We start from the raw sequence: 61,007 nt of genomic DNA on the forward strand, positions 1-61,007 counted from the left end.
AATTGATAATTTGAAGAAGAGATAAAATGTTCAACAGAATATGAAATAAACAACTTGAAAGTGAAATTTGAATGCAGTTTGGCATGTGCTTAAAACGAGGTCAACGCATCGCTATTTAGAAATCATATAGAAATTAAATGTGATGTTTTAGCTCACGTGATTGAAATTTGACTTATAGTATAAAGTCAAAATTTACTTTTAAACGCAATTGCAGTATATTACAATACTAAGACTCGACACGAAACTTTAAATACATATCTGATTAAGTTTCATATAGCGTTCTTAAAAAGTTGGTATTGCTTGTGACCTTTGGTGTCATCAAACACTGCACAATACTAAGACTCCACACGAAACTTTAAAGCTCATATTTAATGGTTATAAAATGCTTTATTATTAGAAAAATTCATAGATTTTCCTTCTGAACTCAAATCTTGGAGTAAATGTATGCCGTTTTGCTGATATTGAGGTTTATTGGTTTTTGGTGTCATTTTTCACAAGCAACATGGCATTCGTGAACATGTGGAAGTTTGTTTCGTTAAATGGCGATTCGCAATTTTGATCCACCCTTCTTACCAGCCTTTGAAGTGCAGCACTTTCAGTTGCCTTTCCAGCGTGGCTCCAGGCAGAAAAGGTAAGTTGAACTTTGGTGTCATCGCTATTTTACATTGTCATAAGCAACACTTGATATTGGATATTACAAAGTGCCACCAACAAATTATGTTTTCATCTGTTATTCTATTTACAAATATGATAGTATGACATCTCACATAAGACTGTGATTTTGGCAGAATTAATTATTTCCTTGTAATTCTAATTTTTTTTTATTTTTCAGGGTTGTATCAATCAAGAAAAAGACAAAACTCAAGCTTTTGACGAATCCAGATAAAAGAAGGGTTGTCAAGAAATTTAATTTGATTTACTATTAACACACTAAATTACTACAAACTAGCAGATTTGAGCAGTAGGGCGGATGTCACCGTATGGTTACATGAATTCATTACCATGGCTGATATTTATCTAGTGTTTGTGTGACTTCTGATACTTATTGTGACCATTGGTGTCATTGGTTAAAATGTCACAGGTGACACTTAAGTTTGAAGTTTCTAATGTATTTCTGTTTTCATGTTCTTCAAAGCTTGAAATGTCATTGAATTACATTTTAACAGGCTATATTACATGTGTTCAGTTGCTTTTCTTGATTTATTGATGCAAAATTGCGTTCTAGTGCCGATTTCGACCAAAGTAATAGCAACAATGGTATTACTAATTTCTAAGTATATTTCCAATTTGAAAGTATTTAGTTTCTTAAAATATTATTGAATTTCATTTTAGAGTAGGTTATTGTGCTTTTTTGACTTAAAATAATGATATATTATGGACGAAAGTGTGATTTAGTGTTGCTTGTGACATAAGTAATGGTGTCACCGGCCTTATCTCACAAGTCACATTCAGATTGCTCTAATTCCCATGTATATTTCTATTTTTGAAGTCTTTGGTTTCTGAAATATTATTAAATTCCATATTAACTGAGGTTTGACTGAAATTAATTATATATTGTCTAAATTGCAATTTGGTATTGCTTGTGACATAAGTAATGGTGTCATCGATCTAATGTCACAAGTGACACAATGTCGCTAAATAAGATATTCTTTGGTCACATTATTTTCCAACATTTTATTCCAAAAGTTTCTGAACAAATGCTGGTAATAAGCATATGCAATATTGTTGTTGTTGTTAATGTACAAACATTTTTATGAAATAATATATTTGCATTCTATGTTGCTTGTGACCGATGACACCAAAAAGCAACTTTTTCTCCAATAGTTGGTAACACTATTGTACTATGATTGTTGTTGATTGTGTCTTTTTGTTTATAACTTACTAAATAAAGTTTGATACTTAACAAAAATCATTTGGTTATTGCGCTTTTTGTCTCATTTTGGTGTCACCGGTCACAAGTGACACCAGCATTGTTAACGTTATTATGCTGCGTTTGAACGTAATGTTATCTAAAGGGCCTTTGATTCATGAAGTACAGGGTTTTTGCTACATGTATAGAAACATAAACGGACTATTATGTCACTTTTATTTTGAGAAAAAAAATTGGCACCTTTTGACCTAGGCTCATATATATATATATATATATATATATATATATATGTGTGTGTGTGTGTGTGTGTGTGTGTGTGTGTCTCCCTCTCTCCTTAATTATATTTCTATCTATCTCTCTCTCTCTCTCTCTCTCTCTCTCTCTATCTCTCTCTCTCTCCATCTCTCTTACACGTTACTGTATATATTTGAATTTGAGTTTGATTTTGTTTGTTTGTTTGTTTGGTTGGTTTTTTTTAAAATCTTTTTCTTATGTTTTTTATACAACCCAGATGCTTGTGGGGTCCATGATGGGTTCCATCGAAAGCCTGGCATGCTCCACGGACGATGGGAGTTTAATTCGTATTGCTTCTTTAACCCTCTCCTTACCAGCTACTTTTAGAATTTTCCCCGAAAATTCACACCCACCCTACACAAAAATAGACTTTTCTTACTCAAACAAAAAAGTAACAAGTACATTCTATACAGAATGTTGTTCAGCAAAATGAACTCTAAAAGACAGTGTTTAGTAATTATAGCTGTAATCAAAGCATGTCTTTAGATTTTATGATGTACAAGAGAAATCAGAATGAGAAAATTGTCGGTTGTATCGTAACGAAATTTGACGATTTTTCTATGGGTGGTAAGGAGAGGGTTAACCATCTCCCTACCAACTATTATAGGAAAATCGTCACATTCGTTACGATACAACGACATTTTTATTATTCAAATTTCTCTTGTACAACATAAAATTTAAAGAAAATGCACAGTGTGTTGTAGAGCATGTTTTGCTACAGAAATTCTGTATGACAAGAACTTTACTGCTATTGTGTTTGAGTGATAACACATATATTCTGTGTTAGTTGGGTGTGAAGTTTGGGGGAAAATCTTGAAAATGGCTCGTCAGGAGAGAATTAAACGAAGTTAAGTAGATTGCAATAGAACTGAAATGACTTTAATTATTTGTCAAACATAAAAGGTAAAAAGTAACGATCACATTGTCGGGATTTACCCATTCAGTTGGGCCCGATAGCTTAGTTGATAGAGCACTTGTTGCACACAGAAAGGGATCAGGTTCGATTCCGGGTGTAGTCGAGATCCACCAAGCCAGTAAATTTATAGTTGTGTCTCATAGATCATGCGGAAAGTATTTTGCGATAGTCCAGCGTCTATGATGCTCGGCGCATAGTTGAGTCCTTGGAAAAGGCTCTTTACTCACATTCTTTCACCGTACTTAAGTGTAAAATAATGAGTATCTGGCCGTTTCTATCAGAAATGATAGTAATATCACCTAACAGGCGTCCTGTCTCGTTCTATACGTTACGTATTGTTGTCGGTCAGGGACACCCCTTGTAAAAGCGCTTTGAGCACGTTTAGTGGATATTGCGCTATACAAAATCTCAAGCTCTAAAGTGTAGCTTACGTGTTTTGAATATTACTTTGAGCACATGTTTGAGAAATAAATAACAATGTAAAATTGAAAGTTAGCTTCAATCTAATATATACCCAAACAGATAAATGGACGTTTCAGGTTTCCCATTTATCAACAAAATAGGATGAACAAAACACTACAGACGAATGGGATAATGTGGCAGTGCCGTTGTTAAGAGCTCTAAGAAATAGCGTGTGTGATAATACGTTTCAACAGTCGTAACGTCACTTCCCTCACAATGACACATGGTAACTTAGTAAATGGCTCTAAACTATCGGAACAATGGCGGACGACCTTATGAAATATTTCTCCGACGAGCATAAAACCGTATCCAGAGGAAAAATAAAACACAATAAATCTCATCATGTTTTGACTTTTACACATTCTGATCACAAGACATATGTAAAGTTCTAGCCAGCAGCATGAAAAAAATTGAGCATTTATATAGCGCAATATCCACTTAACGTGCTCAATGCGCTTTACCTTTACAAGGTGTCCCTGGTCAACAGCAACATTTAACATGTAGGACGAGACATGACGCCTGTTAGGCGATATTACAATTTTTCGGACAAAGACAACGCTGTTAACGGCCAGGTACTCATTTTACACCTGAGTACGGTGAGAGAATGTGAGTAAAAAGTCTTTTCCAAGGACTCAACTATGCGCCGAGTGAGGCTCGAACCCAGGACCTTCCGATCCGAAAGCGAGTGTCATACCACTAGACCACATAGCCGCCATGAAGAATAACAAGTACCCATTTTCTTTGCTTAGAACCACGATGGCCGCCGTTGCTGGGCGACGTGACGTCAGACTATTGAATCCAATTCGGGCTCGTCCCGTAGAGTCGGTAGATCAATATAACCCGACACATCAACATAAAGAAAAGACTGTGAGAATGATTCAAGACAGAGGGAACTTGTTGATAAGTTTCCCAGACCGATGCACTGAGCCTAGCCTAGTCTGGAAGAGAAAAGAGAGAAGGTGGAAAGATGGCGTACTTCACGTAATGTTATCGATGGTGGATCACAGTTAATTAGATTTAATAGTCTGATGTCACGTCGCCCAGCAACGGCCGCCATCGTGGTTATACACAAAGTATGCTGGCTAGAACTTTTCATATGTCTTGTGATCAGAATGTGTAGCAATCAAAACATGATCAGATTTATAACGGTTTTTTTCCCCTCTGGATACTCATTTATGCTCGTTGGAGAAATTTGTCATAAGGGTGTCCGCCATTGTTCCGATAGTTTAGAGACAGTTACTTAGTTACCATGCGTCATTATGAGGGAAGTGAAGTCACGGCTGTTGACGCGTATTGGCTGCTCATTCCTTGCAGGCAAAATTGCAGGCAGTTTACCTGGCGGTGGTCCGTTTAGAAGGCAGATGAAATGTTCCCTCCATCGTTAACTCACTCAACCCTAACACCGACTACATCCATAGTTTACCCTGGTTGCCTTTACCTCATGCCTATTTATTACATTTTTCTGAGACAAATTATAGGCGTATTATCAAAGCTAATGTTTTTAGTTTTTACATGCTAATGGTATGATAGTTGGATAAAACTATGTATGCACATGCTCATTTTAAATACATTTATTTTCCAATCTTTTCAAACATATCTATGATTGAGTGAGCTAGACTGATCCTTTTTTGTTCCAAATTAGCTGTCCCATATTGATCTTTGACTGGTACCTCTGGTATCCCATATTTTACAGCAAGCGTCTTGGTAGTTTGATAATAGATCATTGCAGTTCATAACTCACTCTTATCGTTTCGATATTCAATTCATATTTTTGAGTAAGTATTACCGGTCATTACACCCCGTTTGACATTATGGGCTTTAATTGTTTCTGGGTATAATTTCTCAAGTTATAAAATATGATTACGTCTTTCTTTGTCTGTGTACATTGGAATAGCCTAATTAATTGTTTCTGGGTATAATGTCTCAAGCTATAAAATATGATTACGTTTTTCTTTGTGTGTGTACATTGGAAAAGGCTAATTAATTGTTTCTGGGTATAATTTCTCAAGCTATAAAATATGATTACGTCTTTCTTTGTCTGTGTTCATTGGAATAGCCTAATTAATTGTTTCTGGGTATAATGTCTCAAGCTATAAAATATGATTACGTCTTTCTTTGTGTGTGTACATTGGAATAGCCTAATTAATTGTTTCTGGGTATAATTTCTCAAGCTATAAAATATGATTACGTCTTTCTTTGTGTGTGTACATTGGAATAGCCTAATTAATTGTTTCTGGGTATAATTTCTCAAGCTATACAATATGATTATGTCTTTCTTTGTGTGTGTACATTGGAATAGCATAATTAATTGTTTTCGGGTATAATTTCTCAAGCTATAAAATATGATTAGCCTACGTCTTTCTTTGTGTGTGTACATTGGAATAGCCTAATTAATTATTTCTGGGTATAATTTCTCAAGCTATAAAATATGATTACGTCTTTCTTTGTGTGTGTACATTGGAATAGCCTAATTAATTGTTTCTGGGTATAATTTCTCAAGCTATAAAATATGATTACGTCTTTCTTTGTGTGTGTACATTGGAATAGCATAATTAATTGTTTTCGGGTATAATTTCTCAAGCTATAAAATATGATTAGCCTACGTCTTTCTTTGTGTGTGTACATTGGAATAGCCTAATTAATTATTTCTGGGTATAATTTCTCAAGCTATAAAATATGATTACGTCTTTCTTTGTGTGTGTACATTAGAATAGCCTAATTAATTGTTTCTGGGTATAATTTCTCAAGCTATATAATTGTAGAGTATCTAATGTAGGGGACACGTCTTGCTTTGTGTGTGTGTGTGTGTGTGTGTGTACCGTGGAATATCTTTATTGTTTTGTTTCTCAATGTGTCAAGTAATGTCATTTCGTTGATTGTTTATGACGTTGTGACATTAATTAATAAAAGATGTTTTAAATTTCATTGCAGGATTGTCCACCTAGAGAAAAGTGTGCTTTATATGAAAGTGGTTTTTATTTGCCGTAAGTAAGTAATAATAATAATAATAATAATAATAATAATAATAATAATAATAATAATAATAATAATAATAATAATAATAATAATAATAATAATAATAATAATAATAATAATAATACCACAACTATTCCGATATTATTTCTACTTGAACTTTCAGTTAAGCAAAGCAAGAAAGGAACCGAACCGTTCGATTAAAAGATGTAAATGTTCTTAGGCTGCTGCTTAATGATCTGCATAAAATTATTAATGTAGATTAAACGCAGACATACTTGATTTAAAGGTGTTTCGTGTGTGCATTGTAAAAAAGAACTGGACCCAATAATATCCCATGTGGCACACCACATGTCAACAATCCGGGTCACAATAATGATTTGTGACTTCAGATCATCAGGCCTTACATTTCTCTAAAAATGATTCTTTAAAAAAAAGTTTCATTTGATTTTTTTTCTGAACAGCTCTTCCATTCCAGGATGAATCCATTCATGGATAGATTAGAAGATTTTTTTCTGCTCTTGTGTTTTGGAACTCGTAAATAGTTGCCAGTCTGGAATTCCAAAAAGCAAGGGAATAAAAAGAGTATCTTCTTCTAGGTCCATGCCTGGTACAGGCTTCGGATACTGCATGAATTATCTCTCTCCATTCCTCCCTGTCTCTTCTCTTGCTTTTTCAAACAGCTCTTGGATTGTTAGGTTGGTGAAGCCCTTCCGTTGGTCTATGAGTGTTTTTCTTTGTCTCCCCCGGGCGCGTTTACCAGGTATTTTTCCACAACTTGCCAGGTATTCATTCTTATCTTTCCTTACTATGTGTCCGAAAAAGGATAGTTGTCGATCTGCTATTAAGGGCATTAGTTTCCTTTGTTGGTATGTTTGTTTTAGCACTTCTTCGTTCGTTTTGTGTGCAGTATACGATATTCTCTGCATCCTTCTCTCAAACACCACATTTCAAAACCTTCAATATTCTTTTGTGTTTCTGCATTTGTAGTCCAGCTTTCGCATCCGTATAACAAGATTGGCCACAAGTAGCACTTCAAGACTCGGAATCTAATCCCGAACGACATCTGTTTGTTTTTCAAAATGTTTCCAAGGTCCATAAAGGCCTGTTTGGCTTGAGTTATTCTTGCTCGTATGTCTCGGTTACATCTTCCATCTGTTGTCACTATTGAACCCAGGTATTTAAAACTTTCTACGTTGGTAAGTTGCTCGCCGTGAATCGTTACATTGCAGGTGTTGTTGTTTTTTGGATTTTTTCTGTATTACCATGCATTCCGTTTTGGTGATATTCACTTCCATTCCCTTGGCTTCACTATCTACTACCACTTTGTCAACAATCTTTTGAAGTTGGATTTCTGATGTTGCAACGATTACAGTATCGTCTGCATATCTTATATTATTTATTTTGTGACCTCCTACTTTTATTCCCTCCATATTAGTTATGCCCCTTATGATTGTTTCTTGGTATAGATTAAACAGATCTGGTGAGGCAACACACCCTTGACGGACTCCTTTCTTAATAGGAATGGAATCTCCTGTAGAGTTTCCGATTTTGATTGATGCCTGCTGGGTGTAGTATAATGTTTGCATGAGTCTGGGGTCTTTCTCATCAGCGGCAAAATGGAGTGCAGTTGTTTTAGTATTTCTTCGTGGCGTACTCTATCAAAAGCTTTTTTGTAGTCGACAAAACAGAGTTATAGTGGGGTCTGAACCTGTATAGCTCTTTCACTTAAAACACAGAGGAGGTATATTGCGTTCTTTGTCCCTCTGTCAGGTTGGAATCCATATTGTTCTTCTGCGATTTCGGGGTTAATCTTATTCCTTAGCCTGTTGATAATTATACGCAACAGTATTTTGTTGATGTGGCTTATTAAACTTATAGTTCTAAAATTTTCTCATCTAACATTCGCAAAGACAATGACATACAAACAAATATGAGAGAAGATTTTGAAAGTGCAATCATGATACAAAGCAAAAGTGAACCTGATAACGAAAAATGTGAAAAACAATTTGATATATTCCAAAAGTGTGTCAAAGCAACTGCAGAAAAGCATTTACCATTAGCTCAAATAAACAGCAAAAAGGAATGGATGACAAATGAAATTCTAAACCTATTTGAAGAAAGACGAAAATGCAACAGAGGGTCTGCAGAATACCAAACATTGAACAACCACATTAAATCCAAATGCATCGAGGCACACGAGAACTATCTAGACTGAAAATGCTGCGAAATCGAAAGAGAATACAAACCCAACCCCCAACAAGCTCACCAAAGAATAAAAGAACTATCAGGGAAAAGGAAAAGCAAAGCAGCAGGAAGTTGTATCCAGAACAAACAAGGGGACTGCTATTTGAAGAACAACATATAGAAAGCCGATGGGTAGAATACATAGGCGAACTGTACAATGATCCAAATAGAAATGAACCACCACTGAAATTCAAAGAACCATTAAGCGGACCAAACATCACCAAAAGTGAAATTGAACATGCCATGGAACGAATGAAGGATGGTAAAGCAACAGGCCCTGATGAAATATCTGTAGAGGTATTAAAAAGCCTAGGAGATCTAGCAATTGATGAACTTCACATATTATCAACAATATATACAACACTGGGAAAATTCCAGAAGATCTCTGTAACTCTATTTTCATAGCAATACCAAAAAAGAGTATATTGCTTTATTAATATGGTTTCTAACTTATCAGTTATATATATATATATATATATATATATATATATATATATATATATATATATATATATATATAATATATATATATATATATATATATATATATATATATATATATATATATATAATGGTGTTTATTAAATAAAATAATACGTTGATAAAGTAATTGCAAACAGGGCATTTCTAAATTTACCATAGATTACACAATTGTTTTATTTTCAGTTCAAGCCCTCCGTCTAGACGTATCCTGAATCCCTCAACACGTTGGTTACTGACAAACTCGTTCTAACCTGTATTCCAAACGGCCTAGTCTTGGGCAGAGACATTATGATGGTTCTGATTATGAAGAAGGGACACAGATATTTTGCAGCGATAACCCATAATGAACTCGATAGGGGAGATACATGGAAAGAAAATTTTGAGGTATGTTAATAAATTAATGATAAAATGATGATTATGGTGATAATAATAATAATAATGATAATAATAATAATAATAATAATAATAATAATAATAATAATAATAATAATAATAATAATAATAATAATAATAATAATAATAATAATAATAATAACAACAACAACAATAACACTGGCCTGCCTTTGAAAAAAGCCGTCACTCGATTTTGTCCATTTTCAATCATGATAACTTTCCAAACAAAACTAAAAACGAGACCCCACATTTCAGTGGTAGCATTTGGAACTGATAATATGCCACTATTATTATTATTATTATTATTATTATTATTATTATTATTATTATTATTATTATTATTATATTATTATTATTATTATTATTATTATTATTATTATTATTATTATTATTATTATTATTAATATTATTATTATTGATTAAAATTTTGACGAAAATGAATACTTTGTTGTTACTACTAATTTCAGGCAAAAGGTAATTTGACAAAAGACTAGCAACAATTTCCTCAAATTGACGATCAAAAATCCAGTGGAGGAAGACACTGGAACCTACGCCTGTGAAATCCTATATATTGATGACACTGGTGGTCTACGTCAGATAAGGCAGAAGCAAACGTAACGGATACAAGTAAGTTTTCTCTCCTCCTCTTCTTCCTCCTCCTCATCCTCCTCCTCTTCCTCCTCCTCCTCAACCTCCTCTTCCTCCTCCTCCTCATCCTCCTCCTCTTCCTCCTCCTCCTCAACCTCCTCTTCTATCTCTTGCTCACACAAACACACACACACACGCGCGCGCTCACTCAATACATCTCACCTCTCTCACTCTCTCTCTCTCTCTCACTCTCTCTCTCTCTCTCTCTCTCTCTCTCTCTCTCTCTCTCTCCCTCTCTCTCCCATGCTTTCATTGTCTACGTCTCTCTCTCTCTCTCTCTCTCTCTCTCTCTCTCTCTCTCTCTCTCTCTCTCTCTCTCTCTCTCTCTAGCTGCTTTAACCTGGTACACACCACACCTATTCTCATTTATAGAACTGTGGATTTTTCAACTTGTAAGAGACGGTCTCACTCCGTTCTATCCGTGTATTTTGTAGAAATGTGTGTGGAGCAGGCACTTATGTTGATAATAACAAGAAATGAAGTAAGTAGGAAAGTGCCAGAAGACAACAGCAAATAAAAAGTTCACGGCGGCGATGGTGGGGGGGGGGGGGCGCTCGAACCCGCGCCCGTATTGATACGACAATTCCGCCTGACTGGGTTAATTGTGACTTTACGTAAGAGTTATCTATGACCACCGTGAACTCAAGAATTCGGGGGGAAAGTGGCTCTCGATAGGCTAGAATTTGAAGCGACCATTTTTGGGGTCGTGGATAGTCACGGATAGTGGTAGAGTCACGATCTCCCCGGCCAGGCGGAGTTGTCGTACTAGTAAGGTCGCGGGTTCGAGACCCCATTGCCGCCGCGAAGTTTTTATTCTCTGTTGTCTCTGGCACTTTCCTACTCATTTCATTTCTTGTTAATAGCATGTATTTTTCAGAGAATTTAAATCCAAACGACACTGATACATTTTGGTTGAGTTCAATCACAAGATCACGATATTGATACTTGTCTCTGTGTATAATTTCTCAATTTATATGATTGGAGAGTATCTAATGTAGGAGATAAGCCGTTATTCGTGTGCGTAAATTGGAATAATAATTGTTTCTGTGTATAATTTATCAAGTTCTATGATTGTAGAGTAGTTAATGTAGGGGATACGCGTTTCTTTGTGTGTGTACATTGGAACAGCTTTATTAAATATGTCTGTGTATAATATCTCAATCTATATGATTGTAGAGTATCTAATGTTGGCGATAAGCCCTTCTTTGTGTGTGTGTGTGTGTGTGTGTGTGTGTGTGTGTATGTGTGTGTGTACATTAGAATAGCCTTATTTATTGTTTCTGTGTATAATTTCTTAAGCTATGTGATTGTAGAATTTCTAATGTAGGGGACACGTCTTTCTTTGTGTGCGTGTACATTGGAATAGCTTTATTAATTGTTTTGTTTTTAAATGTGTTAAAAATAATCATGATCCGAGTTCAGGAGAGACAACAGTAAGCGTTATTGCTGTATAATTTGATGTTGGTTTTTTTTTTGGATTGTTTCCCTTGAACTTGGTATTTTGACCCGGAAAGAGAGTGAAGCCGGCAGAGAAGGATGATATTATGTTTTTGATTTGTTGACGGCGATGGGGGCTCGAACCCGCGACCTTACTAGTACGACAACTCCTTCTGGCCGGGGAGATCGTGACACTACCACTATCCATGACTATCCACCACCCCAAAAATGTTCGCTTCAAATTCTAGCCTATCGAGAACCACTTTCCCCCCGAGTTCTTGAGGTCACGGGGGTCATGGATAGCTCTTACGTAATATCACGATCAACCCAGTCAGGCGGAGTTGTCGTACCAATACGGACGCGAGTTCGAGCCCCCATCGCCGCCGTGAATTTTTATTCGGTGTTGTCTTGGGACACTTTCCTACTCACTTCATTTCTTGTTATTATAAACATAGGTGCTTGCTCTACACACTTTTCTGAAAAATTCTCGAAGCAGGATGGATTGGCGATTGGAATTTTATTGTTACTTATATTTGGTCAAACCGTAAACTCATTTCAGTAGCATACAACAGCACAGCTCGTTATTGACTATAGGGAATGAGATTGGCGGAAGAGTAGCGTCCCTTGATTGGACGTCACCTTACAGAGAGAACATAAAAATGGTTTTAAGCATGCCTCTCTCTCTCTCTCTCTCTCTCTCTCTCTCTCTCTCTCTCTCTCTCTCTCTCTCTCTCTCTCGTCTCGCTTTTGGTGAAGTGTCTCATTCCGCTTTCACCGGAAGCGAGGACGAGAGACGCATGCGCAAAACCATATTGACATTCTCTCTCTAATAACTTCTCCGCCGGTGACGTTCATCAAGGGACGCTACCCTTCCGGTAATCTCATTCCCAATATTTTTGTACAAAATGTGTCAATCAAGGCATTTCATTTCGTTGATGGTTTATGACGCTGTGTCATTCATTTTTGAAATGTAAAAGATGATGCTCGAAGCACGAAGAAAGGAAAAACAATGTGAAATTGAATATAAGCTTAAATTTAATACTTTCATGATTATATTATTGACTTTCATAATTATATTATTGGCTTTCATGATTATATTATTGACTTTCATAATTATATTATTGGCTTTCATGATTATATTATTGACTTTCATAATTATATTATTGACTTTCATAATTCTATTATTGACTTTCATAATTATATTATTGAATTTCATAATTATATTATTGACTTTCATAATTCTATTATTGACTTTCATAATTCTATTATTGACTTTCATAATTATATTATTGACTTTCATAATTATATTATTGAATTTCATAATTATATTATTGACTGTCATAATTATATTATTGAATTTCATAATTATATTATTGACTTTCATAATTATATTATTGACTTTCATAATTATATTATTGACTTTCATAATTATATTATTGAATTTCATAATTATATTATTGAATTTCATAATTATATTATTGACTTTCATAATTATATTTTTAAATTTCATAATTATGTTATTGACTTTCATAATTATATTATTGAAGTTCATAGTTATATTATTGACTTTCATAATTATATTATTGATTTTCATAATTCTATTATTGACTTTCATGATTATATTATTGAATTTCATAATTCTATTATTGACTTTCATAATTATATTATTGACTTTCATAATTATATTATTGAATTTCATAATTATATTATTGACTGTCATAATTATATTATTGACTGTCATAATTATATTATTGAATTTCATAATTATATTATTGACTTTCATAATTATATTATTGACTTTCATAATTATATTATTGAATTTCATAATTATATTATTGACTTTCATAATTATATTATTGAATTTCATAATTATATTATTGACTTTCATAATCATATTATTGAATTTCATAATTATATTATTGACTTTCATAATTATATTAGTGAATTTCATAATTATATTATTGACTTTCATGATTATATTATTGACTTTCATAATTATATTATTGACTTTTATAATTATATTATTGACTTGCATAACTATATTTTTCTTATACCTATGTCAATGTAAGTTTGTTACGTTATTTAGTAATCGGACCATAGCGGAGTTATACGTATGCGCAATATAAAAAAACATTGACATTTAAAATCAGGGGTGATCCAGTGTCAGTAAGAAATTTTGTGTCGGAGTGAGATGAAAAGTGTGATGTCAAAAACCTGATTCATATCTCATTGGAAGTATAAAACTCTCCTTGACCATTGACTACATACATTGTATACATGACTGTGTGGTTTTAGAGTGATAGATCTTATTTTCTAGTCTAGATATATCATCATCATCATCATCATCATCATCATCATCATCATCATCATCATCATCATCATCATTCATCATTGCATTTTTCACCATGAGTCAGGGCATAGGCCACAAATAGATTCCGTCCTTCTCGATCATCATAATCATCATCATTGCTTTTTTCACCATAGGACAAGCAGTTTCCTTCCTACTCGATTATCATCACCACCATTGCCCTTTTCACCCTGGGTCAGGGTATAGGCCACAGACAAACAGTTTCCATTCTTCTCTATCCTGACCTAACCTTTTTTTTAAAATGTCCTATGTCTTATCACTTCTCTGTATATCAGCTAGTCGCCAAAACGGTCCCTGGTCAACAGCAACAAATAACATGTAGGAGGAGACTTGACGCCTGTTAAGAGATATTACATTGATTTTTGGACATTGACAGTTTTGTTAACGGCCAAGTGCTCATTTTACACCTGAGTACGATGAGAGAATAGCTTCTTTCAAGGACTCAACTATGCGCCGAGCGAGGCTCGAACCCAGGACCTTCTTATCCAAAAGCGACTATCATACCACTAAACTACATAGCCGCATTCTAATTCTTAGTATCTACCTATACAATCTGCTACTAAAACGGTTACGTAACCATTCGATGCAGTATGCGACCTATTCATTATTTTGGTACATCACAGGACTGGTTACATACACAATTCCAATGATTTAGGAACCAGAAAAGTAGATTGTATGACCTCACCACGTTTTTCCCTATTACCTTTTGGGTGACAAACGTGATTAATGAGTCTAGTCTGTATTTCTCTTTTTTTTTTTTTCTGTTTTTGTTCTGTTTTGTCTGTTTTGTTTTTTTTGTTTTTTTTGTTTTTGTTTTTTTTTCTGTTTGTTTTTTTATGGGTGTTTATTTTTGCTTTTATTTATCTTTTTATTAAATAGAACAAATAACTTAACAAGAATCACAACCAAACTTCTTTTTTTTCTCTATTATCTCCCTTTCTTTACAGGTAAAACTAAAATTCTAAATACTCGTTGTACTGTCGACAGAAATGGTCCAAGAGTCTGTTATCTATACCTGGTTGAAATAAACTATGGACACAATTGTTATTGGCTTTTGTATTTTGATTCACACTAAACTGATTTAATTAACAGTGAAAACTAAAGATAGGGCAACGTGGATCAGCGGTATGGTCTTTGCGTCATACCTGAAAGGTACCGAGTTCGATGACTCGCCGCTCCGCTGTGCGGTCTTGAGCAAGTAAGTCACCTCGCCTTAGCTAAATTTGCGGCGCTGCACTGCGGATGACGCCAGAGTTATTTCCAGTCTTCCCTTGGAATAGACCCTAGAGACAAATTTCCCCTATGAGATGAATAAAGGGAATTTTATTTTTCTATTTTATTTTTATTTTTCATTTTTGGTAGATGACCTATACCCTGACCCAGAGTGAACAAGGCAATGGCGATGATGATGATAGAGTAGGACGGAAACTGTTTGTCAGTGACCTATATCCTGACCCAGGGTGAAAAAGGCAATGGCGATGATGATGATGATAGAGTAGATGATGATAGAGTAGGACGGAAACTGTTTGACCTATGGTGAAAAAGGCAATGATGATGATTATGATGATAGAGAAGGACGGAATCTATTTGTGGCCTATACCCTGACTCATGGTGAAAAATGCAATGATGAATGATGATGATGATGATGATGATGATGATGATGATGATGATGATGATGATGATGATGATGATGATGATGATGCGATCGTAAAATAGTATGGGAGGAGGATGGAGGGTGTTGGGAGAATATGAGGCTTGTCTAAAGACTCAACAACGAGCCACAGCTTAAATCAACTTCCACATGAATCCGAGATTTTATGTAGAAATTGAGATTTTACACAGCGCAATGCCCACTCAACTTTCTCAACAAGCTTTATAAGGGTCAACAGCAACGCTGAACATTTATGAAGGCACATGTCGCCTGTTAGGCGATATTACATTCTTTTTTTTCGAACAGAGATAATGTTGTTTAAGGTCAGGTACTCATTTTACACCTGAATATGGTGAGATAATTTGAGTAAAGAGCGTTTTCCAAGGACACAACTATGCGCGAGCGAGGCTGAAGTAGATGTTTGATCCTGAAACATTCCTAATTGAGATTTTGTTATTTTTTTGAACCTGTTGTTTTCATTTTTGTTCATTACATCAGACCACTAGACTACATAGCCAAACACTGAAAAGACTACAGTAATACAGGCGGGGGTCATTCGGGAGTGTAGTAGCGCCAAAAAGGGGGAATTGGACTCTAAATTTCAATTCCTTGTTCGAGGAGAAAACAACTAAATAAATCAAGATGCTCAAAATAAATATTCAATGCACCCCCCCCCCCTTATTCTACTATATCGTGTGACGTTAATAGCAAAAAGGAACCAGTTACTCACTCACTCACTCACTCACTCACTATCCAGTGTCGTCCTCATATACGTTGGCTGCCCGCACTCTGTGATGAGAAAAGTCCGCCCATTCTCTTTGATTGTTGACGATATCATATTATAATTCTCTTCCAATCATCTCTGTCCATTCTAGGATGTTTATTTCATATACTTGCGATCAAAGGAAAGCATACAGATTTAAAATCGTCGTTACTTTTTTATCCGTTGACGTAGGCTAATGATTTTCCACTGAGTTGTTTCCATTAGCCTTTCTATGTACCGATAGTCGATGTTTTTGTTTTTGACCTGAAATTCGCTCACCACGTCGCGCACGTGCTAAAATAACCTGTTAATCCTTTACTGTGGACAGGAAGTGTGTAGATTATTTTTGTTGTCATCCGTGTCTTCTTGACCTAATTTCAAGGCAGGAAAACACAATACAAAATACCATCCATTAATCTACGCGATGCCAGGACTTAGTTTAGAACAACGTGCACGTGCCATTGGTCGTCTTCAAGCTGGACAGTCTGTGACCAATGTCGCAAGAATGTTTAATATAACGAGGAGAACTGTATATTCCTTAGTGGATCGATTTGAAATAACACAACGGTAAGGGACAGAAATCGAAACTGGCAGACCACGAGTAACAACAGAAGGTGAGGACCGTTTAATGTTCTCAATGGGTTAGATCAATACTGAACTTTAATTGATGATATGAAACTTATGTTTAATGAAGGATTAGTGGCTCAGAAACAAAATGTGATTGATGGAAATAAATGTATTATCTAATAAATTTATATGTGGTTAAAAGGACCCAAGTGGCTGATGCAGCCTCATGTCACCATTCCTACTCCTGTTGAAGCAGATTCTGAGATAATGGAGGATGTAATTGAGTCTGACACTCATTGCTGTATGACTCCTAAAGTGTTTACGCTTGTCGAGTTTGACATGTTTTCCTGTTTCACAATACTATTAATAATAATAATAATAATAATAATAATAATAATAATAATAAAAAATAATAATAATAATAATAATAATAATAATAATAATAATAATATAATAATAATAATAATAATAATAATAATAATAATAATAATAATAATAATAATAATAATAATAATAATAATAATAATTAATAATAATAATAATCTTTATTGTCCAAATTAAAGGCAATTCATGTGAGGTAAACAATGTTCAGTTTGGTTCATGGTATGAACATCAACGCGTTTACATTACAGACACAGCCATACACGCTTGCACATTGTTTCTACACATGTATACAAAAGAAATGAGCGTACATACATACACACATACATACATACATACATACATACATACATACATACATACATACATACATACATACATAAGACGATATATTTACTGGGACAACAGATAGCCATATTATTAACTTATATTAAGAAGAAGATGGCAATGATTGCGATGATGAAGATGATGATGATGATGATGATGATGATGATGATGATAACGACGGCGGCATTGTCGATAATGATGGTGTTGATGATGATGATGATGATGATGGATATTTCTTTTGTTCCACAGTTTCCATACCACGTTGTGATGCCAAACGAAACGATACTCAATATACATGACTTGTAGATTTGTAATTGTATTTAAGTGATGTAGTGAGTTGTCGTTAGTTGTGCTCAAGGAAACAAGTGATTCCAGCGACTGTCCTATTGAATACAGCTTGTTTTCTTCAGCTTTAGTTGAGCATTTATATAGCACAATATTCACTTAACGTGCTCAATGCGCTTTACAAGAGGTCCCTGGTCAACAGCAACATTTAACATGTAGGACGAGACATGACGCCTGTTAGGCGATATTACAATTTTTCGGACAAAGACAACGCTGTTAACGGCCAGGTACTCATTTTACACCTGAGTACGGTGAGAGAATGTGAGTAAAGAGTCTTTTCCAAGGACTCAACTATGCGCCGAGCGAGGCTCGAACCCAGGACCTTCCGATCCGAAAGCGAGTGTCATACCACTAGACCACATAGCTACACAGCTTTGATTATTTAAAATTAATAGTCCATCTGTTGATTATTGATTTCATTTAATTTCGTTAATTATATTCAAACATTTGCGTTAGGCGTGTTAGTAGTACAAGAAGAAAAGCGACAGATTGCCACTTGCTTGTCCAAAGTGAAGCGGTCAACATGAACACCTTAAAGGTTTTGGTGAGTTGTTTTACTTTACTCTTTACATTTCTGCTTCAGTGTTTGCTGTTGTTATAGTAGAAGTAGTAGTTGTAGAAGTAGTAGTAGTAATAGTAGTAGTAGTAGTAGTAGTAGTAGTAGTAGTAGTAGTAGTAGTAGTAGTAGTAGTAGTAGTAGTAGTAGTGGTAGATGTGGTAGTAGTTGTTGTAGTAGTAGTAGAAGTAGCAGTAGTATTAGCAGTAGTAGTAATAGTAGTAGTAGTTGTTTTTTTAGTTGTTGTAGTAGTAGCAGTAGTAGTAGTAGTAGTAGTAGTAGTAGTAGTAGTAGTAGTAGTAGTAGTAGTAGTAGTAGTAGTAGTAGTAGTAGTAGTAGTAGTAGTAGTAGTAGTAGTAGTAGTAGTAGTAGTAGTAGTAGTAGTAGTAGTAGTAGTAGTAGTAGTAATACATCGTTCTATATCGCTCTTTGTCTCTATTTTCCCCCTGTTCTATTTCATGGAGAAAGTGTCTGGTGTTCGTCTCTTGTTTCCATTGTCTGATTGATGGGTGTGACATACCTGCAAGGGTTGATCTGGATCAATGTAAAGGCACTTGGGTAAATTACATTTCTGTCCCAGAGCCTCATAATGTTATTATGTCATGTTGAATTGGATTCAGTAGTCGGTTGTCACGCCGCTTGGCAACGGCGGCCATCTTGGTTCTAAACAAAGAAAATCTGTATTTTTTATTTTTCATGCTGGTTAGAACTTTTCATATGTCTTGTGATCAGAATGTGTAAAAGTCAAAACATGATCAAATGTATGTGTTTTGTTTTTTTCTTCTGCATACGCTTTATAATCGCCGGAGAAATATTTCATACGGGCGTCCGCCATTGTTCCGCTAGTTTAGAGCCAGTGTTACTAAGTTACCATGCGTCATTAGGAAGGAAGTGACGTTATGACTGGTGAAGACTAATACGTATCCAACACTGAACTGATATGGAGATAAAGATAATGGAAGGAGTTAATATGACTCATGAATAGGGAATGAGATTAGCGGAAGAGTAGCGTCCCTTTATTGGATGTCAACGGTGGAGAAGTTATTAGTAAAGAAATCATCTTTTTTTTAAAATTTGTAGTCTACATCATAGTTAGCATTTCCTAATGGAGAAAACTAAAGCTAAAGATCTATATTGATTATGATATGCATTTTTGTACAGACATATGAAAAATAAATTTTGTATTTTGAGCGGCTTGGCTTGTAGTTGGTTTGTTTACAAATAACTTCTCCGCCGGTGACGTCCAATCAAGGAACGCTACTCTTCCGCTAATCTCATTCCCTATAATGGGACACCCACAGACTATGTCACCCGTTGTGTTGTTCTTTTATTGATGAGTCAGATTTACTCCCTTTAATAGTAATTTATTGACTCATTTCGGCACCTCTAGTAATTGACTGAACTGATAGCTGTAAAAACAAAATTCTTGAACTTAAACTCCATGCGATATGATGAAGAATAGATAAAATTTAGCTTTATATAGAGCAAAATCCACTAAATGTGCTCAAAGCGCTTTACAAGGGTCCCTGGTCAACAGCAACATTTAACATGTAGGACGAGGCATGCCGCCTGTAAGGCGATATTACAATTTTTCAGACAAAGACAACGCTGATAGCCGCCAGGTACTCATTTTACACCTGAGTACGATGAGAGAATGTGAGTAAAGAGCCTTTTCCAAGGACTCAACTATGCGCCGAGCGCGAGGCTCGAACCCAGGACCTTCCGATCCGAAAGCGATTGTCATACCACTAGACCACATAGCGGCAATAATAATAGAAATAGTATTTCTTGCATGGGATAAGACTAGAACTCAGGCTTTCACGTCGTTGTATATCTGATATTGTGGTATAACACTCGCTTTTGGATCGGAATGTCATGAGTTCGAGCCTCGCTCGGCGTATAGTTGAGTCAATGAAAAGACTCTTTACTAACATTCTCTCACCGTACTCAGGTGTAAAATGAGTACCTGACCGTAAACAGCGTTGTCTCTGTCGAAAGATTGTCTCGTTCTATATGTTACGTGTTGCTGTTGGTCAGGGACCTTTTGTAAAGCGATTTGATCACGTTTAGTGGATATTGCCCTATATAATAGCTCAAGATGTGGTTGGTTTTATTATACATTTGTTCATCATCATGTTGTTATATATCTTTTACAATATTGATCAATGTAGCAATGACTATCCCGCACAAATCTTTGGGCCTCTTTTTCGCTTAAGAAGTGCCCAAATTCGCGGCAAAATGTGGGACGAAGCCGTTTGGTATATGCTATTTTTAAAAATTAATTACGACGCTGTTTATCGATGAATATGACTGAAAGTTGGCACACAGAAAAAAGGTCATTTTAGATTATGTCAAGCGACAAAACTCGTGCGATTACCAGAAAACCGTTAAAATAGATCTTTACTCTTTGGAGTAAAATATTTCTAAAACTACCGGGCGTGGAGGTTTTGTCGCTGACAAGGTAATACATGAACATTCCTTCTTTTTGGTTGTAAAATTTCATATGAATATGACGAGTACTTTTCCCGTATTTTACAAAACACCATCCTAATTTGCTCTTCAAGTTTCAATCTTTTAATCCACTTATTACGCAAGATACAACGAAAGGTCGAAAAAAAATGCCGAAAAAGCGTCCATAATTTCGCGTTTTTTTCCTCTTTGCGGGTCATCCAAATAAATGACACCTTTAAAACTGTATAACTTGTTTATTTATGAATGGATTTTCAAAATTCAAAAACATTTTTACTCAGTGGAGATAGGGCTTGTATTTTGGACAAAAACTTTTCTCAAAAAGAGAAAAAAACATTTTTTATAGTCATTGCTAATCAATGGTCTATCGTTCTCATTCCAACGGTTTTATCAAAGCCACCTTTTGGCATTCATTGTATATTCTAATGTAAATCTTGCCGCTCGAAGCTCGAAGAAATAAAAAAAAAACAATGTGAAATTGAATGCAAGCTACAATTTAATATACGAAAACAGATAAAAAGGAGGTTTCGGGTTTCCCGTTTATCAACAAAACAGAAAGAATGAAAGACAACAGACGAATGAAATAATGTTGCAGTGGCATTTGTTAAGATGATTCTCAATTACATAATTCGCATCAGTGTTTGAGTACGAGTACAGTGCGCCGCGATTAGACAGTATCCGCAAATATGCTGGAATGAGATCCTTTTCTCATTTTGGACGCTCTGTTTGGAACGCCTTACCACAGAGCATTCGTGAAAAAGAATCTTCGTCTATTTTTAAACGTTCGCATAAAACATAACTGTTTTGATTTTAGTATAATATAATATGAGAAGCAAGATAGGTGTCTGGTTTGTGTTGTGATGTGTGTTTGTGTGTGTGTGTGTGTGTGTGTTTATGTGTACGTGTGCGTGTGTGTGTGTGTGCTTGTGTCTGTGAAGGAGTATTTTTCAGCCAAATTAATTCATACTTTAAGCGCTTAGAGTCTAGTGTCTCCGAGTTATAGCGCTATATAAGTTTTCAGCATTATTAATATTATTAAATAAAAGACACCCCCCTCCCCTGCCGCCTGCATATTTGAGATAAAACTGCTAGAATGTTGTCTTTTGGAAGACTCCAATTCCTCATACAGAAATTTCACAGACATACCAAAATGGTTAGCCTGCCATTTTAGGACAATACTGAAAATCATCGGTACGGAAAGAGTTAAATTAAACAGTTTCCAGTTATGACAGAGTTAGGAATTTTTAATATGTTCATTTTATTTTACAGGATTGTGAGGATGGTTATATCTGCAAAATTGACTTTTCGGATGGCTGGAGAAAATGCAGTAAGTACTCTATGGTTTTATATATCTAAATTAAAGAAAGTAAGGACCAGGCACCAGTATAAGATCATCTGAACAAGTGTGTATGAAAGGTGCCAGACAAAGCAAGATAGAAAAAATATTAGAAAAAATCATCCCAAAAAATCAGTCTACCTCGACTGGGGATCGAACTTCAGACCTTTTGATTACAGGTATCTACTATTTATTGTCATTTAAACATATCGTACACTCTGGATGGTGACAGTAACATAGCTGTAATGTAAAAAGATGAGCTTTTATATAGGGCAATATCCACTAAATTCATTGTATGTACGTCATATTCACTATAGTGTCGAATTAGGATTAGATGATTGAATTTGGTATGGAAGCTACTGTAATTGGTCGAGAAATGTTGAAATTAGTTATACAAATGGTTACACTAGTAGTAGTAGTAGTAGTAGTAGTAGTAGTAGTAGTAGTAGTAGTAGTAGTAGTAGTAGTAGTAGTAGTAGGAAAATAAATATATATGATATTCAATTAGCCACGGAAAAACAAGAACATCTCTGCTGGTTATTAAACAAAAAGTATACAATATTCTCTTTGGTCAAAAATGGAATGGATACATTTTAATTGAGTGTTAGCGCAGTTTTTAATATTCTATTATTTGAACTAACATTGCAAAGTTTGTTGTATAACATAGAAACCTTTTTTTTTTTTTTGTTTATTCGGTTTTTACAATTCAATAAACAAAAATAGTTTTATATATATATATATATATATATATATATATATATATATATATATATATTATTTTAACATTTACCACAATTTTTGAGACAGTCTACATTAATTACTAAATTACATTACTAAATATGTAGGAATAACAGAAAATAATTTCAAAACAAGATACAACCTCCACACCTCAACATTTAGAAACACTAACAAAAAAAACTTCCACAAAACTCAGCGAACATATTTGGAAATTAAAAGACAACAAACTAGACCACAACATTTCATGGAAAAATTTATCTAAAGCAACAGGATACACACCAACATCGAAACAATGTAGCTTATGCCTGGAAGAGAAATATACTATAATCAAACACCTTCATGAAGCCACACTCAACTCGAAAAATGAGATGTACAATAAGTGTACACATCGCCGGAAGTTCTTGTTAATCAACTACAAACCGGAACCACTTCAACAAACAACAGCAGTCAACAAACCAAACTCATGTAACACACAGTCCTGACGATGGCTGATTAGGCCTGACACATTAATGTAGACTGTCTCAAACATTGTGGTAAATATTAAAATAATAATTTGCTCCATTGCTACATGTCGAGCACTTTTCGTACCATATTTGTGTCAAACACGATTCAATTATATATATATATATATATATATATATATATATATATATATATATATATATATATATATATATATAGTTTATCCCTTTATCGATCAATATATGTATATTCCTTAGACGAAATTTCTAACACCACTATTTTTCAGGAAAAAGTTACGGATAAACTAACAGAAGACAGAGAGTGTTAATTATATCAGTAAGTATCTATCAATCAATTAAGAAACTATTATTGAGGGTCTGAGTTTTATTGAAGACAATCGACTTGGTGTCGGAAATTTAAAAAAAATCTAAATTATTACATTTCAAATCGGTAATAAAATAAGTATATTTCCTTTCCCCAGAAATATTACTGGTTAGGGGCAGTGTATTGTATTCTATTTTGTTACAACTCAACCATACTTATTTCGTCAATAGATATTTTTCTATAAAGGAGAACACTCTATTTGGAACTCATTTCCTTTGTAAGTTATTCTTAAAGCTTCCATTTGCCAGAAGTTTTAATCATGAATATTTTCTGCTTGGTTAGTGAATAATTTGTTTCGTTTTAAGTTTTTATTTGACGAATATCACATTCATGATATTATGCACAAATTCTAGGGAATGAGATTAGCGGAAGATTAGCGTCCCTTTATTGGACGTCACCGGCGGAGAAGTTATTTGTAAACAAACAAAGAATGCAAAATCTATGGATTATTTCAAGGTGTTAGTAGACTTAGTAGGGAATTATATGATAGGAGATTTATATATGACGAATAATACGTGATTGCACTGCTGTTGACATGGCTTTCAATCGTGTATGTATATATTATGCATTATTATATTATTATGGTTATCTTCTATATGCGTGTGTATGTGTGTGTGTGTGTGTGTGTGTACTTTGCATGTCACGGTTAAAGATATATATTTGTACACCACATATACATGAGTACATTTAAGTTGAAATACTCTCTTTACCACGTGTATCATTATTGTAATCTTTAATCAATAGATTTTTGGCATTACTATTAATATTAACGGCATTCAATGGATCTTATCCTATTTCGCCCTATACCATATGTTATGTTATGTTATTAAACCAACTACAAGCCAAGCACTCCAAATACAAAATTTATTATTCATATTTCTGTACAAAAACGCATATCATAATCAACGAAGATCTTTTCTTTAGTTTTCTCCATTATAAAATGTTAACAAAATATGATGTAGACTACAAATTAAAAATAAAAGAAGTTGATAGATAATACAATACGATGAAACAACCCTTCCTAAACTTACAGAACTTCCCGCTAATGATTGGTACTAATAATGGCGTTAGCGTCTGTCGGTTGTCACGACGCGACTTCCAACAAAGGGGCGCTACTCTTAAATCTGTTTTGAAATCTCATTCCCTATACAGTTTTCATGTGCGACCTTTGCAGGAAGGAATGATTTGGCAATGAATGAGGGTGTTTTAAGTTTGTGTCAAATGATAATATTGTAAAGCGATTTGGAGTTTAGCATTTAGACATATAGATGAGTACATCCTCATTTACGAGTATTATTGGGAAACAAAGAATACACCGCAAATTATTGAGCATATCAATTTAAGAAATCAAGGAGCAGGGAACGGTGGAAAATAAAGAACTGAACAAGTGTGTATGAAAGGTGCCAGACAAAGCAAGATAGAATAAAACAAGCTAAAAACCATCCAAAAAAAAATAAGTCGACCTCAACTCCGGATCGAAACTCAGACCTTCCGTTCTGAGGTCTGAGTTTCGATCCCAATCCGAGATAGACTGATTTGTGGTGATTTTTTTTTCTGATTTTTTTTCTTTCTTGCTTTGTATGCACCTTTCATACAAACTTGTTCAGTTCTTTAAATCAGTGAGCGTTCGTTTTATATTTTGGCATCCTTTTATCAGAAAGCGCCCATCCCATTTAAATGCTAGATTTTCAGAATCTTTAAAAGCATTTGGATCCCGTTGACATATCTTTTCTGCCGTCATCAATCAGATTAATTTCTTCAGAGCTAATTTCCATGAATTGTTCCTTAAAGGTAGCTTTCTTATTCTCATGATGCGGATGAGAAATATATGCAGCCAGGGTGAGGTCATCTGGATAATTATAGTGTCAAAAAAAATAATAAACTGCTAGGGGTTCCCGACCTCCCATAGTAAGCGAGGAGGTACTTGCTGTCTCTTCTAGCCCCCGTTATATGTTCTCTATTTGTTTTATGTTTTTGTCTTGGAGTGAGATTAAGTTTTGTCCTGACCCTGGCCGGAGTCCTTGGCTGGGAGGGAATCAGTCGAATGTATAGTTAAAGTTTTGGGAGATGATATTTTCCCTTGTGAATCTTCTCTGTCATATGCACTGTTATCTTTAATTTTATACATATGAATTGTAAAAATGTGAGTGTATTTATCTTAGTGGGGGACTGTGCGTATGTCTGGATAAGGCTTTAAGGTGATCACAAAGTACGTTGATAGCGTGCTCTTGGAATCTCATCTGTTCCTAATTTAAATTAATTCTCCTTTGTCTTACCTTATCTTGGGTGCTTTAATTGTAATTCTAGAACTTTTTACTATCCCATTTTATTCATTTTTACAGGCGCTGATATAACTTTAATGTGTTGCAAGCGCCGTAAAACATTTAACAACAACAACAAAATTTAACGATCAAGTATTTTTTTCTTGCATTACCATTTCAGCCAAGAACAAGGTTTAACTCTGCAATCACGTGATGGAATATCATGAGGATAGTTTATTTGGCACTTCAGTGACATTAAGATCAATTAAATGTATGTTTTGAGTTTCATCTTTTCTACGTTTTGATGATTTCCATAGATAGTCCGGCTATGTGGTCTTGTGGTATGACACTTGCTTTCCGATCGGATGGTCTGGGTTCGAGACTTGCTTGGCGCATTGTTGTCAATGGATAAGGGTCTTTACTCGAATTTTTCCGTAATCAAGTGTCAAATTAGTACCTGACCGTTAACAGCGTTGTGTATGCACCAAACAAATGTATATCGCTAATAAGCGTCAAAGTATTAAGTGTCGCTGATGGTCAGAGATCACTTGTGAACGGGTTTGAGCAACTTTAGTGGATATTGCGCTATAGAAAGCTCACTTTTGTAAACAATCTTCTAATTAATATGATATGGCATTGGTGTGTTCTGCGCCGACAGGCTGCATTTAGTCCTGCTCTGTAAAATTGTTCTTTTTGTGTTGTTTATAATGTGACTTCAGTTCTATAAATTAGTGTACAGTTATGTGATATGTTGCCTGATTGATTGAAAATATTTCTACGAAATTTTGGACTTGATTTTGGAAGTTATAATAATATAAATTCTTTTTCATTGTGGATAACATCGTGTTAGCTATTTTAAACGTATCCAGATTTATTGTGATAACCAAACTTGCACACCCCCCCCCTCCCCCAACCACCTCATCATACGAGTATCCATAACAATGACGCCGCGTGATATCATTCAAACTGACAGCAACTCACCAACCCTCGCAAGGAAAAACCACATCCGCTACACGGATCGCTATTTCTCCAACACCCTATGAATACAAACTGTTTTATAAAATACACCAAAGCTCAGTTACTGTGCATTGATACAATATCGCACCATAAGACCATTATTTCTAATGCACTAATCACACACATTTCAAAGCTAGGTATCAGAAACCCAAAATGTGCTTGTGATAATTTTGTGAAGAAATACAAGAGGGGAACCAGGGGAGGTAAGAAGAAGAAGAAATCCCATTCACCAAGTCAACCACTCCCGTCGTCACTACCATCACCAACGCTATCCACACCATGTATCGCACACACACCACCACCACCACCACTACCATCCACACCATCACCGCCAACAGTACCAACAGGACCAACTCAACAACAAGCCGCCCTCTTACCACTATTCCCTCACCTATGTCGCTACCATCATCATCATCACCATCACCACCACTAACCGAAATCACTAAAAAAGAACTCAGCCCGTCTTATAACATTCCTGTTTACTCAAACGCACGTAGACATACAGCGAAATTTAAAAAAGCGTCAAAAAGACCGCGCAATCTTTTAACCATCATCAACAACAGGCCACCCCTCTGTCTCGTCCACATAAACGCAAGATCCATAAAAAACAAATGTCACGAGATCCATGACCTAATTATAGATCGTCATATTGATATATTGTGCATTACGGAAACCTGGCTTCAGGGTAAACAGGATGACCACTATATTACCACCGCCTGTCCCAATACGCATACCTGGAAATCGCTACCACGACCTGGGAGAAAAGGGGGTGGTATTGCCTTTATTTATAGTCTTGCTATCACCAACACCACTTTCACTCCTCTTACAAGAGAAAACTACGAATCTGCATGCCTTTCCTTCCAATCCGACTCTGCCACTTTCTCCATCATTACTATCTATCGACCGCCGAATACATCCAATACTAAGTTTGTAGCTGAATTTCAAAATGATATCTTAGACTTCAACCTTAAAAGTTCACCATATATTTTTATTGGAGATTTCAACATACATTTTAATTCCACTTCTCCGACAGTCACCAAAATCAAGAAAATCCTACACGACAACGATTTACACCAGCACATCACCGAGACAACACACCAGGCCGGCAACATCATTGATTGGGTCATCTCCCCTGTGTCAAGTAATAGAATAAGAAAGACCGAAGTTGTTGACCTAGCGATATCCGATCACAAAGTTTTATTTGTGGATATCGCATTAAAGAAAGTTGATCTTCCGAAACGAAACATAACAACAAGGAATTATAGACAAATTGATATCAGTGGTTTACAAGATAGCATTCGTGACGTCATAAATGAGGTTAAAAATATAAACGACTTCAACAAAGTATTGCGATCTATTATTGACCGTGAGGCACCGCCGCAATGTCGTGTCGTATCGAATCGACCACACTCGCGATGGTTCAATTCCGAGATAAAGGAATTAAAGAGAAAAAAGAGACAGGCTGAAAGGAAATGGCGAAAGAGTGGCCTAACGGTATTTAAGGATATATACAAAGCAGCTAAGTCGGCTCTTTATAACGCCATCACATGCGCAAAAAAGGCCCATTACAACGAAAAATTTCAAAGCATTACATCTTGCAAAGAACTGTTTTCCACCGCAAACGACCTTCTTGGCAGTAAGAAATCCACACCCCTTCCAGCGTCTAGAAATAACACCGAACTAGCTCAAAATTTTGCCAACTATTTCCACGGCAAGATAAAATCCATTAGGGAAAACTTAGACAATACATCATCATCATCGTCACCGAGCTTTGGACCATTCCATGGAACGCCACTACATGTTTTCGATCCAGCCACTGAGGATGAAGTGAAGTCAGCCATTTTAGATAGCCCATCAAAATATTGTGACTTAGTAGACCCCATCCCAACTAGTATTCTTAAGGCTTGTATTGAAGAACTGTTACCAAATAACTGAACTTATAAATAATTCGTTGGTCTCAGGTAGTGTCCCTGACTCGTTTAAACGTGCCATTGTTAAACCACTATTAAAGAAGTCCGATCTAAATGTAAACGAACTGAAAAATTACAGACCTGTCTCCAACCTTCCATATCTATCCAAAGTGCTTGAACGCATTGTGTTAAAACGACTTTTGTATCATATCCATCTAAATAATTTAAGTGAAAATTTCCAATCTGCCTATAAATCAATCATATGCACTGAAACTGCCCTTTTAAAAGTATGCACTGATATTCTTAATAGTATTGACAAAAATCATGTCTGTTTATTGACTATGTTGGACCTTTCGGCCGCATTTGACACCATTGATCACGAGATACTTATTAAACGATTAGAAATTACTTTTGGAATAAGAGACACTGCGCTTAGTTGGTTTAAATCATACCTAACATCAAGATCTCAGTCGGTTCTGATCGATGGCGCAGTATCAGAAACATTTCCTCTAAATTACGGCGTTCCGCAGGGGTCTGTCCTTGGTCCTGTTATTTTTACTCTTTATACTCAACCTCTTTCGGATATTATTGTTAAAAATAAATTAATGTATCATTTCTATGCTGATGACACTCAGATCTATGTAAGCGATATCCCTAGTAATATCCCATCATTGATTACCCGTGTTGAAGACTGTATTAGAGATGTTAAATGCTGGATGGAAATTAACAAGTTAAAGCTGAATAATGAAAAGACAGAGGTGATGGTGTGTGGTAGAAAAAGTGTTTTGAAAGATGATTTTCTGAAGTTTACTCTAAATATAAATGGGTGCACAATTAACCTCTCAACGTGTGTGAAAAACCTCGGGTAATGCTAGATCAACATATGACTATGCAGGCACAGTTTGATTCTCTATGTAGAAGTTTGACAATAGGATTAAAAAGAATTGCTTCAGTTAGACCTTTCCTAACAAGAGAAGTAACATGCAAACTAATAACATCTTTCATACTATCTAAAATAGATTACTGTAATTCGTTAATCTCGAATGTAAGCAACGATAAAATATCACGCCTTCAAAGTATCCAGAATGCGGCTGCTAAATTGATTTTAAGAAAGAAGATAACATCCTACTCGTTGCCACTTTTGTATGAGCTGCATTGGTTACCAGTTAAAGTGAGAATCGAATTCAAACTAGCAGTATTGTGCTATAAGTGCCTTAATGATCAAGCACCATTGTATATTACTGAATTTTTAGAAACGTATAAGCCAACGAGGAGTCTACGTTCTGCACTAGATTCTACAAAATTAATTGTTACAAATAAATATAAATATAAATTTTACGGCGGCAGATCGTTCAGTCACGTCGGACCTTCCATCTGGAACTCTCTTCCTAAAAGAATAAGAGAAGCGCAGTCCTTATCAATATTTAAATCAAAGTTAAAACACCATCTCTTTGTTAAAACACATCTTGATTAATGCATCTTTGTAATTTGACCCCAATATGAATGTTAATTTAGTTTATGTTATTATATCATTATTTTATATTATTTCCGTATTTGACATAGCATGTGGATGTATTATAACATATCTTGTATTAATGACTTTATGTTTAGTTATTACATTGCTGTATAATGATAATATTATGTTGATGTAGTTTGTATAATGTTTCATTTGTATCATAATGTCACTGTATTATTGTTTCGCGCATTGAGCATCACCCAGTGATGAAAATGCGCGTTATAAATGTCATGTATTATTATTATTATTAATTACAGAAAATGATTTTTTAATTGCTTGCTCCCTCTCTCTCTCTCTCTCTCTCTCTCTCTCTCTCTCTCTCTCTCTCTCTCTCTCTATCTATCTATCTATCTATCTATCTCTCTCTCTTTCTTTCTCTCACTTTCTTTCTCTCTCTCTCTCTCGCTTTCTCTCTCTCTCTCTCTCTCTCTCTTTCTCTCTCTCTCTATCTCTCTCTCTCTCTCTCTCTCTCTCTCTTAGGTAATGAACTAAACTGAATATACTTGTAATAGATTTGAAAAATAATAAAATCCCGTTAATAATATTCCGAGTTCAAAACCACACTTGATGTTCTATCTTTAGTATATATTTTTTTGTTTTCGAAGGTTCATCCATTTTAATTGGTTACTTATGTCGTTAAGTACCTGAAAACGGCAGGCCATAGCACAGGTTGACTATGTTGTGTGAACAGGATGTCCAATAACCCATAGTACAACAAGGCGGATCTAGAAGCTTGTGAGCAAAGTGAACTTGATCAAACGAGTGACCATTAAAATCTTAGAACGTAGAAGATCGATTTGTTTCTATGCGTACAAGTATGCGAGAGAGAATCAAAACTGTGTTTAAAAAACATTTAATTGATGGCCAGATGCGTTGCCATACAATGCGATGAATATCGAAATATAACATCTCCAAGATATAACAAAAAAATACAAATAAAATAAAATAAAATTCCCTTTATTGAGTCCTTAACGGGATTTTAGCTCTAAGGTATGTTTCAGGGGAAGACTGGAATAACCCAGGCATCAGCCGTAGTGCAGCGCCGCAAATTGATCTAGGGCGATACGACTTGCTCAAGGCGACAGTGCAGCGGCAGTTATCAAACTCGATACATTTCGGGTACGAAGCAAAGACAGTACAGCTGAGCCACGCTGCCCCCAAAGGATGTGATAGAATCTGGTGCCTTCAAGCTTTTGCAAATAAAAAAAATAAATAAACTAGCTTTTATATAGGGCAATATCCACTAAACGTGCTCAAAGCGCTTTACAAGGGGTCAACAGCAACATTTAACATTTAGGACAGGACATAACGCCTGTTAGGCGATATTACAATTTTTCGGACAGAGACAATGCTTTTAACGGTCAGGTACTCATTTTACACCTGAGTACGGTGAGAGATTGTGAGTAAAGAGCCTTTTCCAAGGACTCAACTATGTGCCGAGGGGGATCTCGAACCCAGGATCTTCTGATCCAAAAGCGAGTGTCATACCACTAGACCACATAGCCGCACAATAATCACAAATCCAGACTATAAAGGATCGTGATACAATAATAATGTGTAGGAAGAATATTTGATAAACATAGCTATTCTCCATATATCAGTATCTTATTACTTGACGGCAGGTCTGGATTGTTGTAGTGCCTGCCACTATACATCTTCTTCACAAGAAGCCAGATCAAATCAGCTACAAGAATAAGAGCACCGTATGGACAACAAACAAAGAAGTCATGAGAAGGATCGGAATAAAATCACCAATTCTTCTTCAAACTGTAAAGAATTTGAAACTGAACTATTTTGGCCACACGACTCGCCACGAATCATTAGAAAAGCACATTCTGCAGACAAGGGTAGACGGCAAGAGAGGAAGAGGTAGACCAACAAGAAGCTGGGAACAAGATATATGTGAATGGCTGGGAATGACAGCAACTCAAGCAAGTAGACTGGCGGAAAACCGTAATCTGTTTCGCAAGAAAGTTCGGGAAGCAACGTCCTACGCAGGATCAGCTGACTAGATGGATGGATGGACAACAAGACAAGGGTTATGCATGGGTGTGCGTGTGTGTGTGTGTGTGTGTGTGTGTGTGTGTCTGTCTGTCTGTGAAGTGTTTCTAGTACCTTGTCTCTATATGTTATCAAATAGCTACGTATTATTGTCACATCATAATTTCAGGAACCTTATTTTATTATGTTCATTATAAAATAAAGTAATAACTTAATTGCTTTTTTGCCTATATTTGAGCCGTGTGGTTTTTCTTCATTCATCAAGTAATTTAGCTATTATATACCTTTTTATCGTCTTTGTCGGAAAAAAATGTAATATCCCCTAGCGTCATGACCCATCTTAAAAATGTTATGTGTTGCTTTTGGCCAAAGCTCACTTGCAAAGCGTTTTGAGCACGTTTAGTGGGTATTGTTCTATATAAAAGCCCAAGCCCAAGTTTCTAGTAAAGATTAGTATCATTGTTATGTTCACGTGTGTTTATATCTAGCGTTATTTAGAATCCAATGTGTTATTCCAATCGACCATCAACAGATTACATGTAAGATGAAAAATAAATAATAACGTGAAGTTGAATGTAAGCTTCAATTTAATTACAAAAACAGATCAAATGAACGTTTCGGGTTTCCCCTTTATCAACAAAACAGATTGATTGAAACACCACTGATGAATGAGATGAATAATCATCTTAACTACGCCACTACCACATCATCTCATTCATCTGTGGTGTTTCAATCATCCTGTTTTGTTGATAAAGGGGAAACCCGAAACGTTCATTTGATCTGTTTTTGTAATTATATTGAAGTTTACATTCAACTTCACGTTATTATTTTTTTCTTCGAGCTTCTAGCAGCAACATTTACACTAAGATGAAAAATAGCGCATTTGAGACGATACAATTATTTCCAAACAAATACATCATATATAAATTTACCACCAGAGTGCATCGACAGGATATGAGTAACGATTCTTCTACAAGGATTCCGCATTGCACATTCTATGTCAGGCCTTAAACATTAACCAATCCATCCAACATCATTAGTAAATACCCTGAACCAGGATCTCTCTACATATCAGAAATTTCTGGATTCAGATGAAGCCGAATTAATCCCTGAAGAACTAAGAAATACTGCAGTGCCCTCCGTACTAAAGTCACAACAAGGTCTTGACAGCCTCAAAACGCTGGCCCAGGATCGTGACCAATGGAAACAATTAACAATATGGATTTAGAGAGCAGCTATACTTATCGACCATGACTGAATCACACAATTCTCAGCAAGCGTCATTCAGACTGCGAAGCTTACTACAATCCGTCCAAAGATGAAAGTCATATTTCTGACCACAAAGACTTCAACGACGTTAATTAGTTAGTCTCTACATACTTGGACAATTTTTTTGAGAGCGACTATGTGGTCTTGTGATACGAGCCACGCTTTCAGATCAGAAGGCCTTGGGTTCGAGCCACGCTCGGCGTATAATTCTGTCCTTGGGAAAGACTATTTACTCACATTCTCTCACCGTATTCATGTGTAAAATGAGTACTCGACCGTTGACAAACATTGTAATATCCCCTAAAGGCGTCATGTCCTGTCCTATATATTAAGTGTTGCTGTTGGCCAGGTACTCCTTGTAAAGCGCTTTGAGCACGTCAGTGGATATAGCACTATTTAAAAGCTCAGTTTTAAATACATTTTTAAAAAAAAATCATTTAACAGACACGTTTTTAAAAAAATAAAAGTCGCTGTAGATTTATCAATGGAGGCAATTAACAAAAGAAGTGAGATGCAACTCAGACGATTTAATTCATTGATTTTATTGTTACAGAAAAGCCAAATCAAAGATCCTTATGATATTCCAGCTCTTGATTGTGGAGTCAAAATCTTGGTTATGTCTAAAGGGAAAATATAAGTAAAACATATAGATATACGTATTTGACACATTGACTTGTTAAAACGACATGCTCGTGGAGCCTTCTCTTGGACGTAATAAGACCTTATCCTAATATAAATCTAACCTATTTCGCCATGACAATAATAATAATAATAATAATGATAATAATAATAATAATAATAATAATAATAATAATAATAATAATAATAATAACAATAATAATAATAATAATAGTATTAATAATAATAATAATAATAATAATAATAATAATAATAATAATAATAATAATAATAATAATAATAGTATTAATAATAATAATAGTATTAATAATAATAATAATAATAATAATAATAATAATAATAATAATAATAATAATAATAATAATAATAATAATAATAATAATAATAATAATAATAATAATAATAATAATAATAATAATAATAATAATAATAATAATAATAATAATAATAATAATAATAATAATAATAATAATAATAATAATAATAATAATAATAATAATAATAATAATAATAATAATAATAATAATAATAATAATAATAATAATAATAATATAATGATATAATAATGATAATATAATAATAATAATAATAATAATAATAATAATAATATAATAATAATAATAATAATAATAATAATAATAATAATAATAATAATAATAATAATAATAATAATAATAATAATAATAATAATAATAATAATAATAATAATAATAATAATAATAATGTATTCAAAACATGAGCGGAATAAACGAATAATACCACATGATACCGTCTGATATGTTGAAGACAAAAATGATACAAAACCTAATAAACTGATATTAATGTCGTTGTTTCATACCCCCCCTTCCTATTTTGTTACTGGGCATTGCAGGACCAGATGATCGATGGTTTGACGTGCCCCTTTGCAGTATTGGCAGATTGGTGAGTCAATGAGTATCCATCGATAGAGGCTTTCTTTGCGGCGACCATGGTTGGTTTTAAGTCGCTTCACGTTGACCCAATGTTTACGACACAATCTTTGAAGCCGGAGATGACCTGACATCATGGATCGACAAACATAGTTTGGAGGTGTAGCCATACGCTACTACTACTACTAATGTCGTTGTAAAGACATCTTTACTTCGTACCCAAAAGGTACCGAGTTCGAATACCCGCTGCAATGTGTGGCCTTGACGAATTCACCTCGCCCTAACACAGTTTGCGGCACTGCATAGTGACTGACGCCTGGGTTATTCCAGTTTTCCATTGAAATCAATCCTAAATACAAATGTCCCCAATGGGATGAAAGAAAGGGATTTTTTTATAACGTTGGGAGTAAATATGACCCGTAAAGATCTAATTTGAAATCTTTAAGGGATGGGCGGGTCCTGAAGGCGAAATTCTAAAATGTAATAAGTAGCTGACTTTTAGTGGTAATTTTAGGTTATGTACATCCTAATTAGAGGATAAAAAAATTGAAAACCTAAATTTCAGTTTTTCGTTACCATGGTAACGCCGCCATTTTGAAATTTGATACCCTATAATGAAGTAGTTTTCAAAATGCTAAGGCTTCGCCAAATGACAAGTTATTGACATGAAAATAGGTATACAAGTAGTATTTGAGCCATTCATTTGGGCTAAGCATCGATGTTCTAATATCTACAATAGTATTATTTTTATTGATTTTCAAAGTTCATCAATTTTGAAACATCAAAAATTGACCCATTTTTGGACATTTGACCCACATTTACGCAAAATTTATAAAATAAATCTGAAATACAAATGCTCAGTGTTATGAAGCTAGTAATACTGTATGCACATGCGAAAAATCATTCAAAAATGTTTACAAATAAAGGAAGAGTAGCAAAATAAAGGTAGAAAAAGCACAAACGGAGAAAAACGCATTCAAAGTTTCAAGCACAGGAAACTCAGACAAGATCATGCATTCTTGCGTCAAAATGACCCTGCTTGATATGCAGGCCCTCCCTCTTCAGCCTCCTGTTCCTGCCTTGCCTTTTCTCAGCTTCACACACACACACACACACACACACACACACACACGTACGTACACGCACATACACACACACTCTCTCTCTCTCTCTCTCTCTCTCTCTCATCTATCTATCTATCTATCTGTCTAAGCTATGAGCGGCTATATGGTCTTGTGGTATGACACTCGCTTTCGGATCGGAAGGTACTGATTCGAGCCTGGTTCAGCGCATAGTTGAGTCCTTGGAAAAGACTATTTACTCCCGTTCTCTCACCGTATTCGGGTGTAAAATGAGTACTTAGCCGTCAACAGTGCTGTCTCTGTCGGAAAAATTGTAATATCACCTAACAGGCGTCATGTCTTGTTCTACATTTTACGTGTTGCTGTCGGCCAGGGACCCTTTGTAAAGCGTTTTGAGCACAGTTAGTGGATTTTGCGCTCTCTCTCTCTCTCTCTCTCTCTCTCTCTCTCTCTCTCTCTCTCTCTCTCTCTCTCTCTTTCTCTCTCTCTCTCGCTATCGTTCTCAAGTGCATAACAAACCTCTCGCTCATTCGTTTAGCTCGACGGTAACTTCATTCATTTCATTTAGAGACCTCAGCGCTTTTTCATTTTGTTTCATGTTACGAAGGAGTGACAAATTCTAACTATAAAAATTCACAATAATATTACTGTTCCCATCTTGTTCGAGCTGCTGATTTTGCAAGTCGTTTAATTCGAGTCTTTCTATGCATACTTGTTGCGTACGTGTCGGTACTTTTCACAAGTGAAGAAAAATGCAGTTGAAAACAAAACTTTTATGTCCCCGGGAAGAAGAAAAATCACACACAGAATAACAATGTTTACATGCGACGCATGCGAAGTTGAGGTCAAAGCATGAACTTTGACTCGCCCGCTAACCACTCAGAAAGCAGTATCAGGTCATGTTATCATCGACTATTTTGAACAGCCAATGAGAACAGCGCTAGCAAGGCAAAGGTCACAACAATTACTCACGATTTTACTACAATCAGTCAACCCCTCACAATTGGGTCAGAGAAGGGTTTTTTGGAAAGGCTCTTGACTAAATATAGATAGACCGAAGACCTTGACAGAGGGCATTTCATGTAGACCAAAAATAGACGAAACTATCGATACCAAACTTCCCTATTATTATCGATGTTTTATGCTCATATTGGCCTAATGTTTATATGGCTTTTTCGCTGTCAAGCCAGGCTGTAACATTATATTTACTGACCCCCTTGGACTTCAAGAGGTCAGTTTGGACCTAAACTAACCCATCTGAGAGTCAACAAACACATTTTCATGTAGCAAAGGTTTCAAACTTTTCAAAAATTAAAAAATCTCAAAATCGATATTTTACTCGATTTTTGACAATCGAGGACCCGCCCATCCCCTTAAAAAATTATTGAGATAGAGCTGGTTGGACAATGGATATAACATTAATTATTTAAGTTCATTTTTAACAATCGTATTATACATTTTATTCATTTCTCTCTCTCTCTCTCTCTCTCTCTCTCTCTCTCTCTCTCTCTCTCTCTCTCTCTCTCTCTCTCACTCTCTCTCTCTTTCTCTCACTCTCTCTCTTTCTCTCACTCTCTCTCTGTATATATATATATATATATATATATATATATATATATATATCTTTCTCTCTCTCTCTCTCTCTCTCTCTCTATCTCTATCTGTGTTTTTGTGTCCCTGTCTCTGTCTCTCTCTCTCCCTCTCTCTCTCTATCTATCTATCTATCTATCTATCTATCTCCCTCTCTCTCTCTCTCTCTATATATATATATATATATATATATATATATATATATATATATATATATATATATTATATATATATGGTTTAGTTGTAAGAATGCGACATGGATAACACCGACTCCCATCGATATTATGTCGAGGTAAATAAAATATAAGAAAAGCTTTTTACAACCAAAAATGGCCTGATTTGTAAGAAGTTTTGTCAATTGAAGAAATAAAATCCATTAACCAAAGTTAACCGAACTTTCTTAATTAATCAATATATACTTACTGATATAATTGACTTTCTATCTCTTCTGTTTGTTTATCATTAACAAGGTTCTGCAGAAATAATTGTTAGGTATTTCATATAAAACTTAGTGCTGTACTTATATTTAATGTTGGATAACACATACAGACAGAGACACAGATACACACACTGGCATACACACAAATATATATATATATATATATATATATTTATATATATATATATATATATATATATATATATATATATATTATTTAAAATATTTACCACAATGTTTGGGGCAGTCTACATCGATGTTTCAGGCTTAATTTGCCATCTTCAGGACTGAGTTGTTTTGTTGACTGCCCCAAACATTGTGGTAAATATTTTAAATAATAATTCGCTCCATTACTACATGTCGAGCACTTTTCGTACCATATTTGTATCAAACACGATTCAATATATATATATATATATATATATATATATATATATATATATATATATATATATATATATATATATATATATAAGAACACCCACATTATACTGTCGAGACGATCGTTTCGATGGTTTTTCCATCTCTTCCGGCGATGACAAGTCCGTAGTGCACCTTCAAACGAGTTTGTTGTTGGTGATTTTTCGTCCCTAATTTCTATTCCGGTGTGCATGTTATTGAAAAAAAACACCAACAACGAACTCATTTGAAGGTACGCTAAGGACTTATCGTCGTTCGAAGAGATAGGAAACTATCGAAATGATCGTCTCGACAGTTTAATGTGATTGTTCTTACTTATTTCATATGCTTCCATCAATATTACCGAGCACTCTGATATCTACAAGTACCCACCAACACCCATATATATATATATATATATATATATATATATATATATATATATATATATGTATGTATGTATATTATTACATAACATACTTGAAAGATTACCGTGCTCAACCTAATCAACCGAAAGGGCTGCCTCGAATCTTCTCTAATTCTATTGTGAAATTCCCTCCCTGTCCTCTAATTATTCAGAGAGACTGTAGTTCAGCAAATATATTTTTCCGACCTCAACTATGGATGGTTCTTGAGACGCTTCAGGTTCTGATAAATATAATGCGAATGTTTGATGTTGGTCTGCCCGTAACCATCCTTAAGTTATAGCCTGACACTGAAACCCAAAAAGACTAGCATTTTGACCTCATTATTTGATTTTTGCACCGCCTATTCAGTTGTCGTTAGTAGTGCTCATGGAAACAAATGCTCACATTGGTTGAACTATTGAATACAACTCACGATTTGTTTTCTTTTGTGGCCAAAGACTTTCATTTTGACATCAGTTTTGGGTCAGTGTCAGGCTATGAGTTAACGATGGCTACAGTCTGGCTCGATATTTGATTATTCCTGGTTGTGAGATCTAGGTTGTCTGCAAGAATGTTGTTGTTCTACGAACATGTACAAATAGACTATATCGTATTATTAATATCTGGGTTGAAAGTGGCGTTTCATTGCATATTTTTATAGAGTGATTTGTTTGTATTTTATGTAGGAAAGCGGGTTTTGAGGATGGTTTTTCGATGTTTTCTAGTGTGACTAAAGTGTAAGACATAATTCTTCTTTTTTTATAAGATGTACGATATGGGGTACATCTTTTTAAGTTAAAAAAACAGAATTCCCTTGGTTCGTCCCATAGGGGAAATGTGTCTCTAGGGTATATTCCAAGGGAAGGCTGGAATAACACCAAATGTCAGCCACATTGCAACCCCACAAAGTGAGCTAGGACGAAGTGACTTGCTCAAGGCATCACAGGGCAGCGGCAGGCGATCGAACTCGGTACCTTTCGGCTACGAAGCAAAGCCCGTACAGCTAAGCCAAGCTGACACTCCTTCTCAGGACCGATGTATGACCTTATATAAAAGCAGAACTGTCAGGTGTTTAGTTCGAGATAAATTAATGCCATGTTCTCTTAAGCGTCAATATACCATCAAGAAATCTTCGATCCTCCATCTCCATTCAACTCGAAACTAGAAGGTCTACATCCAGAACACATTTTCCATCAGATCTTTCTCTAATGCATGTCCAAAACTCTGGAATTCCCTGTCCCCCACAACCACAAACTCTCCAACTTTTAACTCGTTTAAGTCCAATTCAAAGACTGAACTGTCTAAAATAGGCTTTGCTTAATTTAGTTTATTGTTCTCTTCAAACTAAGCTTTCGGTGCTGTAGTCTTTATTTTATTTTCCCTTTGTGAGGATCTTTGTGCGGCTATGTGGTCTAGTGGTATGACACTCGCTTTCGGATCGGAAGGTCCTGGGTTCGAGCCTCGCTCGACGCATAATTGAGTCCTTGGAAAAGACTCTTTACTCACATTCTCTCACCGTACTCAGATGTAAAATGAGTACCTGGCCGTTAACAGCGTTGTCTTTGTCCGAAAAATTGTAATATCGCCTAACAAGTGTCATGTCTCGTCCTACATGTTAAATGTTGCTGTTGACCAGGCACCCCTTGTAAAGCTCTTTGAGCACGTTAAGTGGATATTGCGCTATATAAAAGCTCAATTTATTATTATTATTATTATTATTATTATTATTATTATTATTATTATTATTATTATTATTATTATTATTATTATTATTATTATTATTATTATTATTATTATTATTATTATTATCATCATCATCATCATCACTATCAAAGAAAGGAGACGCTTCACAATAGCTATTTCCACGTCTAAATAAATTATGTTCTAACTGTATGGGGAAATTTTTACCTTATATGCTTTCAATAAAGCTAATGTTAGATATGATGATATATAACCTTGGATATACTTACCGCATGTGGTCGGCTTATACACCTTCGTTTTATAATAATCACAGAAATATTTCTTGGGACATATCTATAAAATTAGAAAGAAAATGGTAAGAAATAGTTTTTAATATTAATTTATCTAGAATTAAATGTTATCCAAGTGTTAAATTAATATGTAAATTTTTACGTCACTGTTACATTTATAGAAAAATATAACTGGTTTTTGTTTTGTTTTTTGTCTACAACACACCTCTCAATGGAGTGAAATAAGTTATGATCTTAAGTTTGTTTTACTAAAAGAGAAATTTAGAAAACTAAAGGTGAATCATAGTTATGTGACACAGGTACATAATGATATGTGACCCCTGAAAAGGGTATTAAGTCGGGTTGATTAAGATGCTGAAAATGGAATTTGTAGCCAGAAATATCATGCTTTAGTTGAGTTTATATGCTTTATAGGCTAGAAGGAATATCATATTTTACTGTGCTAAATACCAACGTTTATTATTTTTGACTAGTTTAACTAGAATTTGAGTTTTTAGCATCTGGTCCATCCCGACATAATACCGTTTTGATACGAGGGATCACATATAAAAGAACTGGTCCTGGAGTAAGATGAAGCATTTAACCAAAATTCATGAAATGTTGCCTTCATCATAAAAATCCTGCAGATTGTGGGAAATGTAAAAAAAAATATTGAGATTTTATACAGAGCAATATCCACTAAACGTGCTCAAACCGCTTTACAAGGGGTCCCTGGCAAAAAAGCAACATTTAACATTTAGGACGGGACATGACGCCAGTTAGGCGATATTACAATTTATTTTGGGACTGACACAACGCTGTTAACGACAAGGTACCCATTTTACACCTGAGTTACGGTAAGAGAATAAAAGTAAAGAGCCTTCTCCAAGGACTCAACTATGTGCCGAGCGAGGTTCATACCCAGGACCTTCCAATCCAAAAGCGAGTGTCATACGGCTAGACCACACACTCGCAAAAAAGAAGAAATAAATATTTTGTACAATTGAGACTCGGTAGTTTAACCCTTTCCTTACCAGCCATTTTCAGAATTTTTCCCGAAATTTCAGACACATCAAACACAAAATATGCTTGTTTTACTCAAGCAGAAGAGCAATAGATACATTCTATGCATGATATTGATCAGCACAGTGTTACGTTTTTATAGTTATTTTTTTTTAAATTGTGTGATTTACAAAAGAAATCTGAATGATAAAAGTGCTGGTTGGATCTTAACGAATGTGACGATTTTCCAATGGGTGGTAAGGAGAGGGTTAAACGAAAAATTTAGGATCAGATCAAGAACTTAAATATCCAAACAGTAAAAGATACATTCCAGCATTGTAATTCACACTTCTATACATTTATCCCATCTTCATGAAACGATATTACGTAAGGATGAATCCAACTGCAAAAAAATTGAATTAGATATGAAAAGATATGAAATGCGAACTTTGAGTCTTTAGACAATATTCAATCCTCATCATGATGATGTGAAATTAAATACAAGTTTTATTTCCATGGTCAACAGTTCAAAACTCAGTGCCGAATTCATCCTTGCATAGTGTGGAAGATGCGGGACACAAATTTAAGTTACCTTAGTCTTAGAACAAGGTCTCGGACTATCCCTGTCACATCCTTCGACCACACGAAGTAAACAAACGTTGAACATCATGAACTGTTATTTAAATGATAAATTCCAGAACAATACAGATATTGATATAAAAGGAACACACTTCATACTGATGTTCTCTTTAAAACAATGTAAATAATTTTTGCAAGGAGAATCATGTTTCAAAACATCGATCGATTAAAATAAGATTATCTTGTAAAAAAAAAGACTTTCAAATCTGGGGTTTTTATTGAGTCGTCCTCGATGTATTGGAGGCTTTCTTTAAGGGGCGGTTTGGGTCTTTTCTACAAAAAAGTTTAATTACCGGTTTTAATCATTCTGTATTGTCATTATAGGTTAAAAAACAACATTTATGGTGAAAATTTTTAATTATCTGTGTTGATACCCATTTCGCGACCTAATTTGGGGGTCTGACATCAAAAAATATAACAATCTTGTGGCAAACGTTCCACAAAAACTAATGAAGGAATGACCTCCATATTCTTCCCTCTTGTCAACATTGTACCATAGTGTGTCACAACAGATAGATTTTACGGCTTTAGCTTATGAAATTTTTATTAGAAATTTATAAAGTTGAGAATCAAAATGTTATGAAAAAATTGACCTTAAAATTCAGAATTAGGATTATAATTCAAAATTCACATATCTTATCAACAAAATCTCTCTGATGTGACATAATACTTTATCTATGTGATAACTGTGGAAATTTTCAGGCAATTTCATTGAATAGATTTTGAGAAACGTTTGACACAGTTTCCCATACCCTTAGAAAAATGACATATAGAGAAAATAGCAAAATGGCTTCCCGATTTTTACACTTTTCTTACTACATATACCATTTTCGACTTTGTTTTTCGTGACTTTATAGTCTACTTTAAGAATTTGGACTTCAATTATATTATTTCTAACATAATAAAATATAATTTTCCACCAAAATCTCAAAATCAATTTTTCGAATGATTTTCCTAATAATTAGACCCAAACCGCCCCTTAAGGACTGGAGAGGTTTGTATCAAACAAGATAAAGGTCATTATAGTCGATCGGCTTTTGTCTGGCCATTTATTTTAATACACTTGTTTTCAGAACAAGGCATTATAGGCATTGCTTTAAATCTTAAATATTTATTGTAAATCTATGTTCATGCCAACCTTAAAGCAATGATACAGAAAAAATGAACGATATAAGACCTCTCGCCTTGATATTTAGAGTTATGAAGTGTTGCGAATCCTTTTTATTTACCATCATAATTGCATGTTGTGCATCCCTTCTGGACAGATGAGTACATGACGCTACTTTGTTATTCAACGAAAATACGCTGGAAGAATTTGATGCATCTAAAACAAATGTTTGAATTTTCCAAATTCCTTAAACACCTGGCAACCTCATATTTCATTTCCTAATTATTTTTTTTTAAATCACTGTTTATTTTATGCTATCTGTTTGTTGATTTTATATTTAATAACAACTCGAAAACAATAACGACCCAGTCTTCAGATCCAATGTGGTTTCTATTAATAGTGGAGCTCCTCAAGAGACAGTCTTAGACCCAGCACTTTTTGGTATTTATAAGAATGAAAATAATAGCTAATTGGATAAAATTGTCATCATAAAATATGCAAAAGACACGTCTATTCAGACTCTTTTATGTCGGATCTTGAAAAATGTCATCAAGTACTTGTCAGACAGCATTAGGAAGAAATGATAATCAACAACAAAAACTGGGCAATTGATAGCATACTGAAATGTGCTTGCAAAATAATTAACAAGAACCCTGAAACAATTGACAACATTTATAAACATAATAGCAATACGAATCAGTAATATAATCAGTTTTTTTTAAAGACACATCCCGTGCTAACCAATATCAAATTCAGATGAAGGGGTGGGCGATTGTTGCATTTTAAATGCAGAACAAATAGATAACTTAAGGGGCTTTTCTAGCAAAATAAAATAATGTTTAATTACCTATATTGAGCGGTTTTAGTCATTTTGTATCGTTTTTATAGGTTATACAACATTTTGGTAAATCGAATACATTATCTTTGTTGATTCTTGTGTTGTATCCTGATTAGGTAATCAAAAAGTATAACAATATTTTCGGCAAAATATTAAGGGGGCAGCATCACCAGGATAAAGTGAAAAAAGGAGAATGAAGAATTCCACGAAAATAGTATTTATATTTTATGGAGAATTTATTAAATTTTCTGATACTTTTTGAATGTTTAAATCCCTCCAGTAGTTTTTTAGTTATTCAATATTTTTTCGCACCTAGTCTAGGGGTTAGCAAGGGGAAACAAAATTAGAATTTTGACTTTCGTTTTGACGTGAGGATTGATTGTTCGCTATTCTAAAAGTACAATGGCCGGCCATCTTCGCGTTAGTTTTATTTTTGTCTTTTATAAACAAAGAGAGAAGTTCAAAGCGTCTTTTTTAAATAGCGTTCTTCAAGAATACTGTGTTTTGAAGCCGGTTTCTGATCAAAAATCTTTTCATTGTGAATTACAAGAAAAATTCTGAAGTCGATTTGAGTGTAAATCGTTCTCCAGTGGTGTCAGACCAAGGAAACGTAAATTTACAAAGAAAAAGACAAAAGGTGCTATTAGTGTTAGTGGTGATATTAGTGTAGTTGATCAGAGTGATGGAGCTGTTTTGGAATGTGCTAATGAGGGTTATGAAGTCAATCAAGTGTGTTTAAGAAAATAGCCTGCCATGCCCAATTCTCGAAGTGAAGTAAAATTGGGCAATGTGTATGATGTGATGGGTGAGCTATCAGAATCAGATTCTGATGATAACGACATGTTATATCAAGTTGTAGGAGAACATGAAAATGAGAGTGGGTTTAGAATTATTGATCTAAGCATTTTAAAAGAACAACTTTCTTCCAGACGTGGGTGTAATGGATGTTATAGTAAAGTTGAACTGAAAGAAACTGAGCGTCGTGTGTTAAGAAGTATGTTTGGTTTTGTTTGTGATATCACAAATTGGCCTTCTAAGCAGTTAGCTCCATTTTGATCTGATCTTCTTATAAATGTAAATGACACTGGTAGCCTTACTGAGGCTGTCATTATGTGAATCGTTGAGCAGCTATCGCGATGCGTTACGTGGGTGGTGGGGCATAGGGGACTTCAAGGATTTTGTGGTATGATGAATTTACCCCCTCCTGTTCAGAAGTCTAGTTTTAAGAAAATAAAAGAGACTATTCATGAGGCTGTTGTGAAGTCTCAGGTTGAAAGTTGTGAGGCGGGTGAAATTGATTTTCAAATGTCAGAAAAGGGCGACGAAGGGGGAGATTTGAAGGACATTGACGTATCAGTGGACGGGACGTACATGACTCAGGGGGTTCTCGGCAAAGTGTGGACTAGTAACCGCAATAGGTTGTGCGACAGGGAAAGTACTCGATACTGGTGTAAAATCAAAGGTATGTAAGTCATGCGATTGGTGGATAGCTAAGCATGGGAAAGATTCGGAAGAGTTCGTAAGATGGAGAATAACGCATGAAAAGGATTGTACGTTGACGCATTTCGCATTCGGTTCTTCGGGTTTCATAGAACCCGCTGTAGCAACATAAATTTTTTCACGACTGTGGAGAAGCATCATTTGCGATACACATGACTTATCGGTGATGGGGATAAAATAGTTTTAGAACCGTAGAAAATTCTAAACCTTATGGGGAAACGACAGTTGAGAAGGTGGAATGTACTGGCCACGTACAAAAAAGAATGGGTACCGGCTTAGGAAGGTGAAAAATTCTATGTCTGGAAAAACAATGAGTGATGGGAAGAAAATAGGAGGGAAAGGCAGATTGATAGATATAGTGATAGATGAAATACAATCTTTTTACGGCAATGCTATCCGTGCCAATAAACATGGCTTGACTGGTATGCGAAAAGCAATTTGGGCCATTTGCTTTCATAAGCTATCCACGGATGACAAGCCATAATCTATGAGATGAAAAATCCTGTAAGTTTAGGGCGGTGATTGCGAAACGGTCGAATGACAATAGCCTATCACCTGCGATTATGGAGGCGTGTAATCCCGTTTTCCGGAACTTGTCACATCCCGACATTTTACGTAAGTGCCTTGACGGGTTTACGCAAAATGCTAACGAGTCGTTGAATAGTTTGATATGGAATATTTGTCCAAAAGAGTCATATCACGGGTTAAAAACTGCTGAAATCTCTGTGGGGCTGGCAGTGCTGATATTTAATGATGGTACGGTGTCATTGAGAGATGTTTTAGAAAATATGCAAATATCTTGCGGTTTATTTAGTGAGCAATTCTTCCGGATTACCGACGCCAATCGGATTAAGCAGGCCAGGAAGCGAACCACAGGAGCATTGCTCGAGGCATGGCGTGCCAGACGTAATGTCAGATTGGCAGTCGAGGAGACCCAGGCAAGAAAAGAAGGATATCCGTACTCCAAAGGTGCTCACTGAAGGTAGGATGAACAAAATCGCAATCATTTTTTCTCCGAAAAATTGCATTTTGCGCCCCCGCGCGCTTGATAACTTTTTTTATTTATCAACCGATTACTTTCAAATTTGGAACATTTACTCTTCTTATCATTGTCTATAGCATAAATTATGGATATTATATTTTCTTTTGTAAATTTTCATTTTATCATCTGCCAATTGTGCGAAAAAATACCAGTCAAAAAGCGTAACTTTGATGCGGTACGAAAAATAAAATTAGTATCGGTCAATCATATCCATAGTCTCTTTGTAGATTAATATCATTTTTACATACTGACAAAGTTTCGAAACCCTGCTAGGTAAATCTTTTACAAAACTTTGCGCGCGGTGAGTATTCCATTTCTATCAATGAAAATCTGAAATGATAACAAAAAATGCAATTTTTCACATTATACTTAGACAAACACAAACACACAAAAGCACTTTTATATCATAGATAAATTACTCTTTAGTGTTATATCCAAAGGGAAAGACTGTATCTTTAAAGCTCTATTTTTTTATGATTTTGTTTTGTCTCATGCCTGTCTCCCAGGTGACCCTGCCTCTTTAATGACGGAATGAACTCCATATGTTTTTCTCTTGTCAAGATTGTGGCATTTTGTCTCACATAGGGTAAGTTTACAGCTTTAGATCATGGGATTTGTATTAGGAAATTTCAAACTTGAGAATCAAATTTCATTACAAAAGTGCTGTTACAAATTTATAATTTTGATTGTGATTATCAAATCTTGCTTCGTACCCTATCCAAAATAATATCTCTACGGTAACATAATACATTTACTCTGTGATGTTTGTGGACATTTTCAGACAATTTGATAAAAAAGATTCATTTGACACTGCATCGGATACCCCTAGGAAAATTCCATATTCAGTTTTCCACAGTTTTCCTACCACCTACACCCTTTCTGACAGTGTTTTGTGTGCTTATTTTATAGTATATTTTAGAAGTCGTACTTCAATAACATTATTTCTAAGATAATGTAAACTAACATTTGTTCACGAAAATCTCAAAATCAGTTATTTGAAGGATTACTCTAATAATAATACCCAAACTAGCCCTTAACTCATCAGGCACTTTTGCATCATTATTTTCTAGCCATCTCTGATTATATAGGGAATGAGATTAGCGGACGAGTAGCGTCCCTTGATTGAACGTCACCCATAGTCTGTGACTTCACCGGCGGAAAAAGTTATTAGAGAGAGAACATCGTGTAAGTTGTGCGCATGCGTCTCTCGTCCTCGCTTCCGGATGCCATGGATGCCTTCTATCTCAAAGGCTCTCTTTGTTAGCAATACCCTGGATCATGAAATCTACTACAAAAGAAACCAAAAAAAAAAACACATTGAAATCCATTGGAGTCTCTTGAAGCAACTAAATGAGCTTGGTTTAGCCGATGACATTGCACTTCTATCACTTCACAAAGTTTCAAAAATTCGAGACCAAACGAACAAACTAGAAAATGTCCCCTACAGCACTGGACTGAATATCAATATCAAGAAGACAAAACTATTGAAAAAAAAATACTAACATCCAGAAACTAGTGATTGGTGGCGCTTCTCATTGATAAGTCTTACAATTATGATGACATCATTTCTAAAGCATCGCTGTCCATTCCTCATAATTCTGGATTATTATTTTCATCACATTTTTGTATTTCTTTCAACGCATAAAATTCACAACTTGTTCTTTTCTACCAAAGCTAGAGGTGCCTAAATGAGTGAAGAAGATAAATTGTATTCTATTCTACCCTCCACATTTTTTGTACGTAACAGATTGTTTTCGTTGTTTTATATTTCGCTAAATTTGGCACTGTAAGTTACCCATCAAACCCGTGTTTTTGTTTACATTCCAAGATTTTTCTTCAACAGAGAGAGAGAGCGTAAGAAATATTTAGTGGTCGATCTGGTTTTTAGTAATGTATTTATAATTTTTGTTTGTTTGCTGAATAAGGATTTTGAGCCCGAAAAGTTTAATTATTGATATTTTGTTCCTATGGAGACTCATTATATTCATTTTTGTTCATTACTTTTTCACATTTCACAACTTCCAGCAACTAAGTATACATTTGACTTAATTTTTAAGGTGTTTTTATTCATCTTTTATATTGACTTGAAAAATGATTGATTATAGTGATTGACATAAACAGGAACCCACTAAAATTATTAGTGCCATTACAAGTGACACTAACACTACAACTACTACTACTACTACTACTACTACTACTACTACTACTACTACTACTACTACTACTACTACTACTACTACTACTACTACTACTGCTACTACTACTACTACTAATTCTACTACTACTATTACTACCACTACTACTACTGCTAATAGTACTACTACTGCTACTACTACTACTACTACTACTACTACTACTACTACTACTACTACTACTACTACTACTACTACTACTACTACTACTACTACTATTACTACTACTACTACTACTACTACTACTACTACTACTACTACTACTACTACTACTACTACTACTTCTACTCCTATTACTACCACTACTACTACTACTAATAGTATTACTACTGCTACTACTACTACTACTACTACTACTACTACTACTACTACTACTACTACTACTAATAGTACTACTACTACTACTACTACCATTACTACAACGACGATGACTACTAGATACACTGAAGCAGAAATGTTAAGAGTAAACTAAAATGACTCACCAGAAATTTTAAAATATTCATGTTGACCATTTATATTCAGACCAGCAGATAGTAATCTGTCATTTGATTCTGGTACAAATAACACGCCTAACGCAAATACTTGAATATTATCAACCTGTTAACAAAATCTCATTAAATAAAATCAATTAACAACAGATGGACCGTTAATCATAGTTCATCAAAGCCTCTAAATCAAAGTATGATATTAATTTATATTTAGATTTAAGACTTAAAGAGCTTTACATTATTTGAATGAATTTCAATCACTCCCTTAACCCATTTCGTCAAAAGCTGTATGTTTTAAATTGTATAGGGAATGAGATTAGTGGAAGAGTAGCGTCCCTTGATATGATATTCCTTTTCCTCTACAAAGCAACTAAACTCAACTTAATTCTGATATTTCTGGCCATCAACAACACTCTTACATCGGACAGCATAAGACATCAATGACACTCTTCCATTGGACGGCATACGCCATTAACGACACTCTTACATCGGACAGCATAAGACATCAATGACACTCTTCCATCGGACAGTATAAGACATCAATGACACTCTTCCATCGGACGGCATAAGACATCAATGACAATCTTACATCGGACAGCATAAGACATCAATGACACTCTTACATCGGACGGCACACGCCATCAATGACACTCTTACATTGGACGGCATAAGACATCAATGACATTCTTACATCGGACGGCACACGCCATCAATGACATTCTTACATCGGACGGCACACGCCATCAATGACAATCTTACATCGGACGGCACACGCCATCAATGACATTCTTACATCGGACGGCATAAGACATCAACGACACTCTTCCATCGGACAGCATAAGACATCAACGACACTCTTACATCGGACAGCATGAGACATCAACGACACTCTTCCATCGGACGGCATAAGACATCAACGACAATCTTCCATCGGACGGCACACGCCATCAATGACTCTCTTCCATCGGACGGCACACGCCATCAACGACACTCTTACATCGGACAGCATAAGACATCAATGACACTCTTACATCGGACGGCATGAGACATCAACGACACTCTTCCATCGGACAGCATAAGACATCAACGACACTCTTCCATCGGACGGCACACGCCATCAATGACAATCTTACATCGGACAGCATAAGACATCAACGACATTCTTCCATCGGACGGCACACGCCATCAATGACAATCTTACATCGGACGGCACACGCCATCAATGACAATCTTACATCGGACAGCATAAGACATCAACGACACTCTTACATCGGACAGCATAAGACATCAACGACACTCTTACATCGGACGGCATGAGACATCAATGACACTCTTCCATCGGACAGCATAAGACATCAAAGACACTCTTCCATCGGACGGCATACGCCATTAACGGCACTCTTACATCGGACGGCACACGCCATTAACGACACTCTTACATCGGACGGCATACGCCGTTAACGGCACTCTTCCATCGGACGGCATGTGACATTAACGAAACTCAAACTGGACACGATTTAAAGCTGGCATCACTACCTTCCAATCTGTTATTTTCTCCTTCAATTCAATTGTAAATCTCTCTATTTTACCCACCTTCCTTTTTCAGGGTTTTGATTGTGTAAGAAAATAATATTAAACCGGGTAAAATTAGAGAGAATTACAACAGACTCACTCAATTGCTAAAACACATCCGTGAATATGATGGTTTGACGTGTTGAGATTTAACACAGATTACAAATTGTTTTTTGTACATATCCAATAACTTTTCCCACCCTGTTCACTCTCTCATCTAAGTAACACATTTTATTGAGGGATTTAACCCTCTCCTTACCACCTATTGGTTAATCGTCACATTTCTTACGATGCAACCATCACTTTTTTCATCCAGATTTCATATTTTTTTACTATACCTATAAATACTTGACAGTCTATAATATAGCTCATATTTTCGATCAATATTAAGTATAGAATGTGCATGTTGCTTGTCTGTTTGAGTAAGAAATGTCTGTTTTTGTGTTGAACTGGTGTGAATTTTTGGGTGCCATGGATGGCTTCTATCTCAAAGCCTCTCGTTGTTAGCAATAGCCTGGATCATGAAATCTACTACAAAAGCAAACAAAAAACACTTGGCAATTGCATGGCAAATTTGATAGAGAATATGATGAAAACATTAGAAGAGTTCTAACTTATATAATTTTAGAGCTGGATGGTATAACACACACAGAGAGAGAGAGAGAGAGAGAGAGAGAGAGTGAGAGAGAGAGAGTGAGAGAGAATGAGTATAACACACACAAACACACACACAGAAATATATTAAGAAATGAGTATACAACACACACACACACATACAGAGAGAGAGAGAGAGAGAGAGAGAGAGAGAGAGAGAGAGAGAGGGGTTCTTGTTGTATTTAAAATATGTAATAGATGTAAACGATGCCGTTGTTTTAAAAAACACATTATATGCAATGTTACCCAAATAGCACATACTGTATTCTTCAATGAAACGGCACAGCTATATGGAAGAACTTAGATCTTTGGCGATAGACACTGACATTGACATTTCGCTTCCAAATAAAAATAGCAAAATTTAGGCAAGGCGTGAATCACTGGTTTGCACAGATGACATTGAAGAAGCTATTGAAGCTCTTAACCCTTTTGGCGAGAGGAATGGAAACAAAAACCACCAAAGGCTAGTGAAATTATTGAAGAACCAACGAACATACCACTGCCTGGTTTCCATACTCTTACCAGAAAAGAATGGTCAACATGCAACAGAATAAGATCTAGGCATGGTAGAACAGCCTCAGACTTGCATCGATGGTGTTATGCATCATCTCCAAAATGCCCAGCATGCGATGACCTTTGCCAAGACCACATCATTTTGAAGTGCCCCGCAACAGCACCCCCAGCCGGCTACCAAATGATTCATGAGGCGGACAGTGCTTTCGCCATACGAAACTACTACTACTACCCTTTTGAAAGCCACAAACAGTGACAGTGTACAGGCTTAGCCATCGTTGACAGAATAGAGCCTGACACTAGAATCCTCCAGGACTGGCAGCTTGACGTCATTTTTTAGTTTTTTAAAGTTATTTCATTGGTTGAACAATTGACTACAACTCTCGGTTTGTTTTCTTTTGTGGCAAAAGACTGGCATTTTGACGTCATTTTTTGGTCAGTGTCAGGCTATAACTTTACGATGGCTACGGTATAGGGCGCTAATTCTTCACAGGTCAACCCTCGGAAACTGTCCATGTTGATTGAGCAATATGAGTACTAACAGTTTTGCATGGAGCTAAGGTCGATGATCACCTGTGTACTTTACGTCAGATAAAACTTGAAGATAAGAGTGTTAGATCGGTTGTAGACTCCTCGAAATTATTTGCATTTCTTCCGAAATTCAGAGACCACTGCGTGGTATCAGCGCTATTTTAGTTGGAACTCCCAAGGGACCAATAACCCCTCCCAGCTAGCTACCTGCGTGAGGTCATTGGAGTTCAACTGGTATCAGGCAGTGCCGTGTCCAATGGGGGCAATTATGGATATTTATGGTCTTATGATATGTCTGTATAGCGGGAAAACAATAACAGACTCTTTCACTTTATTATTTTGATCTGAAAATCAGTTGTCTTTCTAAACATCAGTGAAAATTTGATATTCCTGCGGTTAATAGTTTTCTTTAGATATCACAAATTGTGGATCTAATTTTAAGTGCTTGTAAATTATGGTGCACTTAAATAAAAAATTTGTTATTCAAAACTCAGTAGCAGTATCTCAAGAGTTGTAATAAATATCAAAAGTACATATATGCATCTATGTTCCTGTGCATTATGATCATGTTGGCAGTTGATCGTCTTGATATATTCATGGTTATGTTTGTTCTGTATATTTTGTTACCACTTCGATTCCTCTCAAACAGTTGTGTTGGTCATAACAGTAAACTGATATGTTTTATGTCTTTATGTGGTAAAATAACTCATGAGGATTAGATTTTATTGATCAGTAAAAACTAAAAACCAATATTGTGTATGAAATCAATATCTCAATTTATTATCAATTTGCCTATAAAGTATGACCTCTTTACAAGAAAAATTCAATCACCCAACAAGGTTACTGGACGTACTACAAATATTGCAGTATCAATCATCAATTACAACTAACACGAAGTACTGGTACGGTTAAATTAAATGATTTGCTCAAACAGACAGACACAGATGTGGACAAAAGAGGATTCAAAATTAAGAGGGTACATGTATATAGTTTATTCTAAGTAGCGACCTCTTTCTCCTTATCGACCAACTACATTCAAAACGAACAAACTGTCCATATAGGTTATATAGAATAATCTCCTTTCTTCCAAGAATACACATTCAGTCATTGTCTTCTACAGTCATCTGATATACCATTGAACTCCAGTCAGTCAAATTTAGAGAAAAAACAATTGAATAACAGTCAGAGTCAAATCAGTATAACACCACAGGCATACCACAGCAGATCATTTAATTTTTGGAAAATCACTGCCATATATATCTGGACGCTTCAGTCTATAAAAAGTTAACACATTCACTTGTGCACAAAAGGAGAACTTGACCTTACATTATATTACTTATTCAACATGCAAAATAAGAGTAATTGAGATGGATTTCAATGACCCTAAACATTGACACCTATATGACACTATAAAGTCGGCATTTCCTGAGACAACCACACAAAAGCAGTATACATCTTCAAACAATAATGTCTCACATTCATAAAAGATATTATTTTGACTTGAATCGTAAGGGATTTAAGTATAGAAAAAAAGTCATCAAGCCATTGAAAATTTGGCTTTCAAATGTGCCCAAAACTACATAATATTAAATCAGTTAAATGCTTTAAAAATAAGATTAATATTATTTTCATCTAATGGTTTATATTTTATTCCTAAACTTATATTTGGACATAATTCATGGCATGGAATACTGTGGGAGAGAAAATGAAGATCACACCAAGTCATGCCAAATAAGAATTTTACAATAAAAAAATTCATATCTTTTAAGATTTTACTGCCCGGAAACAAAACTTGGCATGTGTCAAGATCATCATTTTTACTTTATAATGATGCTTGTTTCAATCATTTTCTGCCGCTGGGAATTAAATTATCAATATGCAAATTACAACAAATTAATTTCATTGATAGCTCAAAAACCACTAAATTGATACCTCTCTTATGAGCAGCCTTAAGAGGATACATTATTATCAACCATGGCATATGATGAAAGAAACCCTTGCTTTGCTTGTGGTGAGGGAACAATTTTAATATTCATGTTATCAACTGAGCAATACCATGAAATATTGCAGCAATTAATTACCATCAGCGGCATCACAGATTTCCCCTGACCGCTACCTGTTACATCCATGGGCTGACTGACCTGGGGTCGAGTTGACCTAGCACTAAAATACCGCTCAGAGGCAAAAATGCCACGCAGTGAGACACAATTGTTTTTGAATTAAAAAAAAACAATTGAGAAAGGCGCTTTTGATTTGATAGGTAACGATTTGGCGGGGTTGAAAGTACTCACGAATTCAAACTTCGTTAAAACCATGATAATTGTAACTCTCACCACAAAGATAGAAATATGATATTGGCAAACAAGAATTATATTTATGAGCATATCCATTTCATCATCATCATCATCATCATCATCATCATCATCATTGCCTTTTTCACCCTGGGCCAGGGTATAGGCCACAGACAAACAGCTTCCATCCTTCTCTATCCTGAGCTAACTTTTTTATCTCATTCCATGTCTTACCACTTCTCTGTATATCAGCTTCTTTAATCCTTCTCCGTGTTCCCCGTGGCCTTCCCCTTGATCTTCTGCCCTGGGGTTCCAGTCCAATACTTTTCCTATCGGCTTTGTCTGTTGTCCTTCATAAATTCTGTCATTCCAGAAACTCTTCCATCGCCCAAGCTAAAAAAAGGATTTGATCTCAGTTGAGGGACCCTGGACACCACACGGGCCATATCCATTTAACAAAAGAATTAAAATATGATTTTCATTATGTAATCAAGACCTTAGAGACTCGAGATGTCCTGGATTGTCAAAATGAACAAGAAGATTTGGCTGGAGATTATTCACGTTTAGGAAGGAGATTCTTCACGTTTAGGACGGGAGGTGACGCCTATTAGGCAATATTACATTTATTTTTTTTTGACAGAGACAATGCTGGTAACGGGCAGGTCCTCATTTTACACCTGAGTACGGTGAGAGAATGTGAGTAAAGAGCCATTTCCAAGGATTCAACTTAGCACCGAGCGGGCTCGAACCCAGGACATTCCAATCCGAAGCGAGTGTCATACCCTTAAACCGCATAGCCGCAAATGATGTCTTTTATATTTACTTCTATTTTCCCTTCCAGCACAGACCAAGCTTTTAACATCACATTCAGGAGATGGAATATCAAAATGATCTTTGATTCTGCTGTTCTGTCATAATAAAATCAATGAAATAAATCAACTGAGTTTCATTTCACTACTTATTTTAAATTCTCACCTTACCAGCCATTTTCAGGATTTTCCCCCAAACTTTAAACCCACCTAACACAAAAATAGATTTTTTATCACTCAAACACAATAGCATTTAGTTCTTGCCATACATGATTTTTTCATCAAAACATGCTCTACAACACACCACCAAAACATGCTCTACAACACACCATCAAAACATGCTCTACAACACACCATCAAAACATGCTCTACAACACACCATCAAAACATGCTCTACAACACACCATCAAAACATGCTCTACAACACACCATCAAAACATGCTCTACAACACACTGTTTTATTTTTTTTCATTTTATGATGTACAAAAGAAATTTGAATAAGAGAAATGTTGGTTGTATCGAAACGAATGTGACGATGTTCCTATAGGTGGTAAGGAGAGGGTTAATATTCGGTATCTGAGAAAAATATCGCTCCTTCTATATTTCTGTCGTTTATGTACGCAATATCTCCCCCCCCCCCCTCTTTCTCTCTCTCTCTCTCTCTCTCTCTCTCTCTCTCTCTCTCTCTCTCTTTCTCTCTCTCTCTCTGTGTATGTCTGTGGGTGTGTGTGTGTTATATATACTCATTTCTTAATATATTTCTCTGTGCGTGTGTGTGTTTGTGTGTGTTATACTCATTCTCTCTCACTCTCTCACTCTCTCTCTCTCTCTCTCTGTGTGTGTGTGTGTGTGTGTGTGTTATATACCATCCAGCTCTAAAATTATATAAGTTAGAACTCTTCTAATGTTTTCATCATATTGTCTATCAAATTTGCCATAATATTGCCAAGTTTCAATCTTTTAATCCACTTATTACGCAAGATACAACGAAAGGTCGAAAAAAAATGCCGAATAAGCGTCCCATATTTTCGCGTATTTTTCCTCTTTGCGGGTCATCCAAATAAAGGACACCTTTGAAACTGAATAACTTGTTTATTTATGAATGGATTTTCAAAATTCAAAAACATTTTTACTCAGTGGAGATAGGGCTTTGATTTTAGACAAATTCCTCAAAAAGAGAAAAAAACATATGACATAGTCATTGCTAAATATTGCCTAACAGGCGATATTTCTCGTCCTACATGTTAAGTGTTGCTGTAGGTCACTTTCAGTATCTTTAATAGATATTGCGCTACATAAAAGCTAAATTTTTTTTTCAAGTCATCACAAATTCCACGTCTGCTGGTAAATGAAACTTAAGTGAGGGGCGGAAGTTTTTATCAATCAAGCAGGTCACTGGGAGAGGAGATTGGCGTCACCGAACTGTCCCCAAAGACCTTAGTAATACCAAAGAGTGTGTGGGGTAACGTAGTTACCAAGAGCTCTCACTTCTCTTAACCGCAATGCTATTGTCGCGTGCCAGGCGAGACAGCGAGGTGGGTGTGCTCCGCGTGTATCATGCGCGCTAGGCTTACTGATACAATGAAGAAAATACGAGTAGAAGACGGAAGATGCGTGGCTTCACCAAAAGCGGGAAGTGAGAGCTCTTGGTAACATAACAATCGTTACCTACACGTTCTTTGGTAATACTAAGCTTTCTCTCTCTCTCTCTCTATCTATCTATCTATCTATCTATCTATCTATATATCTATCTATCCATCTCTCTCTCTCTCTCTCTCTTTCTCTCTCTCTCTCTCTCTCCTTCTATCTACCTATCTCTCTTCCTCTCATTTTGTTCATTTATATATTTGGTATAATATACTAACCACCCAATCAATCGCTCTCTCACCCCCATCCCCATTTTAAAGACCTTTTTGCAGTTACTTTTACTATATATACACATACACAGACATACGCATACAGACACACATACACAAACATATACATATCCTCTCCATTCCCCCCCCTCTCTCTCTCTCTCTCATTCTTTTCTCTCTTCCCCCCCCCTCTCTCTCTTTCCTTATCTCGCGCCACTTCTTGCATCCACACTCGACGCCCTTGCCTCACATTAACTTTATTTCCACATTTGACAAAATGTGATATTTTGTAAATTTACATATTTATGTTTGTGTTTACTGTCTCCTGACGAAGGCCAAGGGCCGAAACGTTGTTTGTTTTGTGTTGTTCCCTTATATATGAGTCACATCTACTCATTTTTTTTATCTCCATTTTATTGGCTCATTTAGGCACCTCTAGCTTAAGCTGTTAAAAGCTGTGGACTGTAAACTGTAATAAACAAAAATGATAATAGCATCTTCAGAAAAAAGCTCCCTCCCGGACACTAATACACAAAATACCTTTATAAAGATTCCATCAAAATACCAATGGATGGATGAAACAACGTTGTTGGAGGAAATAACCAAATGAGGTGAGGATAATAAAAAAACGTTATCTACAACAAACCTTCGAGAAAGAGCTCTACGGGGTTCCAGCTAATTTTCCATCAACGATGAGATTGTTAACAGATATTAACAACAACGATTTTGAACGTCTAATCCTGATAATCACTGTGTTATAATTCCTAAATAAGGAGCAAATCACATGTAAATTTTCAAATCTGAATTTGAAATTGGTATGCAAACGTATTATGAATTTGCAGAGAGCGATAGGGGAAGCATGAAGCCTGGGGTTGTAAAAATACCAACAAAAGAATGATAATGGAGAGGCTTCGGATAGAAACAATACAGACAATGGTTGTTTCGGGTAAAAATTCTTCGTCAGCACAACAATGTAAAATGAATGTGCAAAAGAAGTAAAATATAAAAAAGAACTATTTTATTTTATTCGTTTTCCACGTTCATTTGTTTGTTGTTTTGCTGACGAAGGGTTTGTATTCGAAACGTCCATTGTCTGTAATGTTCCTAAATTAAAGATTGCAGTGTACACTTATGAGAACTAGCAAAATCACATGTTGTTTGTTGTTTGTGTTTTGTTTTTTTGTTTTTTTGTTGTTTTTTTTTAAAATAGATATGACTGTGTTGTTCAATGTTTTTTCATTTACCAAGATAGTTAGCCAACTCAGGACAAGCAAAATCTGGAACAAAACGCATCCCCAAAATGGTTAACTTGAATGGCTTAGACATGTTTGGTTGGTTGTGGAGTTCTTCTGTGGGTGGAAAGACGTTTTTAGTTTTATAACAATATTTAAAAATTATGAATGTTTCATACACATTGTTTTCAGACCTCTATCTTACGCCAGTGTCTGTTTCCACCTATGTTATACTTGCTGCATTTCTGTAGACACCAAAATGCAACGCTTTTTTTTTTGTTTGATACAGTTGGAGAATACTCTTATTGATTTTATTCTTATATGCTGGTTCATCATGAGATGGGAATAAATCCTTGTCAAGTATCTCGTTTTGAAATTATTGAGAAAATATAAATCAAATTAATGACTCATAAGTGGTTTGTAAATTGTAATATCATGAATAGACAAAAATGGAGAAAGACGTGGGATAACCAAAGCTTAAAATACTCGTAAATTGATAAATTATCTTCCCTAACAGTAATGAATTCCTATTGCCTTTTATTTCCTATACAAATCGATATTTTTCTCAGATACCGAATATTAACCCTCTCCTTACCAACTATAGGAGAATAGTCACATTCGTAACGATACAACCAACATTTTTCTCATTCAAATGTCTCTTGTACATCATACAATTTAGACAAAATGAACAGTGTGTTGTAGAGCATGTTTTGTTAAAGAAATTATGTATCTCAAGAACTTACTGCTATTGTGTTTGAGTGATAAAAATCTATTTTTGTGTTAGTTGGGTGTAAAGTTTTGGCTAAAATCCTGAAAATGGCTGGTAAGGAGAAATTTAACATATTTCGATTGGGAATCGGCACTCTCCTAAATTCATACCTTCCATTTATTCTCATTGTTTTCATAAACGATCTGTCAAATTTGGGAGACAATTCTCTACTAAATTATACATCAAGTTATTATCATTGATTTTCATTCTGATGCCCCATTATTAACCGATATATTTCAAAGTTAGGGGTGATGATACCATACATCCATCTACTGGAATCGAATCATATTTTTTCAAATTGCTTATTGGTGGAACGAAATTTACGTCAATCACACTGTTTCTTTTTGCTTTAAAAATTATAATGATAAGCACGCGTCATTTTCAACTATACAACTGAGCATAAAGATTTTAAAATCAATTCCATTGAAGAGAATATAATTATTTGTAATGCTAAAGTAATTGTATTAAGATTGTGGAAAATCATCTATCGACC

The 61,007-nt window shown here is 35.3% G+C and overlaps 1 protein-coding gene and 1 long non-coding RNA gene across 2 annotated transcripts; one reads left to right on the forward strand and one right to left on the reverse strand.

The window, feature by feature from the left end:
- Positions 1–18,627: 18,627 nt before the first annotated feature.
- Positions 18,628–26,619, forward strand: LOC144960593 (uncharacterized). Its single transcript, XR_013642880.1, has 5 exons — positions 18,628–18,669; positions 19,146–19,239; positions 22,420–22,477; positions 23,973–24,022; positions 26,513–26,619. It is a non-coding gene; the product is annotated as an uncharacterized LOC144960593 (long non-coding RNA).
- A 7,976-nt stretch (positions 26,620–34,595) lies between these two features.
- LOC144960764 (uncharacterized) lies at positions 34,596–60,641 on the reverse strand. The gene is made up of 7 exons (XM_078894058.1): positions 60,625–60,641; positions 59,179–59,313; positions 56,672–56,756; positions 56,083–56,241; positions 43,073–43,153; positions 41,479–41,542; positions 34,596–34,664 (listed from the first exon to the last, which is right to left on the reverse strand). The coding sequence occupies exons 1-7, from the start codon at positions 60,639–60,641 to the stop codon at positions 34,618–34,620; spliced, it is 588 nt and encodes a 195-aa protein (XP_078750184.1). The 3' UTR covers positions 34,596–34,617.
- Positions 60,642–61,007: the final 366 nt, after the last annotated feature.

This window comes from Berghia stephanieae, chromosome 15, assembly GCF_034508935.2.
Source record: "Berghia stephanieae isolate SIO BIC M18660-M18661 chromosome 15, UCSD_Bste_1.3, whole genome shotgun sequence".
Lineage (NCBI taxonomy): Eukaryota > Metazoa > Mollusca > Gastropoda > Nudibranchia > Aeolidiidae > Berghia > Berghia stephanieae.

Coding starts and splice junctions, on each gene's coding strand:
- LOC144960764 (XM_078894058.1), bottom strand. Junction 56,757..59,178: donor GGAAAATTAGCTGGAACCCC/GTAGAGCTCTTT, acceptor TTATTATGACAG/AACAGCAGAATCAAAGATCA. Junction 56,242..56,671: donor TGCTGGAAGGGAAAATAGAA/GTAAATATAAAA, acceptor TCCTTTTTTTAG/CTTGGGCGATGGAAGAGTTT.